The 60948-nt window shown below is 41.0% G+C and overlaps 2 protein-coding genes across 2 annotated transcripts; one reads left to right on the top strand and one right to left on the bottom strand.

Moving 5' to 3' along the window:
- Positions 1–19171: 19171 nt before the first annotated feature.
- ubald1 (UBA like domain containing 1) lies at positions 19172–36094 on the bottom strand. Its single transcript, XM_022742949.1, has 3 exons — positions 35863–36094; positions 35093–35152; positions 19172–19559 (listed from the first exon to the last, which is right to left on the bottom strand). The coding sequence occupies exons 1-3, from the start codon at positions 35968–35970 to the stop codon at positions 19236–19238; spliced, it is 492 nt and encodes a 163-aa protein (XP_022598670.1). The 5' UTR covers positions 35971–36094; the 3' UTR covers positions 19172–19235.
- Positions 36095–40547: 4453 nt separating this feature from the next.
- LOC111220202 (forkhead box protein J1-B-like) lies at positions 40548–44589 on the top strand. The gene is made up of 2 exons (XM_022743207.1): positions 40548–41178; positions 41947–44589. Exons 1-2 carry the CDS (start codon positions 40591–40593, stop codon positions 42853–42855), a joined length of 1497 nt encoding a protein of 498 aa, XP_022598928.1. The 5' UTR covers positions 40548–40590; the 3' UTR covers positions 42856–44589.
- Positions 44590–60948: the final 16359 nt, after the last annotated feature.

Genomic DNA, 60948 nt, shown 5'->3' on the forward strand with positions numbered 1-60948 from the left:
ATAGTAAGGCATAAAAAGTCAGAAAAACGTGATATTATGGTAAAGCATAAAAAGTGATAAAAATGTCATAGTATAGTAAAGCATAAAAAATCATAAAAACGTCAGAGTATAGTAAGGCAAAAAAAATGTCAAGAAAATGTCATAGCATAGTAAGGCATAAAAAGTCATAAAAACGTCATAGTATAGTAAGGCATAAAAAGTCATAAAAACGTCATAGTATAGTAAGGCATAAAAAGTCATAAAAACGTCATAGTATAGTAAGGCATAAAAAGTGATAAAAATGTCATAGTATAGTAAGGCTTTAAAATGTCATTATAGTAAGGCATGAAAACATCATAGTATAGTAAGGCATAAAAAGTCAGAAAAAACATCATCGTATAGTAAGGCATAAAAAGTCAGAAAAACGTGATATTATGGTAAAGCATAAAAAGTGATAAAAATGTCATAGTATAGTAAGGCATGAATACGTCATAGTATAGTAAGGCATGAATACGTCATAGTATAGTAAGGCATGAATACGTCATAGTATAGTAAGGCATGAATACGTCATAGTATAGTAAGGCATGAATACGTCATAGTATAGTAAGGCATGAATACGTCATAGTATAGTAAGGCATGAATACGTCATAGTATAGTAAGGCATGAATACGTCATAGTATAGTAAGGCATGAATACGTCATAGTATAGTAAGGCATGAATACGTCATAGTATAGTAAGGCATGAATACGTCATAGTATAGTAAGGCATGAATACGTCATAGTATAGTAAGGCATGAATACGTCATAGTATAGTAAGGCATGAATACGTCATAGTATAGTAAGGCATGAATACGTCATAGTATAGTAAGGCATGAATACGTCATAGTATAGTAAGGCATGAATACGTCATAGTATAGTAAGGCATGAATACGTCATAGTATAGTAAGGCATGAATACGTCATAGTATAGTAAGGCATGAATACGTCATAGTATAGTAAGGCATGAATACGTCATAGTATAGTAAGGCATGAATACGTCATAGTATAGTAAGGCATGAATACGTCATAGTATAGTAAGGCATGAATACGTCATAGTATAGTAAGGCATGAATACGTCATAGTATAGTAAGGCATGAATACGTCATAGTATAGTAAGGCATGAATACGTCATAGTATAGTAAGGCATGAATACGTCATAGTATAGTAAGGCATGAATACGTCATAGTATAGTAAGGCATGAATACGTCATAGTATAGTAAGGCATGAATACGTCATAGTATAGTAAGGCATGAATACGTCATAGTATAGTAAGGCATGAATACGTCATAGTATAGTAAGGCATGAATACGTCATAGTATAGTAAGGCATGAATACGTCATAGTATAGTAAGGCATGAATACGTCATAGTATAGTAAGGCATGAATACGTCATAGTATAGTAAGGCATGAATACGTCATAGTATAGTAAGGCATGAATACGTCATAGTATAGTAAGGCATGAATACGTCATAGTATAGTAAGGCATGAATACGTCATAGTATAGTAAGGCATGAATACGTCATAGTATAGTAAGGCATGAATACGTCATAGTATAGTAAGGCATGAATACGTCATAGTATAGTAAGGCATGAATACGTCATAGTATAGTAAGGCATGAATACGTCATAGTATAGTAAGGCATGAATACGTCATAGTATAGTAAGGCATGAATACGTCATAGTATAGTAAGGCATGAATACGTCATAGTATAGTAAGGCATGAATACGTCATAGTATAGTAAGGCATGAATACGTCATAGTATAGTAAGGCATGAATACGTCATAGTATAGTAAGGCATGAATACGTCATAGTATAGTAAGGCATAAAAAGTCAAAATAAAAGTCACAGTATAGTAAGGCATAAAAAGTCATGAAAACGTCATAGTATAGTAAGTCATAAAAACGTCACAGTATAGTAAGGCATAAAAAGTCATAAAAACATCATAGTATAGTAAAGCATAAGAAGTCATAAAAACGTTGTATTATAATAAAGCATAAAAAGTGATAAAAATGTCATAGTATAGTAAGGCAAAAAAAATGTCAAGAAAATGTCATAATATAATAAGGCATAAAAAGTGATAAAAATGTCATAGTATAGTAAGGCATAAATACGTCATAGTATAGTAAGGTATAAAAAGTCAGAAAAAACGTCACAGTATAGTAAGGCATAAAAAGTCATAAAAATGTCATAGTATAGTAAGGCATAAAAAGTCATAAAAACGTCATAGTATAGTAAGGCATAAAAAGTCATAAAAACGTCATAGTACAGTAAGGCATAAAAAGTGATAAAAATGTCATAGTATAGTAAGGCATAAATACGTCATAGTATAGTAAGGTATAAAAAGTCATAAAAACGTGATATTATAGTAAGACATAAAAAGTGATAAAAATGTCATAGTATAGTAAGGCATAAAAAGTCATAAAAACGTCATAGTATAGTAAGGATAAAAAAATGTCAAGAAAATGTCATAATATAGTAAGTTTTAAAAAGTGATAAAAATGTGATAGTATAGTAAAGCAAAAAAACGTCATAGCATAGTAAAGCATGAAAACGTCATAATATACTAAGGCACAAAAAGTCAGAAAAAACGTCATAGTATAGTAAGGCACAAAAAGTCAGAAAAAACGTCATAGTATAGTAAGGCATAAAAATGTCATAGTATAGTAAGTCAAAAAAAGTCATCTTATAGTAAGGCATAAAAAGTCATAAAAACGTCATAGTATAGTAAGTCATAAAAACGTGATATTATAGTAAGGCATAAAAAGTCATAAAAACGTCATAATAAAATAAAGCATAAAAAGTGATAAAAATGTCATAGTATAGTAAGGCATAAATATGTCATAGTATAGTAAGGCATAAAAAGTCATAAAAACGTGATAGTATAGTAAAGCAAAAAAACGTCATAGCATAGTAAAGCATGAAAACGTCATAATATACTAAGGCACAAAAAATGTCATAGTATAGTAAGGCATAAAAAGTGATCAAAATGTCATAGTATAGTAAGGCATAAAGAGTGATAAAAATGTCATAGTATAGTAAGGCATAAAAAGTCATAAATACGTCATAGTATAGTAAGGCATAAAAAGTCATAAAAACGTCATAGTATAGTAAGGCATAAAAAGAGATAAAAATGTCATAGTATAGTAAGGCATAAATACGTCATAGTATAGTAAGGCATAAAAACGTCATAGTATAGTAAGGCATAAAAAGTCACAAAAACGTCATAGTATAGTAAGGCAAAAAAAATGTCAAGAAAATGTCATAGTATAGTAAGGCATAAAAAGTGATAAAAATGTCATAGTATAGTAAGGCATAAATACGTCATAGTATAGTAAGGCATAAAAAGTCATAAAAACGTGATAGTATAGTAAAGCAAAAAAACGTCATAACATAGTAAAGCATGAAAACGTCACAGTATAGTAAGGCATAAAAAGTCAGAAAAACGTCATAGTATAGTAAGGCAAAAAAAATGTCAAGAAAATGTCATAGTATAGTAAGGCATAAAAAGTGATAAAAATGTCATAGTATAGTAAGGCATAAATACGTCATAGTATAGTAAGGCATAAAAAGTCATAAAAACGTGATAGTATAGTAAGGCATAAAAAGTGATAAAAATGTCATAGTATAGTAAAGCATAAAAAGTCATAAAAACGTCATAGTATAGTAAGGCAAAAAAAGTCATAAAAATGTCATAGTATAGTAAGGCATAAAAACTTCATAGTATAGTGAGGCATAAAAAGTGATAAAAATGTCATAGTATAGTAAGGCATAAAAAGTCATAAAAATGTCATAGTATAGTAAGGCATAAAAACTTCATAGTATAGTAAGGCATAAAAAGTGATAAAAATGTCATAGTATAGTAAGGCATAAAAAGTGATAAAAATGTCATAGTATAGTAAGGCATAAAAACGTCATAGTATAGTAAGGCATAAAAAGTGATAAAAATGTCATAGTATAGTAAGGCATAAAAAGTGATAAAAATGTCATAGTATAGTAAGGCATAAAAAGTGATAAAAATGTCATAGTATAGTAAGGCATAAAAACGTCATAGTATAGTAAGGCATAAAAAGTGATAAAAATGTCATAGTATAGTAAGGCATAAAAAGTGATAAAAATGTCATAGTATAGTAAGGCATAAAAAGTGATAAAAATGTCATAGTATAGTAAGGCATAAAAACGTCATAGTATAGTAAGGCATAAAAAGTGATAAAAATGTCATAGTATAGTAAGGCATAAAAAGTGATAAAAATGTCATAGTATAGTAAGGCATAAAAAGTGATAAAAATGTCATAGTATAGTAAGGCATAAAAACGTCATAGTATAGTAAGGCATAAAAAGTGATAAAAATGTCATAGTATAGTAAGGCATAAAAAGTGATAAAAATGTCATAGTATAGTAAGGCATAAAAAGTGATAAAAATGTCATAGTATAGTAAGGCATAAAAACGTCATAGTATAGTAAGGCATAAAAAGTGATAAAAATGTCATAGTATAGTAAGGCATAAAAAGTGATAAAAATGTCATAGTATAGTAAGGCATAAAAAGTGATAAAAATGTCATAGTATAGTAAGGCATAAAAACGTCATAGTATAGTAAGGCATAAAAAGTGATAAAAATGTCATAGTATAGTAAGGCATAAAAAGTGAAGAAAATGTCATAGTATAGTAAGGCATAAAAAGTGATAAAAATGTCATAGTATAGTAAGGCATAAATACGTCATAGTATAGTAAGGCATAAAAAGTGATAAAAATGTCATAGTATAGTAAGGCATAAATACGTCATAAAAACNTAAGGCATAAATACGTCATAGTATAGTAAGGCATAAAAACGTCATAGTATAGTAAGTCATAAAAACGTGATATTATAGCAAGGCACAAAAAGTCATAAAAACATCATAGTATAGTGAGGTATAAGAAGTTATAAAAACGTCATATTATAGTAAAGCATAAAAAGTCATAAAAACATCATAGTATAGTAAGGCATAAAAAGTCAGAAAAAACGTCATAGTATAGTGAGGCATAAAAAGTCATAAAAACGTGATATCATAGTAAAGCATAAAAAGTGATAAAAATGTCATAGTATAGTAAGGCATAAAAAGTCATAAAAACGTCAGAGTGTAGTAAGGCAAAAAAAATCTCAAGAAAATGTCATAGTGTAGTAAGGCATAAAAAGTCATAAAAACGTCAGAGTATAGTAAGGCAAAAAAAATCTCAAGAAAATGTCATAGTATAGTAAGGCATAAAAAGTCAGAAAAACGTCATAGTATAGTAAGTCATAAAAACATGATATTATAGCAAGGCACAAAAAGTCATAAAAACATCATAGTATAGTGAGGTATAAGAAGTTATAAAAACGTCATATTATAGTAAAGCATAAAAAGTCATAAAAACATCATAGTATAGTAAGGCATAAAAAGTCATAAAAACGTCATAGTATAGTAAGGCATAAAAATGTCATAGTATAGTAAGGCATAAAAAGTCATAAAAAATTTCATAATAAAGTAAGGTATAAAACGTCATAAAAACATCATGGTATAATAAGAAATAAAAACATCATAGTATAGTAAGTCATAAAAACGTCATAGTATAGTAAGGCATAAAAAGTCATAAAAACATCATTGTATAGTGAGGCTTAAAAAGTCATAAAAACGTCATAGTATGATAAGGCATAAAAACGTAATAGTATAGTAAGGCATAAAAATGTCATAAAAACATCATAGTATAGTAAGGCATAAAAACGTCAAAGTATAATAAGACATAAAAAGTTCATAGTATAGTAAGGCATAAAAAGTCATAAAAACGTCATTGTATAGTAAAGTATTTAAAGTAATAAAAATGTCATAGTATAGTAAGGCATAAAAATTTCATATTATAGTAAGGCATAAAAAGTAATAAAAACGTCATAGTATAGTAAAGCATAAAAATTTCATAGTATAGTAAGGCATAAAAAGGTCATAGTATTGTAAGGCATAAAAATGTCTTAGTATAGTTAGGCATAAAAAGTCAGAAAGACGTCATAGTATAGTATAGGAATTCAGAAAAACGTCATAGCATAGTAAGGCATAAAAACTTCTTAGTATAGTAAGGCATAAAAAGTCATAAAAATGTCATAGTATAGTAAAGTAGAAAAAGTCATAAAAACATCATGGTATAATCAGGAATAAAAACGTCATAGTATAGTAAGGCAAAAAAATCAGAAAAACGTCATAGTATAGTAAGGCATAAAAATGTCATAGTATAGTAAGGCATAAAAAATCAGAAAAATGTCATTGTATAGTGAGGCACAAAAACAACATAGTATAGTAAGGCATAAAAAATTACAGTATAGTACGGCATAAACTACAAACAAATAGGCCTCAGGAGTCGGAAGTCATTCTATAGTCAGGCATTTAAAGATCATTGTATAGTTACTCATCAAAAGTTATAGTATAGTCAGGCATTTAAAATAATTGTGTTATGCTTTTGTCAGAACATGTGTTGGACACCAGAGCAGACAGAACACAAAACACACCAGTAATTACAGCGCAAAGGAGTTTATTGGGGAAAAGGCAATGATGATTTTGAATGTGGCGGGGGAGTGGGTCCGGGGAATCCAGTTTCTTGTGTGAACACTTGGCAGGAGTATGGAGGACACTGGAGGCCAGAGGCAGGTGAGTAACACACTCTGGAAACATGAGGGACGCCTGGAGACAACAAGCAGGTGGGTGGTTTGGCGTGGCAACGGCAGAGTATGGCAGGATTAGCAGCCTAAAAATAAAGTCTTCTGGAGCAAAGGAGAACAATGAATTAATACAGACAAAACACCGGGAAGATCACTGTATCACAAGATAACTCTGCAGTCACATAAACGAATCAGGACGGCCGAGAGAATAACTACCACTATGAAAAGTGGAACAATCTAGCAACTAATGGATGGATGACCGAGGTAGATATGCAGCAGATGATGAGTGATAGATTGCAGGTGTGGCGGAGAGCGGCTGTCCAGACCATGCCTCCATTGAGTCAACAGATTTCAGGGGAACCACAGAGACACACACACGTGTCATAAATGTAATAGAATAGTAAGGCATAGAAAGTCATAAAAACATCATGGTATAGTATGTCATAAAAACGTCCTACTATGGTAAGGCATAGAAAGGTCATAGTATATTAAGACAATGAAACGTCATAGTATATAGTCAGGCATAAAAAGGTCATAGTACAGTAAGGCATAAAAAGTCATAAAAAAATAACATAGTAAAGTAAGGCATAAAAAGTCATAAAAAATAACATAGTAAAGTAAGGCATAAAAAGTCATAAAAACGTCATAGTATGTTCAAGCCTAAAAATGTCTTAGTATAGTAAGGCAAAAAAAAAATCATAAAAACATCATACTATAGTTAAGACATAAAATCTCATCATAGTATACTGTGGCCTAAAAACGTCATAGTATAGTAGAGCATAAAAAGTCAGAAAAACGTCATAGTATACTAAGGCATCAAAATGTCATAGTATAGTAAGGCAAAAAAACGTCATAGTATAGTAAAGCAAAAAAAGGTCACCGGACAGTAAGGCATAAAAAGTCACAAAAACGTCATAAAATAGTAAGGCAGAAAAAGGCCACAGTACAATAAAGCATAAAAACATCATAGTATAGTAAGGCATAACAACAACATAGTATAGTAAGACATAAAAAGTCATAAAAACATCATAGTATACTCTGGCCTAAAGACGTCATACTATAGTAGAGCATAAAAAGTCAAAAAAACGACATAGTATAGTAAGGCATAAAAAGACATAAAAACATCATAGTATAGTAAGGCATCAAAATGTCATAGTATAGCAACGCAAAAAAACCTTCATAGTATAGCAAGGCATAAAAACATCATAGTATAGCAAGGCATAAAAACATCATAGTATAGTAAGGCATAAAAAGACATAAAAACATCATAGTATACTCTGGCCTAAAGACGTCAGACTATAGTAGAGCATAAAAAGTCAAAAAAACGACATAGTAGAGTAAGGCATAAAAAGACATAAAAACATCATAGTATACTCTGGCCTAAAGACGTCAGACTATAGTAGAGCATAAAAAGTCAAAAAAACGACATAGTAGAGTAAGGCATAAAAAGACATAAAAACATCATAGTATAGTAACGCATCAAAATGTCATAGTATAGTAAGGCATAAAAAGTCAAAAACATTATAGTATATTCAGGCATAAAAATGTCACAGTATAGTAAGGCATAAAAAAAATCATAAAAACATCATAGTATAGTTGAAGCATAAAAACTCATTAAAATTACATAGTATAGTAAGACATAAAAAGTCATAAAAACATCATAGTGTACTCTGGCCTAAAAACGTCATACTATAGTAGAGCATAAAAAGTCAAAAAAATGATGTAGTATAGTAAGGCAAAAAAAACATCATAGTATAGTAAGGAATGAATAGTCATAAAAAGAACCCACGCATGCACAGGGAGAACATGCAAACTCCATACAGAAGGGCCCCAGGTCCAGGGTTCGAATCCTGAACCCTCTTAGCTTGCTCGTTAACGCTAGCTAACATGGTTAAATAACATTAGTTGCCACTTATCTTTTGACATTACATACTACTGTGACATTTTCACATGACGTGAACCTTCAGATAGCACCCGCCCTTTCAGTCAATCAAATGCTAGCATGCCTAAATCGGTTGTCTTGGAGACGTAGCCTCTTGGAGTGCACCTTGGAATGATCTAATATGACATCACTCCAAACATAGTGCAAATGAGTTCACTCAAATATTGGTAGGGACATGTCTCTACCATCCATATGCAAACCCACGCCCTTGCACTGGAACAACCCCCCCCCCCCCTTGTAACTCCCAGCCACAACAGTGCGCTCAAACGACTTTAATCTTCAACTGTACCAATACTGTAATACCTCACTGCTCTGATATAGGTCAGTCTGTGTTTACCAGCTGTACTTCTGCTATATAGTGGAAGAGACAGATAACTTTAACACACTCTGCTGTCCAGTGTGTCCATTAGCCAACGTGTTGTACTGAGTCGCTCTCCCTCCCAGAGGATATCTCACTGATGATGACATATAGTTGCTCAGAGGGTTGCGTCATGCCCAGATTACTGTGTGTTAGTTTGTGTGTGTGGGTGTGTTCATGTCTTTCTTATACTTATGAGGACCAAATTCAAACTCATATCAGTCAGGGATCCGTCTACTCTCTGTTTTTACTGTTTCCTTGTTGTGTTATTTAAATTCTTATGGATTCATTTATGTTTTCAATATATAATGTTGCACTTTTTTCTACATTTTCTTAGTTGTTTTACTGCCTGTGTCACATTAACTATCTTCATAAGGACAAATCATTTGTGTTGTTTGTTACTTTAAGGTTGTGTTTAGACTTAAGATGAGCATCATGTACAGATTAGGGTGCCAGGAATGAATGTCATGATAAGATACTCACGCGTGTGTTGTATGACTGGGAATGAGTGAGCGTGTGGATGTTCCTGAACAAAACCATTGTTGCAACCACTTCCTGTGAAGCAGCTTGCAGCTGGACTTTCACATTGAGTAATAGGAGGAGAATTTGAATGTGTACACACACACACACACACACACACACACACACACACACAGATATACTCCCAGCAGTTGGTTTTTGTCACAGTTTTGAACATGCTGGCTGAAATTATGTCATAACAAACAATTTCCCTTTTTTTTGGCCGGACAGATCAGAGCAGATCAGAGGCAAAGAGAGGGAGGAGGAGTAGTGTGTTTGTGTAAGGGGACAAGAGAGGACAGAAACATAAAAAGAGGGGAGAGGAGAGAGAAAGCGGGACAGGAGAGAGGCTGTCAGGCATTCTGCCAGCATGCAGGTCTATTATGAAAAACGATGTCTGCAGCTGCAGCAACAGGCGAGCGAGGATGGATCCAGTTCTGCATCAGAGACACTACATCACATTCCCCACAGACGCCTTTCTGCACACGAGTTATGTTCACACACACACAGACCACTGTAAATCATCTGTTGCAACAAGAGGGTTACGTAAGAGAGCTTCTCTTTCAAATCTCCGAGCAGCATCGTTCAGCAGTAAAAATTCAGGGATTAAAACCGCACGGCACCTTATTGTTATGCCTTGAACAACAAAGATAAATCACAGTGACAAAGCACAAGAGTTTCCTTGTGTGTTACCACAGCGTGCCTCCCCTCAGGGTGCAGACTCATTTTTCTCAGGTGGATTAACTTGTCAGCACATCTGCAGTCGCTTCTGTTCACATGCATGATTGTCCGCAGACACTGTTAAACAAGATACAGACAGCATTTTAACGTGTGGATCAATGACGTTAGTTATTGCTGAGAGGACTGAAAAGGCTCTTCTGCTGATTTACAAAGTGCTACAGTATGTGGCATAAAACAGCAAGATGATTCTGTCTTCCCTGTGTAAATGTTAATCATAAAGGATAAAGAAGGATAAAGCAGATAGAGATAACTGTGGGTATGGCTCTCCGCCCACTTTAGTCCAGACTATTTGGTGGATTGACAGTTTTCTTCAGACATTCATGGTTTCCAGAGGATGAATCCTACTGGCAATGGTGATCCTTCCCAGTTGGCACCAGATGTCAACATTACACCAGAAGATGGACTCGCCTCTAACTAACTGACACTGTGAAGTTTAGCGAATGTTGGGTAAACATCAAGAAGGCGTTAACTTAAAAGCAACAAAATATCACCGTCAGCTGTCATCATTATTCTACGTCAAATTGATGTTGGCATTTTCCTCTTGTGCCACTACGAAGTTGACATTTATGGTTTTGAGTGAACAACTATTGGATGGATACTATTGTCGTTAAATTTGGTACACACACATTCATGTTCTCCCTGGGATGAACCCTGAAGCTCTCTCAGTCCCATTTTGCTACTGAAGATGCAGCCAAGTTGTTAAAAATGGGTCTCAAAAACATAGTTTCTGTCCTTTTTTTCTTTTTCTAAACAACTCTGGAATATACCAAACTCAGACCGCTTGAGCCTTATAATAGCTTTGGCATGTGAGTATTGTTTTGCAGCCGACTTGAAAAATGGGAATCAATCCTTTCAACATTAGGATCGGTAAATACAAACTTATACTGTGCATCCAAAATTTGTACGACTTTATTTGAAATTCTAGTGGGTATCTCAACATTTCCAAAGATACAATTATGTCAGGCTGAATTTGGGGGAAATTGTGCATAAAATGATGCACGAGTGATTTAAAAACTTTCCATTGGATGGAATGGTACAGCCACAAACACAGACTTTCATGTTTGAATATTTCACACAGTGTAAACATACAAACATAGGAGCTTAAACAGGCTCTGTGTAGTGGTTAAGATGCATGAAATTGGTATTATTAATTTATTTTAGTACTAATTCCACTGCTGCGAATCCACACATTGTGCGTCATATGTTTGGATATGTAAGTGCTGCATGTTTCGCTGTATTCTTATTTGCATCTCTATTTTTTCTTTGATGTACGCTGTCGTTGCTTGCTTGCTGCAATGGCCTGATTCCCCACAGGGATCATTAATGTTTCATCTGATTTAATCGAACTCATGCTGTCACCACAGCGCTGCCTCACAGTCAAGACGACAGCGCCGAACTGCAGAGCGGGATTGTAACAGAAAATTATATTTGATGTAGCGCAGACAGAGCTATACGCTCATACTGGGTTATAAAAATTAAACTGAGTGCAAGGGAGAGGCGTGGAAATATTATGTTGTGTCAATTTACCAGGCAGTAGAGAAGCTGAGGCTTTACTGTGCATAAATACAGAATGGCATAGACGCTGCTACCATGGTGCAAAGGGTTAACAGCCACAGTCACTGTTCCTGCTTTGACGGCTGTGATGTCCTGCAGTGTAACAACCTGTTAATTCACCTGTAAATGTGTTTTATGGCTCATTTCTTTTTGAAAATCTCTCTCCCCACATTCCAGTCTCTCCGTCCCTCTGTGAAGGAGTAAAAGACTCAAAGAGAAAGAGAGAGTGAGGGAGAGGGAGGAAGAGATCATGTGTGTGGAGGAGTGTCTGTCACACACACACACAAAGACGAAGGAGGAGGGTGACACTGAGAAGAAAATATAGAGGGAAGTGAAAAAGAAGGAACAGAAAAGAAACACTTTGCTGCATCATGTTGTAAGGCCCATCTGACCTGTTTAGGAAGTCCACACACATACACCTAATAAACTTAGTGAAGTCATATTGACATACCCATGGTGTCCATGCACACACACACACACACACACACACACACACACAGTGACCATGCATCATGTTGTTTCTGTGACTGTCCTCTCAACAACAACCACATGACATGGGAACAGAAACAGCATGCGTCTGTCTCTGTCACTTCCCCTGGTGGTCAGTGGTCTCTTTATAGTCACACACACACATTCATTCGTATGCACACAAACACACACAACTTCCCCTGCTTCCAGTCTAAGTGTAATGTATTGTTTTAGTACTGGTGTGTGTGAGTGTGTGAGTGTGTGTGTGTGTGTGTGTGTGTGTGTGTGTGTGTGTGGCTGCTAAGTCCGGTGCTATGCGTCCAGCCAGGCAGCACTGATACAACAGTGAGAGCTGAGATAAAGCCGGCTTTGTGTCCAACTCAGGATCTCGGCCGCAGCGTGGCTGAAATGGCACACAGCCATTGTCACAGGTTCACTGCGGTCAAACACAGTGTGTGTGTCACACACACAACCACACACACCCACACACACACCCACACACACACACACACACACACGGAGAGGGAGCTTGTAAGCTGGAAACACCAACACTGAAACCACAATATTAAAGGTGCAGCAGCTCTGTTTGACATCAATGAATCATTGCCATATTATTTTAATTTAAATTACTGTAAACAAATCAATCCAGATTGATTGGCTTCTTTTCCACTGTGTGTCACTGGGGTGGATTTCACAGGAAATGCTCCAGTTTATATGATTAAAAAAAAGGAACAGCGCTGTTTTATGACATCCATTGATTCTTAAAGTTGACATATTGGCATCTTGAAGTTGATACAGCAAATGTGCAGCAAATCGCTACCCATTTGCACAGCCAATAGATTCAATAGACTTTTAAGTTGCTAGATTCTCCACTATGTTAGCAGCTAAGTGCTAACTAACTGTCTGCTGTTTGGTGTAGTGGGTTTATCAGAACCTTTTGTCTGAAAACATTCGCCTGCTGCATCTGGAAATGAGGTTGACAGGAGAGTTGAAACTGAACCAGAACAGTAAAGTTGCGACTCATAAAAACCAAAACTATGAACTGAAACATGGTAAAACACTCTGCAGTGCTGAGGGGTGATGATTTACTTTGGCTTTGTCACTATCAGAAAACATTTTATAATACAAGTAGCCTCTTTCTAAAAAGTTTAAATGTAATACTGAGGGTTTCTGTAAGTTAAATTAGCATCTGTGGCTATAAAGGATAATAAAATGTGAGCAACTCATCATTGTAAAAAAAAGATAAAGCAATGATTATTAGCATTGTAGCAACAGCAACATAGCCGTCAAAGCCTTATGAAAAGTTAGCGCAGTAGCTGTTCAATGCTAACAAAATGACTGGTCTTCTGTCTTTCTTAAAGTGATAAAGTGTTCAAATTTCACTTGAAAGTAAAATAATAAATCCAATTATTCAAACTATTTAACCACATTTTTTTGGAAAGAGCAAATAAAGCAAGTGAAAAAGGCAAATTCTGAAGTCAGGCAGTTTCATTCGTCTATTTGAGGCAAAAGGGCTCATGGGACTTAAAATGTGTCTTAAATTTGCATAAACACCAACGAAACCAGTGGTGTATAATCGTCTTTACTCCAGAGTTATTTGTTCATGGCTCAAACTGCAGTCAAACTAAACATGAAACACGACTTCTCGGAGGCTAAGTCTGAAATTCAAACAAAATACAAAGAAAATAAAAATACTGTCACAGATTTGGTCACTGGAGTCTGAAAGAGGTTTGGAAAAATACACAAGTGAGTGGAGGGGAATTACCATGAACAAACAAACATGGCCGGTACCATGGTATATCACTTTAGATGTCCCTTTTTACATTTTAAAAGCCCCAGTCGAGGACATTTCTGAGTTATTTCAGAGGAAACAAACAAGAATCTGAGAAAACAAGAGACAAGCTGAGTGATTGATGTGGCGTCATTAAAACACACGGCTTCTCATTTTCCGAGTCATTTCTACCAGCTCTGAACTTTGCCTGGTGCTGACAAGACATGAAGCATCGTTCTCTCAATGAATCTTTGGGGCTTTTTCATTTGTGCTGGTCTCCCAGGGCACAGTCCAACGCCCCCTCCGTTGGCAAGTAAGTTGTTTTTTTTCCTTTGTTTCATTTTTTCTTGTTAGAGGTCAAACTCATATTTGAAAGATCTGCTGATGAATTTGAGATAAGAGTTTTTTCCTGGATATGAAACTTTTCATTCAGTTGACTTTCAATTGCACACGTGTCACTTAACTTGTTCTCAGTATGACTCATATTCTCTCTCTCTCTCTCTCTCTCTCCACCTAACTGCCAGATGCAGGGTGTATGTATGTATAGTGTGTGTCACTTTTCTCCCACTTCCTGTTACTAGCTGCAGCTTGTCCAGTGCAGAGTCTCCACCTGTAGAAGACAACTAGGGGGAGGTGAGGTGCCAGGTTACAAACGCACCCAATGTCACTGTGTCCGTTCTGCTCCTCTACCCGCCTCCACACAGTGTCCTCTGTCTCTCCCCCACCCCCTGCCTGCATACCTCTCAACCACCCTGTCCATTTCTACAGAGCAGGTCTTGAACACTGTACCTGATAATATAATTCCTATATGTACTGTGTTGCCTCGTGCTACTTGCAAGCTTAGTTTTTTAATCGGTGTAATTGACTGGTCCATTTAGACTGACAGTGTTTCAAACAAAATAGTAAGGGAGCCCTGTTATTCCAGTGCAAACACGTTCACCATTCACTTTTCAAAGCTAGTTTCTTTTCCCAAAACATTTCTCATCACTTTCTCTTTCATCTGTCTTTCTAAAAAGCTGAAATATGACAACATCAAGCCAGTACTGTAGATAGTTAATACAGTTAATGCAGAAGCCAATGATACAGTGCTTACCTTCGGTCACAGCTGATGTGCATCCAGAAAGGGTAAAAAAAAAAAAGAAAAAAAAGTGAAATTGAAATGGGGTTTAATGTTTCAAAAATAAAGATGCTCTATGGATTTATCTTGTAAACAAAAGTTCAGTTTGCATTCAGCGTTTCTCACCAAAACTAAAATTATTATTAAAAAAAATACATTTAATTCCTCATAAAACATCTGCAAAAACATAGCTCCACAGCGCCTCCAGTGGTCAAAAACTCTACAGGGTACCTTTAAGTTAAATTTAAAACTTTTTTTTTTTGCAATATAATTTTGTGCTGTAAAGCTGATTTGTGGTGAAATACAAGTCGGCAGCTTGAAATAAAAAAAAAAGGCCCGACAGAGGCTGGAAATCGTCTCAAGAGTAGCCTCATTTGTTTACATATACATATTAAGGTCAAACAAATTTACCAGGGGTGAACTTCTCAGTGCTCGACAGTAGCTAACCAGTAGCCTATAGTTATGTTTACACATGAGGCGAGACAGCTGTACTGACAGTGCGCCATCTGTGGTGCTGTGTTGAGTCCACACCGTCCGGTGACCCAGAAAACAACATCCTGGTTTTGTGTGAAGGATAGATAAACTGAGCAGAGCTGTAGCCCTCCACTACAAAAGTGGCAATTTGCATAAACAGTATGTTTTGGATGACTGCTGCACTCTCCCGTAAACAGATAGACAAACAGATAAAGCGAGCTGCTGCTTTTCCTGTTTTTAAACATGTTGTTTTGGGTAACTCTGTCCAAGGAAGTGTTGATGTCAGAACAGGAAGTGATTTACATTTTTTTTTTTTACATCCACAGTTTGGAGTCAATTGAAGACGAGCTGGATGGTTTGCATGAGCAGTTATACAGTAACCACGGTGGATGTTTTCTGGGTGAACTTTGAGCTGAGGATATTGCCAAACTAAAAAGAGAGTCTGTAAATTATTTTACAAAGGCTAACCGGCGGCCTGTCACAGCATAGGCTGAAAAAATATAAAGCAGCGCCATTATTATTATTGTATCACATCTTCATTATTAAGCAATGGGGGCCTAAAATCTTCATTTACTGGCCTTTATATGCCGGGTCTGGCTGCGCTGCTCTTGGACAAACCCTATGTGTTTATTGCTGTTCCTGTTCCCACATGCTCGGATGCACCGCAGTACTCGGATGCCAAGTTGTCGGCATTCACCCCCGAGCTCTCTGAAACACTCACAGCGGCTCAGAGACTGGCAAAGTGGCTCACGCAGCAATCAGCAGACGGGATCTCTCTTATTTCCTGCCGAGGAGGAAGCTGTCGGGAGGTGAGCTGAGGACACGGAGAACTCTGTGACCCTCCATTACCACCACCATCAACACCACCACACCACACCACACCACACCACACCACTGGCATGTGTGTGTGTGTGTGTGTGGTGGGTGTTTATCTATGGCGATTGCGTGTGTGTGTCTGTGTGTGTGTGTGTGGGCAGCTGGTGTTTGTTTGTGTTTACATCTAAAGAGCTGTGGACTCAGAGAGGCGAAGATAGCGATGGCCGCAGAGCTGAACTCCCTCTTTTCAAATGCCTTTCTCCCTCTTCTCCTCCATTTTGGCTTTCATCTACGGCCCGTCCATCTTTAGACAGATTGCTTAGTTCTCAGACACAGACAGCGAGAGACAGACAGACAGACAGGCGGACGGAGAAACAGAAAAAGACGGAGAGGTTTGTAGAACAAGATTTTGTAGTCTGGCTGGGTGACTGTATTAAATCCGGCTGGCTGAGAGGTAGCCAAGTGTGAGATTACGATGCAGCCATCTTCCTCGTGTCATTATTTAACACACTGTTCTGGTGTCTCTCGTTGTCTCACACACACAAACACAAACACACACACACACACACACACACACACACACACACACACACACACAGAACAGAACTATATGACAATTTATGTGGGCCCCTCTACATTCAATCTGTTCAAACTGTAGTACAAATATTAGAACACACCAGTAAACAATGCCAATTAGGTTGACATACAATATTTATTTAGGTTCACAAAAATGATAAGTTAATTATCAGGTAGTCCACAAATATTGTGGGAATGGTCTCATACAGTCATACAAGGGGGGAAACATACATGAGAAACCATTTAGGAACAGGCCCACCCGGAAACGCTCTGATTTAACCAAATAAAGTATGAAGCATGGAAAAAGGATGAACTCAAACATTAGTTTAGTCTAAAATAATAAAAAGGAACTTGGTTATTTATTCATTATTATATCCATAATTTTTTTCCTAATCCTCTTTTTTAAAAAAAGACCCTCAGCTATTCAAAATATCTCTTCTTACTCTCTCTTCTTTTATCGAATGTAAAAATAATCCGAACAGGACAAACTAAAAAAGGGGCAGACCCTGCATTTAAAATATTGCCGTATATCAGGGTCATCCCTGAACTGTCCCTCAGCAGTGGAAGTGGACCAGGGACTGGTCAAAACTAGAGACCTAAATGTTGTAAAAACCCCTCTTTAGTACAGTATCTGAGGGTATATATATATACTGTGTATCTGAAAGTAGTCTGTAGTGTCCCCAAATAGTCTGTGGTGGGCTTCCCAAGCTGCCCCACACCCACTTTCTTCTCTTTTGTTTCTCATATCTAGCGAGACACTTTGCACTATTGCATTTCTTTTTCACTTTGGGAATAAACACCCACCACCCCACCCTCAGCTTTAACTCCACCCCCTCCCATAAACATGTCTCGACCTCATGTATGTTTGCTACAAAAGATGTTACACGTTATGAACACATCATGCAAAGTGGCAATTCTGTTTACAAAGATGGAGTAGTCGTGTTTTGTTTTTGTTTTTTTTTGTTGTTTTTGTTTTTGTTTTTTGTTTTTTTTAAATCTGTAGCTGTTTTAGCTGCGTTTGATTCACTCTTTCCAAAAGAAAAGAAAAGAAAAAAAAGAAATCAAGCTTAAGTCCCACCCAAGTTCAAAGCCACTTCCCTTAACCTCTCAACAAAAACAGAACAATTAGCATTATAAACGATATTACATTAAACCATGATTTCTCATTTTTCTTGTAATAACCCAAATCTCCAGAGAAAAAAAAGTATACAGTGGACAGTTGTAGTCTGAGTCCAGGTTTAAAACTGTGTCAGGAAAAAGCCATCGCAGCGAGGATCAGGTAGCATCAACCAGAGTGGCTGCTGCCTTTAAGAAAAAACCTTTAAAAACATGTCCTGTGTCGGCGGCGGCAATGGTTGGTTTAAGAAGAATCCCTGATTGGCTGAAAGAAGTCAGGTGACCACCAGGTGAGGTAAGAAAAGTCCCACCTTTGACGATGGGGATGACAGTATGGAGGTGTTTCTTCTAGACCCTAGTGTATTTGTGTGTATGTGTGAGTATGTGTGAGAATATATATATGTGTGTGTGTGTGTGTGTGTGTATACATTTTTGATTACAAACTTGACCACCCGCTCACATGCGTACACACTCACACTCAAGTGCGTGATGATTTTTGAGTCAATCTAAAACACTGCATTGCAAGTTCCTCTCTCCTCATGCAGCACAGACAGTCGCAGAAACACAGAACACCAGTGACACAAAAACACTGGCTGAAAAGATGAAAAAAAAAAAAAAAAAAAAAAAAAACTAAACAAAAAACAGAAAATTAAGTTTGCTGCCTTGAATGTCCTTGAACATCACACAGAATCCTTGGGCGTGACAATTTTTTTTAAATTTCTGTTTTTTTTAGTTCAATAATATTTCTCTTATCTATGCATTTACTTAGGAAAAAAACTAACAAAGATTTCAGTTGCTCTCTTATTACTATGTGTGTGCGTATCTTTTTTTTTTTTTTTTTTTTTTTTTTTTTTTTTTTTTCTCTTTTCTATTTTTGTCGTTGACGTTTGCATTGGTTTCTCCTCTTCTTAAATTGTCCACGTTGAGTTTTTCTTGGTTTGCGTAGTTTCCATCTCGTTCCATATCCATCCGTCTTTTAGGGAAAAAAAAGACCAAAACCCATTTTTACCCACTTATCATCTCCCACCCTTCCCACCCTCCCCACTTTCATACCCTATTTCCTTCCCTCCCCGGGGTGGAAGGGGGGCTTTTCAGTCCCGTGCGGCCCTTCATCTCTCAGCCTCCATCGCTACACTAGCCTTCTGCTCAGCGCCTGCGTGCGGGTTTACGCCCGTGGGCCAGGCGGGGCAGGGCTGCGTGGGGGGCTGCCCCTGAGTCCAGAGTCCCTGTGGAGGTTGCGGCACATTAGGTACGTTTGGTGAGACCCCCCAGCCGCCGACCTGGGGGGGCGGGGGTGAGGTGGCCATGGAGGCGGCCATGGGGCTGCCACCGCTGCCGCTGTTGAAGCTCTCGGACGCCTTCAGCCGTGAGAACATGGTCAACGCGTCCGGGAAGTTGGGGGGCGTCGCTGGTGTGTTGGCTGGGGTGCACATCTGGGAATGAGTAAGGAAAGAGAGCGATTAATGCATATCCAAAACAGGAACCCCGAGAAGACATCGATATTACATCTCTATATTCTTAGAGTGAAAAATCTGTCAACTGATAAACACTTTTTTGTTGTTGTTGTTTGTCAATGTAACTTCAACATATCTGTTGACTGGCTCTAGATGAATTTGACAAACATTTTTTTTCACTATTTCTGACACTTGAGGAGCTGAAAACATTTGTCATTCAATACAAAATTAATCAGCAACAATTTTGATAATTGCTTTTTTGTGACTTTTAGGCTAAAGTAGCAAAAAAACTCTCAATGAAACCAGGCAAATCTCAATGAAACCAGGCAAATCTTTGTGTCTTATGACAGCGAACTAAATATGTTTGGGTCTATTGATCAGATAATTATCTGCAGACTATTAAATAATAACAATCACTGAAGTTATTCTTTATGCAGAAATGTCAAACATTCATTGGTGCCAGTTTCCTGATGAGAGGATTTCCTGCTTCTCTCTGGTTATATCATTACCATCAATATATCATAACCAGCAACGTAAAGATGTCACCATGGGCTCTTGGCTTTTTTTTTTTTTTTTTTTTTACTATTTTATAACATTAAAGATGAACGCATTAATCATTAAAATGAGACAATAATAACTTAACAGACAACATGCAGTGAACCTGCTGCTTCCAGCTGTGGGTTGTGTCACAAGACATAGCAGACACCACAATCTGTTTTACTGAGACTGCAATCAGTGGGGAAATTAGTATCTCTTCCTCGTGTACAACAGTCTGATTATTGACTGTCACTGTGAACTGGTGAGTCTATACAGACATTTTGCTCTTTGATAACAGCTACGACGCCAAAATCTAATTTTATTCCGGTCAGACTCCAATGTAGCAACTAGAAAAGAACATTCCTCCAGAAATATCTCTCACAAGAAGCAGTGTTTAAAACACAGTTATTGCTTTAAAAGGAGGCAGACTGTTTTGTGTAGCTGAAGGGGAATTTAGGGGAATCCCACTCTCTGCTTCCCCAGAGAGTCCTGATGATGACATTAAAGTCCTTTGTTTACATCCACTTCCTGTTTCAAGTACAATCAGATTTAGCAGAGTAGATGAACTTGGTCAGAACTAGATTGCGGACGCACACACACACACTCACACACAAGCAAAAACACATACAGACACACACCTCCTTGGCCTTGTTATATTCCTGCTCTGACCTGCTCCGACCCTCCTTTGTGCCAGCGCTGTTATTGTTCTGCTGCCAGGAGTTCCTTTAGTGGCACACCCCGAGCACACACAATACACCCGTGTGCCAAAAACAGCACTGGACCTACCACCCTGGAGCTGACAGGCCATATGAACAACATGTTTGGCTGTTCAAATACAGCATGCCTTCATCATCATCATCATCCTCACTAACACAGCTTCTCACCCATTGCCTCATGCCCTTCTTCCTCTTCTGTGCCCCCCCCCCCGTCCACTTGTGATCAGGAAAACAACAACCTACTGTATTCCACAGGGAAGCAAAGGTGGAGCTATGTTTAGCCAGGAGGCTTGCCATCTAAAAATAAGAGCCCAGGCTGAGAGAGGCTAACAGGGCAGGCACCTACATGGCAAAATAATCCTAAATCACCAGGCATAAGTAGTGGAAGAAAACAGCTTGGCAACTCCCAGGATAAGGATTTTATAAGATCAAATTTACTTATGACTCAAGAAAAACTGACAGGACAGAGTACGAGTCTGGATTCAAATTAAAGTCTATGTACTGTGCAGTTTGCATCCACAACCCTGGATATTGTTGTGGTTCCTTTATTAACCACTTTTCCCCTAAGTGTCGTCAAAGTTAGAATTTTTTCTTACAACATCCAGAAAACCTTTTGTCTTGGGCTGGGGGGGGGGGGGGGGGGGGCGATTTTCTGGAATTGGGAGTCATAGGCTCCATGAATCAACCACTGGGAACAGCAGCTGCAGTCACACATGAACACTGGACAAAAAATGTTAACACACTAAAGAGGAAAAAAAAAAAAAGCTGGAGAACAACAGTCCACTTGCTGACAACCAGATCTCAGGCTGACCTGTGCTATCTAATCTACCCTTGGCTCCATCACCCTCGCTTCTCAGATTGAGGCACGCAGCCTTAGCGCACATGCAAGCCTCTAGAAAAACAACAGAGTGACAGGAACACCACTCCACCCTTGGGGGTGTAATTGGACTACCTTGCCCCCTAAAAGTGCTGCGGCTTGCAGGCTTGGTCCTGCGAAAACGCGGTCTGAGGCCGCGCTGAGCCGGGCCAGACCGAGCCAGGGGTTCTCAGAGTGGCACGCTGTTATGAAAGGTGAGCGTGTCCACGGTGCACTCTGACAGGAAACGCTGGCTCATGTCTCTGAGGCTGTTTCCTGCGGTAAAGAGACACCCTGGAATGCTGAAGCGACCTCTGTGATCCTTCCTGTTCTTGGCGGTGGAGGCGACTGGTTGGATTTCTTAAAACCTCGTGATCAGTTCGAGTCCGTGTGAGTGGTGCTCAGATAGAAAACAATACATGAGGCCTGCTGCCTCCGAGTTTACTGCCAAGGAATGGAAAACAAGCCAAAAACGCTGACACATGACCTTTCGTATTGTCCACTGAGACCTCTGCATCTGACTTACTCATCCATAAACACACACACACACAAGCAGGTATAAGTATACACCTGCAGTCAGCTTGTAGACTATACATTTCTTCTTGTACTGATTTATCTTTCGGCTTGTCTTCACTTTTAAACAGTAGACCAAAAATAAGCAAGATGACAGAGGGAGGCTAACGACAAAACCAGCTTCAAACACCTCGTGTGTGCGTCTCACAGATGCCCACCTCACACTCCTTCACTCATGAAATAACGCAACACACCTCCATGTGTTTGCATGTGTGTGACTGTTTGCGCAGGAGACCTTGGACAGAGTCAGGCACGCAGACGGTATCGACCCACAGGGAAGAGGATCGGGTCCAGAGACGCAGCAGCTGCCTCTCAGTGCCAGGCTGTCAGAGTTTGGATCTGACTGCTAATCTGACACTTTGTCGCTGATAGAAGCTTCAGCAGAGTCCAGAACTGTCAGCATCACTGTTGTAACACCGGGGTCCAAAAGTCTGAGACCACCTTCCTTACTCTCAGACTTCTGGACACCACTGCACATACAAAGAAACAACATATCTTCTACAAATCAGACACAAATATAGGATATAAATTATGCCTGCCATTATAGATTATGTTTTTATATATATTTTCTTTAAGTACAGTATTGGAGCACATGACCTGTCTGTTGTCAGAACAGTGAAAACAACACCTGAGGTAAAAAGCTCCACAGGATTTCCTCCACACAGATTAAAACACAGCTCTGGTGCAGCACACGGAGGAAGCAGGTTACTGTGTGTTTTCCCTTTGTGTGTATTAAGCAGCTGAGTAGCAGATTAATTCTCGCTGCACCGAGACAGAAAAATACTGCAAAGAGCTGCTGACGCTGATGCTGCTGCGTGCAGATTGAGGTTCAAATCCAACTGGCTCTTGCACAACTGACGGGCACGTGGGCTATCTGCAGTCACAACATGAAGGTTAATAATTATTTGAGAAAAACACATACAAGCACACAACGTAAAGTGTCTACAGAGGGTTTGCAGGTGCATCACACCTACATAAAGGCAATATGGCGTGAGAGCCATGTGAGATATGTGTAGCTGACTTATTGAACTGATATGGAATAAAGCAGGCACATGTGTGTACATGTTTCTATTTGTTCCACTTCATTGATATAGAAAGTTGAATTCTTTTATATTGCCCTTTTTTACTTGCAACTGCTCAAGACTAAGATATAAGAAAAAAAAAACTAATTTTGTAAATATGAATCATACATTTAAATGAGCCAGTTAGTCAGGATACTTTTTGGCCTTGTACCATTTCTCTGCTTTCATTGGTTATGAATCGTCCAATTTACTTGGTATTCTTCAATATAAATAAGTCATTTAAAAGTATACAGATAGTGTTGTAACAGATATTTGAGATTGTGGCCAAGTTTGTTCATGTTGTGATAAATAGCAACGTTTTGTGATCCCAAATGTTTGGCATGAAATGGAAATAAAAATCTGTAAAAACTGTCAGGCTCCATCATGGATAATCAGTCATGAAGTATCTGCAGGCAAATTTTAGCTAAAGAGCAAAGAGCAGGAAAGAAAGAAAAGTATATGCAGCTACTGTTTGTTTTGTGAGCATGTGCGAGTTCAGTAATGTTCAGGGACGAAGTGAGAGGTCTGCTGAGGTAAACTTGCTTTCAAATAGAGGTTACTGTGACACAGTAAAGTGTCTTCTCTTCTCCAAAACACTATGATGTCACTTGAGAAGCGTTAACTCAGTAAACCCAAATTAATGGCTGGCTGTGGGTTTTGTTAGTTAATTAAAAATCCTGCAGGATCATTTAGCAAAAATACTTTTAAATATATATATATTATATTTTTTCCCAGTCCAAACAGCACCAGAACAATCATTCAGGTCATATCTGTTACGTCAGACAATTAGAAAAAGATGTTAACAGCACTTGTTTTATCAACGTGAGTCCTTCATGGCAACATATACAACAGACCGTGTGTTACAGCAGCCATTTGTTCAAGATCTACAGATGGAGAGACGGAGGAAATAAAAGACAGCGAGAGCCAGTTTGTGTTCAAAACAGAGCCGACGGAGAGCGGTTGCCATGGGGACGGTTGTTATGAGGAAGCAGCACAGATCTCCTGTTGACGGGACGAGGCTGAGGCAAGGCCTGGCTCTGTGGCCGCGGCGGCCCGGCCCTGTCCACCCTCTCTTCAAGTCTGTTTGCCGAGCGCAGCACGAGGAACGAGAGGCTGACTGGCAGCGACCACTCTAAACATGCCAGTCCTGAGCCAGCGGTGGGGCTCCACAAACCTTAAACACTCCTCCGTTTGTGTACATACGTGTCTGTGTGTATGTGCGCATGTTTGTCCACAAACACAGATGAGCTGGAGTTATTTCCAGTCCAACCAACCACATTCCTCAGAAACATCAAGTGTGTGTACGTGCCGGCCTGAGAAAGAGAATCTCTCTATCCTCGTGCATACTTGTGCAGAGGGTCCAGGTACTTCTGGTGACCCAGACTGACCTCCTGCATTCAAGGGTTTACCTCAGTGCTTCTACCCAACCCACCCACCCACACACACACGACACACACACACACACACACACGACACACACTCCTATTAATCTCATTTCATACTTCCTGGATGTTTCCGTCCAGCTGTCACAGGAAATTTAAGCCAAGTTTAGCATTAAATGAAATGTTTGTTTCCATTAATTTAGCTTTCTTATTGACCAAAAAAGTTATATTCATGACAAGCAAATTACTGTTGTCTAGTTCCAGCTAATGTTGGCTATGTTTTATGCTGTCAAACAGAGAGATAAATACACAAGCAACGGCACTTTAGGACCAGGTCTGCATCACTGCTTATTCAAACTTAATCTCTTTGCTAAAAAATCTACTTTAAATAAGGCTCAAAGGTTTTGTAGTGTTTTCATATTTATAGTTGCCTGCATTAAAATTTACAAAATAATACTTTTAACCCCAGTTTCTCCCTTTGCTGCAAACATGATTCTGAACCTACGACACGTCTGTTTTCTCTCCCTTCTCTATCTTCCTCTCACTTCCCTCTCCCCGTCTTCTTCTCCCTCCTCTGTCTGCGGCTTGAACAGTTCACACATTCTGTGTCAGCGCTTGGAGCAAACTGTGCTGAGGGATCTGTGAGACACGAGAACGGCGGTGAAACATGCGGCCTGACGTCTCCGTCTTCGGGCCCACGGTCGTACTAAAACTGTGTCTTCTGTTTGGATTATAACATTTATCTTGCTGTGCAATCTAAGATGTATACTGATAGAAAACTGACTTTCAGCAGGATGAATTCTGCTTTATAGCTTATAATAATACTCTGACACAAAATGACACTTGTCTGACACTAAAAACAAATGAAGTTGTGTGTGTGTCAGGCCTGAAAATTGGTTTTGGACTTCCTTTAAGCCAGTTACTTCACTCCTGAAGATTAGGAAATTTGATTTGTGGAAATTTAGGTATTATTCAAAACAACACACGCCAGCAGTGACTGGGCAGAGAAAGCTGTCAGGAAATGTGTCTTCACTCCAGTAAGTCTATCGGTTTGCAAAATAAAACAAGCTCTACAACTGTAAAAACAAGACTAGGTGCCTGCATTGGTGGCTTGACTGTTGTAGTAAAGCCACCAGGCACGCACACTTCAAAATGTTTATTTTGTAATTCTTTAAACCTCAAGGCAATGTATGATGTTTAACCACCTACAGCTCAGCTTAAAAAGTTTGGTTATGCATAACTGTAATAAGGTCTTCCACATGTTTCCAGACCTTTTACTGTTAGCTACTATTTTGGATTCTCATAAAAATGTGGCAGTCAACTGGGTCAAATCAGTCCTCATTTAAAAGAAGACACCATACTACAACGACGTGTGAGTTGACAATTGATAGAGCACAACATCACGTTAAAAAAATATAACTGACACACCTTTTTTTCCCACAGAGAAATTAACTTTCCATATATTTTTTTTTTAAAATGATCTCAGACAGATGTGTGGTATTCCTGGAATCACATCTCCACATTGTTGTTGGACATTTATGACAGCATTCCTCTCTTGGTTTGGCTGCACAAGGACAGGCCATGTCACGGCTCAACAGGCCTCAACTCTCTGAGCCTCTTGTTCAACGTCGATGGGTCTCATTGCTCGTCTTCCAGCAACGTTGAATGACCTCATAACGCTGGGCAAAAAGTTTTCCACTGAAGCTGCTGAACACAGTACAGGACACAGCTCAGAGGTGTAAAGCTGTGCAACAGCGAAAAAAGGAAAATGTAATCACACTCAAAATAAGTAAAAGAGAAAAGAGATGAGACATAAACTGACTGGTGGCTATATCTCTACTAACTGGTGTTAAGTGCTGGATTGTGTGGGAAGATGCTTTGTTTCCACTGGCATCAGGTCTGAACTAGTCTGAGGTGCATTCACGTTCACATTCACAGCATGTTGGAAATAGTTTGAATGCATTCTGAAAAATAAATTATTTTGATTTGGTTTGTTTGGGCACGTAAGAACGATGCCATTCAAACCAGGCAACACTGACATCACAGCTCTCTGTCAGTTTGTTAAAGCTGGTAATGCAATCTGAACAGCTGACATGAACCCCCAACACGCAACGTTTTGTGGGCCGAATGCTGATCTCTGATTGCTATGAAGTACTCATAGCTTGAACTCCAAGATGAACAAGATAAACTGATGTCACACTTGGCCTCAACATGATATGAAATGTCTCCACAATCTATCAATTCACTGGCAAAGAGCAGAGGCAGGTCTGTTGTGTTAAGCTAAGGTTACAGGAACTGGAATGGGATGTTTTGACTCCCATATGCATATCTGTATCCTCAACAGATGACAGTTTACCAAAACTGTGTCCAATAAACAGGCCAGTTGTGAGTCCATGTGACGTCCGAATACTAACATTCAAGGCCTGACTTATTTGTAGTTTGGCAGCGTGAAGCTAAATGAAAAGCACAAACACACATGCCACAAAATAAACCTTCCCATTTATGGATCATACAAGAGGCAAACTGCAAATGTGACTGCAGCCTAATACTATTGCTTTACTGTCATTAATATAATTGTAGGGCTGATTCTGACTGATGCCCTGTGAGGACTGTGAAAATCAGGGTTAAATGGAGGAGCGAGGCAGATTAAAGTTAACAGAGGACAGGTGGAAGAGGAGAGCTGTGAGTAAAACAGGTGCTGAAACAACACGACAGAGGATAACAGAATAAAGACAGAGAGAGGGCAGGCTGCATAGACCATCACTGCATTAACTGTACATGATTCTTCCTGCCTGTTAAATATTTAAGTACAGTGCTCTTATGGTGCGTATGTCGCCTGGCACTGTTTTTTTCTGTTTTGGAGCTGCAGCTCTGCAGTTGGATCCCAATGCAACCATGACCTACTAACAAGTGTGGCGTGCCAACTTTGCTAACCCTAACAGAGATAATGAGTCATAAATAATAATACTTGGTTATAAATAATAGTTGTGTATTTGTACACTTGGGAAGGTAAAATATATATATACTATATATACATGGATGTTTTTTATTGCTTCTTGAAATTGAACATACGACCTATTTAAAAAAATCATTAAATATTTTGACTTTAAAAAAACTTATAAATTCAGAGTTTTAACAGATCAGACCAGTCGGAATAAAGTGTAATAACAAATCAACTGCAAATACTTCTACATATTTCAGAGATACTCCATGCTGAACTTCAGGTAATTTATTGTAAGGAGGAAAAAAATTAAAAACAGGACTTCTAATCCATCTGTTTGCCAACATCCTCTCCATGCTGTGCAATAAAAATCTGCCATTCCTTCATACACGTACTGGAGGTTTGGCAGCAGTTAGTGTCACCACATCATACGGAAACCTGACGAGCAACTCTGTGCGTCTGTGTTTTATTATCCCATCACATAGCTCACCGACATGGAGGAGACAGTCACGTTTTTTTTGGGGGGAGTGGCTGGATGTCAGGACTTGATGTTTCTTTCCTAAACAAAATGAAAGCGGCTGACAGGTGCTACTGAACGTTTCCAGTGACCGTCCCCCTCCTCACCCCTGACCCCTCGCTCCTTCGACCTCACCCACCACCTCGCAGCTGAGTCTGTGTATGTCTATGTGTGAGTTAATATTGTGTACACTCAGGGTCATGGCAGGATTTGAGCTCACGGGGGACTCGGTTGATCATTAGCCAGGCTGTGCTCTGTTTTCGCATGTATTCAGACACTGTATATTTAAAAAGGAAGGAGAATGAGAAAGAAAAGACAGAAGGTATGACAAAAAAAAAAGGAACCGAAACGGAAAAAAGAAAGCAGCTAAAGATGGAAGACAGGAGAACTGGGTCTGAGTGGAACATGTGGTCCATTCGACCAACTGCACACACTGCACTGCTCACAACAATGGCTAACAGGCTAACAATAGGTGTTCAGTGGCCCACTCGTATCTAGAAAAAAGGGGTTTGGCCTGTCGACTGGTAACAGGCTGGCAACAGAAACTACTAGGCCAAAGGTCATCGTGAGGAAGAACAACACACGATTACGATACAAACATTCAGCTTGAGCTTGCCAACATATCTTTGTTAAGGCTATGCATACACTGCGGATCAAATGAATTTGTCTCTCACCTCACAGGCAACACGCATGTTAGGTTTCCTAATCTGTGTCAGTTTCCAGTTTCAATCTGAACCACTGAACACTATCTGAAATATTTGAAATCTCAAATGAAAATTTCTCAGTGCTGCTGTCACAAAAGGCAAATTGAGTAATTCATCTGAGACAGCAGCATACCCAATCTTGACTGGAGCGCTTGCACAGATGACAACAAATGCTAGGATGGAAAAAAAAAAGAAAAAGACAAATAGTTGGTTGTTCAAGGCGATTCCTAAATTCAAAATGCAACAGGTCAAACGCTGCTTTCTCAAACCCAAATAATCAAATAGGTTTCATCCTGCCTCCTGTGACAGATCAGGAATCTCTGAAGTGAATTGCACTGATATATATATATATACATACAGGGGTCTAAAAGTTACCCTACACTTTTGGAGCCCCGCCCATGTGTGTGTGTGTGTTTATATGTACACATATTATCCAAAATAAGAGAAGTAATTGAAGAGCAGAGGTGAGGGTGAACATGATCACTCAGGGACTGGTGAGGTGTCAAGGATCATGAATGTGAGCCAGGAAAGCAGGAAAGGGATGGACGAGGCTATGGAAGGTGACAGCACAGGAATTGTAGGTCGAGGTACCAGCGGGCCGGCGCTCACAAGCCAGCTGACGTGAGCCTGACTACAGCGTCACAGCTAACCTGAGCAAACAGGCTTGCAAGACATAATGTTACAACCCTGTCTCTTCATGCAACAGAAAAGGTTCCCATGTGCTGCTTGTGTTTCCTGAGCCATAGGCCTCACCCCTTGTGTGTCTTTGAGTGTACTCAGTGACTCCAAGAATCAGTGTGAAACCCAATCTAACTCCACCGCTCATAAACACATCTGGTCCTCGCAGCCATCCCACATGGATTCCCATTCCCTGAGTCCCTTGAGCCAAAGTTCCTGTGTGTGTATGTGTGTATGTGTGTATGTGTGTGTGTGTGTGTGTATGCGTCTGTGTCTGCACACATGGCTTTGTGTGTGTGGTTAGGGTTCTGGGAAGCTGTGCTCCTGGAAACATGCAGGGCAACACGCTGGAACACGCAGTGCACAGGCCAAGCCTCTTCAGATGTGGCAAACTGCTTGGCATGGCTATACGTAACGCGGGTACAGACAGACAGACAGACAGACAGACACACACAGGCACACACACACACAGGCACACACACATAGATCCGGGCACAGATACATGCACACCCATTAACAACATTAACAGATCTAGACATGATTAACTCTGATATCTGAGACACACTGCTGCATGCACACCCAGGGTATTATAACTACACACACACACACATACTCATGAAGTCACATTCAAATACCCAAACACTGGGGAAAAAAAATAAACTGGATTTCACCTCACTCTGTACTTAATAACTCCTGTAAGTAAAGTCTGCAGCAGGACAGAGAACACCTTGTCTGTATTGTGGCAGAGACACAGAGCAGCTCTGTTTTAACCCAGTTATTGTATCTTCTATTCAAATACCTGGCATTGCCCTGCTATTAGCCTGTTTCACCCTTAGTGCTGGCCAAACACCCTTCCACACTTGTTTTCATCAGTTCCTCCCTGCTATCTAAGAATCCAAGTATCCTTTATGTACTTTAGTTAGCTTTAGTCCGTCTGTGACGATAAACAGATAGAAGTAAAGATAGAGAGAGAAGTAGGAGTCGTCTGTGTTCTCATGCCATGATTTATGAAGGTAATTATACCTTTGCTCTTCTGCGTGGGCACACCACACACTTCAAATCTCAGTCAGATGAGATCTCACATGAATAAGAAAAGTTTGGATTTCTAAGAATCCGTTTTTAAGCCACACCCGGACACCAAAACCAAAATGTTTGTAGTTACCAGAAACACACATACACCAAACCCTCCTCCTTATTCTTGGTGGGTGTTCATATTGCCAGGAAACAGCCTTTAAACAGCCTCACGCCCACTTTTTATCACTTGCCCCGCAGTGCCCAACGCTGTTCTGCAACGTCACACTGCCGAGCAGTCGGTGCTGAAGGTTGCCCTTCATAAAAATCCTACTTTCATTCACCTTGTGCGTGATTCTGGTGACGAATGGCAATTACAGCATAATAAAAGGGGAAAAAAAGCTATCATTGAAACCGTGGAGCTGTTTCTTCATGATTCTGTGGGTTGCAGAATGTGGGCCAGGCTCGACTGTGTTCGGCAGTAGGAGGAAACATTAAAACGTCTTTGAATGGATACAGATGAGATGAGTTACAGCTTATATTTAGCTAATTGGATCACTTAAATAAGAAGAAATGGGAAAAAGGCCAGAGCCACACAATCAGGACAATATTCCTTACAGTTTAACAGGACTTTGCAAAAGAGGGAGGGTGTTTCTTTGTTTTTACTTCAATAGACAAGAATATCAAAGTGAAAACAATAGGCAGAGATAAAGTAAGATATGATTCAAGAGGGAAAGGAGAATGTGAAACACTTCTTGTGGAGATTTTTTTTTTTTTTTTTTATTACCCTGACCTACTAAAGACAACATACTTTTCAACACCACAGTCCTGACTTTACTGCAGGCCTGCCACATGACAACCTCTGCAATTTCTTTATTAGCCATAACGCTGACAGAAAATTACATGCGTAACCCAGGCTTTGTGGCTTAGTTAGTTCGTTTCCCCAGCTTAGTCACATGATGGGGGGGGTCACATGTTCCCAGACGGCAGTGGAAGTCATCCAGCTGGGCTACTTCCTCCTCTTGTGGTAACATGAGGATTCATTCACTTTATTGTGGCTGTATGTGCCCCACATGGAGAGATATAAATCATGGAAACACTGATATTGGTATGAGCGTACAGTGATGTGTCAGTGTTTTTTCCTTCCAAATTCACGGAGACGGTTGAAGACAGGCAGCTGATACACTGTCCGGACCGGATCACTCAAAAACCATGACTGAAGAAAACCTCTCTCATGCACACAAGAAACTATTAGTTCTGAGGGAATCTTTCTTCTGTGCACAAGAAACAATTTGAGGTAGTTTTGCCTACAAATGACCAGTGATTTTCTGTCTATTATTATTATTCTGCATCAAAGTGACAAAGTAAACGTGGAAGAGTATTTTGGACAGCTGGTGTTTCAGCTATGTAATGGGATATTGTAAACAAGGAATCAGAAATAGCTCAGACTTTACATAGTCAATCCCTTAAAATGAGCTTGGGATATCCCTAGTATGTGTATGAAAACAAATAAAGGCAGGGGTACAGGACTGTGTGCATAATATTTGATAAAAGCACCAAACAGCCAGAAGCAACAGAAATACTTTGTGCATTCCAAGTGTGAGCGAACATGCTGACACTCCGTTTTGAAGGTGGCAGCTGCTTTGAGAATGAGGCTAAAACAAGTGGACGAGGAAAGGACACTGTGATAAAATTCTCAAACAAGAACAAGAACGGCAAATTGAATTCCACAGCCTCATGTTTTGTGTCTGTAAATAGAGAGAGAGAGAGAGAGAGAGAGAGAGAGAGAGAGAGAGAGAGAGAGAGAGAGAGAGAGGAGGGAGGCAAGAGGAGTGAGAGTGTACAAAGTAAAGACAGAGACAGGGGGCTGTGTTTTTAGTTATACCGGCCCCCTTCTGCTGTGAAAGGGTCCATTTTGGGTCGGTGCGAACGTTGCATCCTGTAGGAATGTGGTGCGGTTGCAGTGTTTGTGTGGGCTGGGTGTGTGTGGAGGAGAAAACTGGGAGTAGACGGGGAGGGGTTGTACATAACACAGAGCAGAGGTTGGACTGAACTTAGGGCCTGGGTGTCCATCATGGAACATAGATGTAAGCTTCGATGATTTCATTCAAAAACAAAGAGATAAACAGACAATATTTTCATGGCAATACTCACATGTGGCTGAAACATGTATAGTGTACACAAACACGAGAAAGCAAAAAATAAACAGTCTTGAATGCGTGCCTGTGCAGAGATTGTAGCTCTTTTACATCATGTGCCAAAGCAATGGCACTCCCCTCGGTCTGGGATTGTTAATGACAAGAGCTTTAGTTAAATCCCCCAGCATTCACAGCATTATGCAAGACTGTAATGGTGAGCGGACCAACTAACCTCACTATCTGATATTTGATACAGGGTATAAACATCTGACATACAAAGCACAAATAACATATTAACAAAGTCGAATGGTAACTTCTAACCAATCCTCATGAGCCAGGCTTTTGTTTAGGGCTAACGTGTATTTATTAAACAACAGCGCTTTTGTTTGCAGGATAATTTTCCTCCCATGATTCCAAATTTAGATGGGAAAGTGATTTGGTACCCCACATTCAAGCCTCATACATTGTGTTTGGGCCTCCAAAACAGTACCATAAACCAGCTCACTGAACAGCATCCAACCACTAACTGACCTACATGACGTCCTAATGTGCCACGCTGCGAAGCGCTGCATGTCTACGGGCTATCTGTGGGGGCTGTTAGGGTCGGGGTGAGGCCTCTAGCCTAAACAGCAATCTCAAGGATGAGTTCAGTTTGTGTTTTAACACAAAACACTGACGCAACATCACATATAACAGAATTGTAACTAAATGCAGTTAATGCTTACTCTACACTGAAGAGAGAGCGAGCACAGGAGAGAGAGAAAGGATGAGGGAGGGAGAGAGAGAGAGAGAGAGAGAGAGAAAGGGAGTTAAGAGTGAGAGCGAGAGCAAGAGCAAAGTGGATTAGATTTGTATACCAACGAACACTGTGGCCTGATAAGCTGCAGCAAGGTTGGACACGCTGCCCTACTGTAGTACTGTTGTGACTCACACACATACACCCACTGTGTGCATGCACAAAATACAAATGCATGCATGTAAAGTATGAAAGCAAAAACTGAAATGCACGCACATGCCAGCATTATGCAAAAAAACAAACAAACAAAAAAAACAGAATGTCAACTTGTGATTATGCAAGAGCATGCCTATAACAATAACACCACAGGCACACGTAGCTGCTCCGCGTTCTGACTTTCATTATTCAGTGTCTGCAGCAATCGAGCTCAGCCATATTTGGCAGACAGTTTACTCTCTAAATTAAAGTGACACATTTCATGAGCTAAATAGAGGACTGAGATGCTCTTATTTACTGATCTGATGTTAAAGGAGGTCTGGCTTTCTTTCTTATAATAAAGCTGTGATAGAAGTGATTCATCTCACCGTGAGCCATTTCTATGATGACTGGCAATGTTGCGCTAACTCTGAGGATATAAAAAGGCACACACACTCACAAAGAACGCAATAAAAATCAAATCCTCTTTTTTCCCCCCGGTCTCTCTCCCTTTTCTCTAAAACAGCAAAGCCAAAAAATGTTTAGCAGTTTGATGACTGTGTTTGCCAGACAGACACTGAGCCACATACACACAAACAGAGAGTGAGCTTTAAGAGAGCTAAAATAAATGATCAACAATTTCACCCAAAATCCCCTCGCATCCATGTCAGGCTCTTCCAGAGGGCAGCTGTTGCTGGATGCTGCCATGCATGCAGCTGCAAACAAAGGCTTGTGTGCTGCCAAAGCGGGCTGCTGCTAAAAGCCCAAATACTGCTAGTGTTTCATAATGTCGAACCCCTGTCTGTGTGTATATATGTGTGTGTCTGTGTGTGCGGAGAGTCTCCTACAGCCCTAACACCTTCCAGCTTGCCCCTCTCTGATTTGTCTGCTCCTAAAAGTCTCCAATGTGTGTCGTGTCGGGGGCAGTAACAACCCAATCAGGGCGAAACAACTGAATTACCCAAGGCAGTTGCAACAGCACAAGGGTCTATTTGTGAGAGGTAGCTGTCTTCTTCCTGGAAATAGACTTTTTTTTTTTTTTTTTTTTCCTCTTTTACCCAGAAACTGAGGCGCACCACCTTCCATTATGCACCTCAGTTGATATAATGAAGAATGAGGAATTTCATATATCTACATTTATCATTCCCACTCCCTCTATCTGCCATGCAATCACACATACACACACGCTCAGTCTCTCTCTCTCTCAGTTCAGTGTGGCTGCTGCGGCTGCATGCCTGCCTGTGTGTTTATTTCTGGAAGCTCACAACATGGCCGACATGTGCTTTGTTATTGTTAGTACAACATCATCCCTTCTGGCCTATAAGGGCTGTTCATCGGCCCACATCCCACCCAATACAACACAGTAGCCTTAAAGAAATAGCATCTAAAAAAATTATGTTTGATATCATTCAATTAATAGTGTAAAAAAGTACATTATCATCACCCCCTCCTCCTCCTCGCACTCACCATTTGATGATGATGGCCATATGGAATATTTGTTTCTTGAAAAAAGGCACTGAGGGCAGTCTACAATAAAACACAGAGAGGATTAATTATATTTTGCTGCCACTGTTGTACATGTCAGAACAGGAGCATTGTACACAGCCAAAGGCAAAGAGATTCGACCTAGCGTCGCGTCAGTGTTGATATAAATAAAACCCAAACAGTACGCTAGCCTGCGGCGAAGGAACACGAAATGTACAAGCTAAATCTATACTCGGTTCACCGCAGACTAAACAATAATGTATCAGACTACTGTTTTGTAGGCTAGTCGATAACAACACGGCGGTCATCTTTATTGCGTAATAGCACTCCCTTGGCCTCGCCTGTTAACCACTGTCATGTGTCGGATTATAGTATTTAATCTAGAGTAAAGTCTAATTGGATACGGTGGCTGTACGCTTCGCCCTACTGCATTGACTGTGTGTCCCCTACTGATTTAGTCTGGCTAAAACACAGATATATCTACTTTAAATACAGCAACAACAACAAAAAAACTTCTGGCTTTTGAGTGGGACCGACTCCGGCCACATAAAAACGGGCAGATATCTTAACACTGACGCTTTGTTTTGTGTTGAATTACTGGATCTTCAAAAGTGGCGAGAGGCACGCGGGCGAGGTCCGGTCAAAACTAACGGTCGGACAGAAATAAACATTAGCCGTGTAGCTAACGACACCCCGCTAGACACCGAGGCTAAAGCCTTATCGTTTTCTGTTTTCTGTTTTCTTTTTTTTACCTCGAACTGCCAATGTGCCGCCTGCAAAAGCTGCTTCGCCTGGTCTGCCGCACAACCCGCCGTCAGGACGAACTGGTTAATCATGACTTGATGTTTGAGTTCATCCATTTTCGACGAAGCCCGTGTCCTACTCGCGGCGGCTGGCTCTGAAGCAGACTTTCGACCGTTTTTCCTCTATTTCTTCACTCTAGTTGAATTCCGTTCCTCTGCCTCAGTCGTCCACCATTACAGCCGGTTGAGCAAACACAAATATTTACTGTAGGAGCGGTAGTGGAAGGAACATGACGTGATTGACAGAAGGACGCAGCCAATCAAGGGAGAGCATCGCCGGTGGGATTTGTATGCTGCAAAGCTCAGGGTCTCGGATCGGTGTGTCTTTCGCCGTCCGACGAGGCTTAATGTCGACACTTACAGATACATTAATCGAAAATAGTTCACCGCAGCGAGTGTTTTTTTTAAACGACGGTCCGTGTGAGGCGTTGAAATCACCGCGACTGAGGTGAATGCCCACTGGAGGAATCCCAGAAAGGGTTTGTTTTGGACTACAACTCCCGTGAGCGCGCGCTTTGTTTGTAAAGCTCCAGAAGGCAGACTTTTTGTGAATGACGGCTGCTCTCGTCCAATTCCCAGGCGCGCTGTGTCACTATCTTGCCAAATATGGTAAACAAATCCACCATCGCCAATTACATCGCTCGGAGTTAAGTTAGGGACAGCCGACAGCCATGGGTGCACATGCAGAAGCGCTATGTCTACTCTGCGCACCCCTTCTCATAAATCTGCCTCTGTGTGTTTGTGTGTGCGTCCTATCAGTGCTGCTATTTATCTGCACACATCAGTGCGGACTGCGGTGGTACTACAACCCTTACTCATCCCCATTTCTCCTTTGTTGTAGTAACAAAGTGAGCGCAGGCTTTCATAGATGGATTGCTGGGAAATTGCATTGAGGCTCGCTCAAACACACTACAGCAGGTTAGATACGGGGGTGACAGGGCTTAAAATGAAACCAGGTTAGACTAGAGAATATAGTCTGTTATGCATTTCAACTCCCAGTTTAATCCAGATCGCCATTAGGGCGCATATCAAAGATTTAACTACCCTGTAACTATAAACTACTGAAGTAAATGAGCACATAATAATGAATCATTAAACAAAATGGGACGATTTATTCTTTATAATGCCAGTCGATTGCCAATGTTATTTAAAGATGGGAATACAGCCATTTGTCTCATCTTAAACAAAGGTGGTACCTGAAAGGCAATGAATGAACAATACAACAGAGTTGCACTGAGATTATAATCCTAAAAATCTTACTCCCTGGGTTTATTATATTTGAAAATACCCTATTACCATCTAAGTCAAAAACAACAAACCCTTTGCTTTTCCATTTACGCAAGTGGATGGATCAGGGTCAGTAAAGGAAGATCTAGGTTTCTAAAGCATCAGTTTCAGGGCAGGATGTGAGAATGAGCCCTCAGAATTGTGGGTAACTGTAAACTGTAAACATTCTTTTATCAATGGCATGTTTGTAGCAGCACTAGTGGTGAGAGGATGGAGGAAAGATTGGAAAGAGAGACACCTGCTGGTGAAATAAAGCACCTCAAAAAGAAAAGAAAAGAAAAAGCATTTACTGTAACAGTGGGAGAATTTGAGGTCATTGATATCCATAGTAATAAAATCATATTTTTACATTACTCAATAACTTGGAGGTTTCACAATATTTACATTCTAGTGTGACCTTCAATACAATCTAATTCTATGTTACTTACAGCCTCATTGGTGTCATTAATGACACTTATGATTTAATACACTTTCAATCAAATCAATTCAACCTACTAATTTTTAGGGCTGCGTGACAAGGAAAATATCAAACTACAGAGGCCAAAATAATAACATTAAATTTACAACATATCAGGGGAGCATTCAGGACCTCTAAACTCTGTGCAAGTTAGTTTAGTGACCACTCTCTAGTATGTCTAAATATGTTGGTGTGGTCATTTGTTGGTCCTCCACTTTTCCCTAAAAATGTATTTGCCAACTTCACAGTTAAGCAAAGGACATAAATGATGGGACTTTCTGAATTAAAACCCTTGTAAAGGTTAACAGTGCTATTAACAAGAAATACACGGTGGAGTATCGGTCCCCAGCACCCTCTTTCAACCCATTAGATGTACTGTAGCCGTACTGTATGTGTGCTTAGTTCCTGCTGGAGGACAGTGTGAAGCCTGGCAACAATAAGAACAGCTGTTCAAACATTTACCCATCTCACCAGCAAACCCTTTGTCAAGAACCTGAACAAACCTGGAGACATTTTAAAAATCAAACCTCCTTGACGGGACGCAGCAGCTGGCCTGACGTATCCCGGTTCTTGAAGTGTTGCAGTATTCTCTTCCTTCCCGGTGCCCTACACTGAATGCCAGCCCCTGTCAGCCTCCGCACTCCAAATCTTTAACCTCAGCAGATGTATTGATAAAATCTGTTTGGGGAGGGAAACAGAGATGGCTGGTACTGCACACTGTATGGAATATCCCCAGGCTTTACGAGCAAGTACCATCATTAATGCATGTGTGCCACAGTATGCAATGTTTGACTTACGCCAGACGTGGGATTTGTTCAGGAAATAGCAGCTATGTCCCATATGTAAAGACATCAGTGACCACTATACCCAACAATTATCAATTCTTTAATGCACTTTCCAATCAATTACATGGTGCAATAAGCGTGTGCAGATACTTTAAGTTTTTAAACGACAAAGGACAAAGGACATTGTTTTCAGTATGAAGCATGAAGTTGTAACATGTGATTTCAGCCAGATTATAGTGGAAACACATCAGGAATGAGAGGGAAAGGTTTGTGTATTAAACAGATTTCCCGAGATCTTAGGAGAAATATTCTCTAAATGTGTGTCCCCTGTGAGTGTTGTCTAATTAAAGAGGTATAATGAAATTCTCTCAAAAGTTTAATTACTACAAATCTTCACGTCCTCACTTCCTCTTTCATATTCATAAACACTGTGTCTCTTCATATACAAGTATACGCTCCATGGCTGCACAGAATATTAAAGTAAGAGTCGATTGCAGTGTTTGCATTTGCATTTTAGTGACACCGGTCAAGCTGTCTGATCTATGACATTTGCAGTGAAAACATAAACTCCCCACAGCACTGTCAGTGATACGCATGGTGGGCTACATTCCTTGTATGAAAAGCCAGTACAACGAGCACCGGCTCTCAGTTGACATTCAGCCTTGAAGAATCCTGTGGCCTGCACTGGTGCACCGCTACAGGAAACAATCAGTGCTTTCTCCCGGTTGTAGGGAATCTCTCTCACCTTCGGGGCCCTGCATGCTGCCTGTTAACACCTGTGCGTAAGTGCTTTAATTGGTTGCCTGGCCCTCTTGGTGCAGCTGCAGTGCAGTATTAATCCACTGGATGGCAGTGTTTCCTCATGGTTCACATCGGCTCTGCTATGGACTTCTGCAAACACACAATCTCTGTAATGTTGGGAGACACTGTGTCACCTCAGTAAAACATTGTTCAATCAAGGTTTTAATAAAAATGGATGCATCTTGACCGTTACTGATAATGACAGCCCCTTTCTACTCACTCCTATTTTCAAAAATCGTCTTGTCACTTACTCTGGCAGCATGACAAGGCCTTTGATAAAGTCAAGAGAAATAGTGTGGGGCGTGCACATTGCACAACATGATAAAAAACGATACTGATATTCAGAAATTCAATTAGCATGTTTGCCCTTTTAACGTTAGAAAACATTCACTGTAACGCCCATACTGTGGAGCCATGGTAAACACAGGCTTTAGGCTATCAGTCGAGGTTGGCTGCTTTACTTGCAGGTGCAAAAGTGCGCTACGAGCGGGACATGTGGCGCGTCCTTTTCAGCGCCAGCAGGGGGGCTGTGACGCGCGCCACAGAGGTCACATTTCACACCAAGACGGAGATTAAAGCCGGAGAGATGAGAAACTGGCTGGTCTTATTGTAGCCTATTGTATGTGTGGGGCACTCATTCTTGTTCAACTTCTAGGTTATAGATAGATTGAGAGAGAGAGAGAGAGAGAGAGAGAGAGAGAGAGAGAGAGAGAGAGAGACTTGAAGTGGAGAAGCACAGATAGCCAGCCAATCAGAAATCCCCCCAGGCGTTTAAATGGTGGGCAGTCTCTCTGGCTTTAAGAGCGACTTATTTTACAACCTCCACACATTCTCACGTCCTGACCTCCCACAGACAACTCACACAGAGCAGAGCGCTTGGATGAGTAACAGCCCGGTTTGCCCGAGTCGACATGGATCTATCCTGAGTGGCTTTTCTCTCCCTTTTCCTCCATATGAGCCGCTGCTGGATGCTCCTCGCCCTCCCCCCGCCGCACTTGTTGCGCAGACACTGGATGCGCCGCTGAGTCCTTGGAGAGGAGAGGCAGGGACGGACTGCAACAGGTGCACACAGAGCATCTCCGCCAAAGAGGCTGCACCGGAGGTAGGGAAATTACGCATCATTTGGCAGTTTAAGGGTTGAATATTTGTTTGGATATTTTCACCAAACAATAGATACTCTATCCGTGGGGATTTAATTGATGGAAGATTTAGATTCATTAATGAACTGTTTTTGATTTTGTTTTTATACTTTTTTTTTTCTTCTTTGGCTTCAAGATAAAACAAAACTTTAAATGCTGATTTGAATCCTCGGTCGTGATCAGCCCTCACCGCGCACACAGAGCCAGGATGCCGGTCCTGACAAGCCCCGACATCGCTAATAAGTTTAAGGAGAAATGGTTGGCGGTCTACCCGGAGGATCAGGTCACCGGGTCCGACTCTGTCCCCCTTGACGACAGTCTCACCAGCCTCCACTGGCTCCAGAATTTCTCCATCCTCAGCGCGGATCCGGAGCGACCCAACGGCGCTGGCCCGGGCTGCCCGTCCTCCCAGCAGCACCTCTTTCTCAAGCGGCTCGGCTTCCCCAAAGGAGGCACCGACTCTCCGTCCAGCCCTCCGGCCGGGGACACCGCCGCTACTGGGATGCCGCTTTACCTCGGGAGCCCCGTTACCTCCGGCAGCGACTCCACCGCGGCACCGCGGTTTGCCAGTTGCGCTCATCCCGCATCCGGCTACCCACAGATCCCCATCCAGGCCAGCCCGCCGGTTGAGGTCGACTACAAAACCAACCCTAAAGTCAAACCACCCTATTCTTACGCCTCTCTCATCTGCATGGCCATGCAGGCCAGCAAGCAGCCCAAAGTGACTCTGTCCACCATCTATAACTGGATAACGGAGAATTTCTGCTACTACAGACACGCGGAGCCCAGCTGGCAGGTAACCGAGACCGGATAACCTCCTTCTATTATTGATGAGTCAGATAAATGGCGAGGTGAGGGAGGGAAGGGTGAGCAATTGACTCCAGTGTCACCATCAGACACCACGTCTTTAGACTACAACAAACAGGGCTTTTTCTATATCAGTGTAATGGAAACTAAAATCATCAGATGTAGAGTAGGAAATATGAAAACCTCCAAATCCTTTCTCTGCGCCTCTCTCTCTCTCTCTCTCTCTCTCTCTCTCTCTCTCTCTCTCTCTCTCCAGGATTAGTGTCTAGTTTCTGCCTTTGATGATTTCCATGGCAAGTGTTTTTTAATGCAAGAGTCTGAAATTTCCATCTTCCAAGAGAGTGCTCATACAGGGTTTTTGTCTGAGGGGGATTGATGATGGTGTGGAGAAAGCACTCTAATGTGTGTGTGTGTGTGTGTGTGTGTGTGTGTGTGTGTGTGTGTGTGCGCGCGCGTGTGCGTGTGTGTGTGTTTGTGCCTGAATGTGTGTTAATGAGGGCTCCTGAGAGAGATGGCAGCTAAGCACAGCTGATCATGTTTGAAATGCACAGAGCTGCCTGTTACTAGAAAGCCTCATTAGGTACATTTGCTTTCCTATACAAACAACAACAATACACGCCCCCCCCCTCTCTCATTCTCTCCCTTTCAAAGACAAACTGGCATTTTCAGTTTTTGCATGACTAACTCAAATTTGCTCAAAGCCAATGGGATCGTGTTAAATATCCTCTTTCTTTTTTTTTTTTTGTCTTTGTCACAGAACTCGATTCGTCACAACTTGTCCCTCAACAAGTGTTTCAAGAAGGTCCCCAGACAGAAAGACGAGCCGGGGAAAGGAGGCTTCTGGCAGATTGATCCTCAGTATGCTGACATGTTTGTCAATGGCATCTTTAAGCGCAGGAGGATGTCTGCCAACCACTACAACAGCAGCAGCGGCGGCAGCAGCAGCAGCAGCAGCAGCACACATAGACAGAGCAAACTGGTTCAGGGTTATCACAGCACCCAAAATGGCTGCCCTTACCAAGAGGTGGGCGGCAAACGGAAGCACCTGCCCTCTAAAATCAGCAACAAGGCGATGAGGGTGACTGAGTCCCCTCTATTAGCGACAGAAGCCCACAAAGCAGACATCCTGAGGGGGGACTTTGACCTGGCGTCCGTGTTCGACGATGTCCTCAGTGGGAACTGTAGCACCTTCGAGGACTTGGACATCAACACTGCGCTAAGCTCCCTCGGCTGCGAGATGGAGGTTTCCATGCAGGGGAGGCAGCACTCGGCTGGACTCGGGAGGTGGTGCGGGGGAGGGGACCTCATGGGTCAGAGCCAGCACCTGAGCCACCATCAGTCCTACGGCTACATGGACTTGAGCACTGCGTCACTGGAGTGCACCGTCAACATGGGAGAGCTGCAGGTGCCGCCGCCGCTGCAGCAGCAGCAGCATCCTCAGCAGCTGGACCAGGATCAGCTGCTCCAGAGCCACCACCACCTGCAGCAGTTTGACGAGCCCTCCACGCTGTTCCCGGAGCGGCCTGAGGAGGCGATGCTGCAGCCCTGGGAGGAGATCAAAGAAGAGGCGCAGGCGATTCCTCTTACGCTGGATCAGGGCTTCGGCCTGTGCGAGGGCTTCTTCACAGAGATGCAGCCATGGGAGCGAGTGGAGGCCTACCTGTGACCTTTGACCCCAAACCTCGCAGACTTCTAATAATTTACACCTAATGATCTAAACATCTCTGATTGCTGGTCCAACTCCACATTACCCCTAAAAGGATAACACTGGCAACAGAGCTACAGCGCAGTAACTTCTGCATTTCCTCCAATCGTCCTGCAATACGCTGCAGCTGTAACTTATTTTTTGGAACATTTACTTATTTTTTTTGTTTAAAAATATAAACGCAATCATGTCAACCCTATCTTGAACCTTGAACTGCAAACCCAGCTGACAAAGATGCCCTTAATAAAAAAGACATCGATCTGACTATAAATCTTGTTGGGTAACGTGATTAGGGACTATCTCTTGGCACAGAGCCCCATTTCTTCCCGAGGATGTCAGGTGATTGACAGGAAGCAGTGTGTAACGTGATGCAGAGCTGGTACATCAGGCACAATGAAATGACAAAACAACAGAGTAACTTCAATAAACCAAATTAAAGTTTCATGCAGACCGAGAAGGGTTATCTCCCTCCGTCAAATGGCTTCTTCACGAGGAAGAAACTGTGTGAACAAAAGAGGACATCCTTTATGTTGGATTCTTTTTTATAAGAGCTCAAATATGAGGAGGTCGGTAATAAGAGAATGTGTTCAAATGAGTGCTGAGGTGGCCCTGAACTGTTAAGCTACAGCGATTTGTCCCCAGTGACAGAAGAAAACCCAACACCCCTCCTTCGAAGCACTCCCTACAAACAAGCACTGTCGCAGTGGGTCTCAGAAGACATACAGGATACTATTTTGCTACATTAGCATTTAACATTTTTTTACTAACATGCAGTGAAATCAGCCATTCATCTCAACTGTGTACTATGTCGTGTGCTGATGAAAGACGAAGCTATCAGAGCAGGATGGACACAAGAAAAACTTTAAAATTCATAGTCTGAGATTAGAAATCGGTCACTTATGACTTTGTTATATAGTTGATTTAATATATATTCACTAAAGTATATAGCGTGAAGCTGGGCAGGAACATTTGCCATTTGTCTACAGTTATGTATTGCAAAGCAAAAAGAGGAGCCGACCTGAAATTGAGTCATGAAATCGAACATTATGCACTTTGATAGGCAGCAGTTTTAGGAAAGCAAAACAGCTTTTTTTTTTCAGGATGTTTAGTTTTTATTTTTTATGGTATTAAAATGGTGTTTTCTGAAGTTTACTGACCATAATGAAAATGATGCATATATGCTGTAATTGTCCATATCAGTTTCTTTTTGAACAATGAACTCGACACTGCAATAAGTTTTATTTGCTTAAATATACTGTTTTTTCTTTCCAAATGTATACAGAAGTACGTGGGCATTTGTTGATTATATTTCGCCAAATCTGTTGATAAGGAATATGCAGTTCATCTGTGTTTCTGTGTTGATTAATACGAAGAGAGTTGCGCTTTTCTGTCACTGGGTGATGGATTTCTTTTTGTCCCTTATTGATTACTTTGGTGTATGTCTTTCTTTTTTTTCTTTTTTTTTTATTTGTATGGTTTGTTTTCGCAAATCTGAATTTCAATTTATGTATGAGAATAATAAGTGCTGGTTTGGGGTGACAAATGATGAGGTGATACAAACATTCAACTCTTAAAAAGGCCAGATTTTCTCATTGTATCATATTGATCAAGTTTGATACGGACTCTTTAATCTTACCATATTATTTTCATTTGTACGTTTTTTAAGCTGTTTAAAAATGCAATCATGCCTTGATGCAATAAATGGTGTCAATTAAAGAAAGAACAGTAACTCAAACACGTATCCTTCACTTGTCATTGTGATATATCAGAGATTAAAACATGTGCACATGATGGAATTGGGTCATACCCTGTGTGTGTGCAGTCAAGAGATAAAAGATCTATCAGGGTTTATCATTAATCAGCACAGACAGGTCTGAACCTGCCTCACGTTTTCAAACATACACGGAGTAGACATACACATGATAGAAACAATAGAAAGTAATACAGTAGACGATAGCAAAGTCTACCTTTAGCATTACATGTCAGTTGTGTATCCAACTCTATGGTCATTATTCAGACAACAATTCTCATAATTGTACCCAGCCCTTGAGTGACTGCGGAGGATGAAGGTTGGAAATGAGGTAAGATAATGGTATTCATTTCTTACTTTTCAACAATTTGCAACAAAGATCTAAACAAAGACGAAAAAAGGGAACAAGACTAAGAGGCAGTACTTAGTCGCAGCAGTGCTTTCAGCCAAATGTTAACACCAGCATGCCAACATACGCACAACGACAGTGCTAACATGCCGATGTTTAGCAAGTACAATATTTAGCCTACCATGTTCACCATCTTAGTTTACCACAATGGCATGCTAACGGTTGCTAATTACAACTAAATATTCCTTTACTAAACATCAAAATATTTGCAACATGCAACATAGAAAAACAACAAAACTAAGACTAATATGGTTTGTAAGAACTAGTTCATAAGACATGCTGTCAGACCATGATGGAAATCAAAAGTGTTTATACCTTATAAACTATATAGACTCAATATTGTTTAAACATGGATACAACGGCGCACATTTTCAGACGGCCTCAGCAGCGAGACATTCATGGTGTTGCACTCAGTTGCTCACTTCAAAAGTGTCACTAATCGTTGTGTAACGAATTGATAAAGAGAGCTAAAGAGAGAAGTAGAATGCCTAGCTCCTCTCTCACCTCCACACAGCTGGCCAATCACAGCATGAAGTGGGTGAATGTCAGATCGTCGATTTGGGAAAGTTTGGACACAGGAGTTTCCAAAGCTATCCAACAATCTGAAAAGCAGTTCAAACAAATTATAAAGCTGGGTTAGGAGTCTACAACAGCTTTGAGAGGCTGTGCTTTGAGCTAAATGCTAACACCAACATGCTAACAGGCCTATAATATGCAATATTTAGCAGTTATAATGTTCACCATTTTAGTTTGGTGTGTTAGCATTAGCACTATTGCTAATTGGGAATATTAATCTGTCAAATTAGACAACAAATTGCAATGTTGACCTGATGATGCTGAGAAGTAGAGGATCACCAAAGTCACCAGGATTCATCCTCTGGGGACCATGAATGTCTGTACCAGTAGATGATAAGTGGAAACTTTGACCTGCTGGTGGCACTAGATGAAATTTCAGGGGATTCAGAGTCAGTCGGATTCATCCTCTGGGGAGCATGAGCATCTGTACAAAACTTTGTGGCAATCCATCCATCAGTTGTCAAAATATTTCAGTCTAGACCAAAGTCATGACCTGGCTGACAGACTGACAGTGCCGTCCCCGGGGGCCACACTGATAGGAGAGCTATCAATAACCTACAAAAATAGGTATAAAAGCAAACAAGGTTCAGGGATAAAAGAAATGGAAAAGATAAATAAATAAAGGGTCAGAAAAGAAGGATATAGTAAACAAACTCCCTAAATGATACTGATACAACTCCAAATTACTGTTATATAAATACACGTCACTGTCAGAAAACATTGATTGGTCCAGAGGTAATTACAACTAGACTTGTGCAGAACACATATACATGTTTTAAAATCAAAATGTATGTGTTATATAGGATTAACGTTGTATATTTACAGAATAGTTTAAGGCCATGTGTCCACCTGGATGCACTCTGCACCTATCAGAGCATTACAGACAGGTCTTGTAGCTGTTTGAAAATGCCCTCAGAACTTAGCACCACATCTCATCTCAACCTTTTCCAGGATTTTCATTGCATGCCCTGTATGAAAATGTGCTTTTCCACCTCAAATCTCTTTTTAATTGAAATTGTTGGGGGAAAAAGGGAGAAATGCGGCTTATCCCCGTCCCTCTGGCTCGCGGCCCCCGACCCCAGCGTCAACAGGTCATGTGTGGAGATCTCCAGGAATGGGTGGAATAACTCAGATTCCTTAAAACAGCGGGCACTGCGGCCAGATTCAAGGCCGAGGCGTGCGACCACTGACCACCGACCACCCCGCTCAGTCCAGCTGATAGAGAGGCCGATCCTGTGACGGCTGCAGGCCACTTTATACCAGTTATAGGCCTCGACGGGTCACCTCTGTCAGCGGCCTCTCCTCCAGAGTTGGAGAGGAAACATCAATGTCACTATCACTGTCAAGTTGAAGGTTAAAGAGGCATCTGTTACACTCAAATGTGTGTGTGTGTGTGTGTGTGTGTGTAATGTGTGAACTTTCACATTTGTCTCTGTTTGTCTGCGACCGTGTGCACATTTGCTTGTGTGTGGTTACATTATAAGCCCATAATGTTTGTGTTGGTCCACAGGTTTCTTTGTCTGTGCTCGCGCTGATGTGTGCGCTGCCCGCTGAGCGTGTGTGTACACGGCTGCGATCGGAGCCCCGTGGTGGCCCAGATAACACTATCTCTGTGGAGCCAGAGCCCCGCGGTTCTATTCAGCGTGGTTGGATGAGAGGCTGGGACTGCCCAGCACGCGGACCTGCTCAAAGAAGGAGGAACAAGCTGGGCTGTCACTGTAGGCTAACCTGGCTTATGATGCTTTATAACCTCCTCCTTGGCGCCCCTCTGGGAGGCTCTGCATCAGTCTCTGTGTTTCTGTATGTGTGTGTTAGCTTGGGAGGGGGTTACACAGAGGAAAGGGCAAAGGCAGAAAAGAAGATGGTGCACTTTGTCTTTTATTGCCATCATGGCACCCTCTGGACTGCTCCTGATTAGAGTCAGGCATAAACAGGGTCAACCAGCTTTGCTAAAGAAGCACCCCTCCCAGCGTGATATAGACACAGGGTTCAACTCCCCATTTATTGGGGATAGCCACAGAGCTATTCTTTATGGGGCAGAGCAGATAGAAGACACATGATGGGGGGCCCTCACTAATTAGATCCTTTATTGTGGCACAAAGAAAAAAGTGGCAGCGGGTGAACGCCCTAAGCCTGTTTTATAGCCCCCGAGGAACCCCTGAGTGTGCGTGATTACATGTACAGGTTAAGTGTTAGATCATGCTGATGAATCAAATTTCCTCATCAGTGCATGGGAGCAAGGAATCACACACACATATATCAAGAAAAGACCTCCAGTCGGAGTCACCTTCACCGCTCTGAACTGGCGGGAAATTGTCATCCATCTCTGGTTTCCAAGCCCTCATCACATATTGATAAGGGAAAAAAGACTGGGACGATATTCAGCGGAAAAAACCATCCATTAATGCCTGTCCAGCCTGTTCTGACAGGAGAGGAGGGACTTAGGCAGGAAATACACCTAAATAGTCTTTCTAGAAGACTGTTGTTTATGCATGAAATGCTAATTAGGTTTCCATTTAGATTGCCTGTTCCATTTTGAAAGGAACTGCGGATGGTGAATTAGAATAAAAGGACGGCAGTGTAGTATGGTGAAGGGGGGGGGGGGTTCTTTTATTGACAGAGATTAGGGTTTTACCTACTTGCCTAAGTGGTCAAAGTGTGCACATGGTAGTGTTTACATACAATAAGAGTAGGATCATTACTATAAGAACTGAATGTTTCTCTGCATTATCCCGCATCCAAAAGCCTTATTGGTGGAGTTTTTGTCCAGAAGAGCTTTTATTCATCCAAATGTGTTGAAGACTAATGAAGACTGGATATCCAATTTGCCACAGCGCCATGAACCCACACAGAAACCCTCTAGATTTTGTTTCAGTTTTTGATGTGCTAATTTTTTATTTATTCAGAGCATGTCGTGCAGACAAATGCAGGGGTGCAAATGAGTGCACAAACAACTGCACACACAACAGATAGCAATTACAATTACATATAGAGCTTCTTTAAGGCCAAAGAGACCGTATTCACCCTTACACATTCACATTCATGGTGATTCTTATTCTTCCTCCTGCCCTGTTTCTCTCTGCCTGTTTCTGTAATGATTCTCTCCAGAGATGTTGCCGGAACATGTAGAAAATATACTCAAGATTGAACATTTGCTGCAGGCTGCAGCAACATCATAAACCATTTCCATTACATCTGTTATGCTCCCGAGTGCTCTGAGTGCCTTTTCCACGAGGACCTTGACCTTTACAATTTTCTTGTACTTCTTGGCCTGCCTCTCAGTTACAGTGTTGCTGCTACTCTGGATGAGTGAGGTTACGTTTGTGGAGAACCTTCTCCGTAAAGGCATGTCGACCACTGCAGAGCACACTGCACGTCTCTAATGGCATTACTCAGTAAGTCAAAGGGGATCACCTGACTGTCAACTGCGGCCACTCCTGTGTGCGGCTGCTTTGTGTTGGTGTTGTGAACTGAGTTTCCTCTGGGAAGATGATGGGTGTCATATGTCTTATTGTTTCCCATTAGCTCTTAACATCTGATATATACTTATTATATGGTATTGTGTTTTCAGCACCTTGCATATACTATTGTATTGCACCTGTCTGTTGTATCAAATCACATCAAATTCAATTTCATTATTTCATTTAATCAGATTTATTATTAACATATCATATTTAATGCTGTTTTGTATTGTATCATATAACTCTATATTATATTGCCTCTAATTGGTCTGCATGTGTCTTATCAAATCTAACTGGTTCACTACATAAGATGTAAGTGCACATCAGTATCACCTCTGTGAACTATAACCCTGCAGGTCTCTGCTTTAATTATGATCAGCTACAATGGAAGTGTGTGTTTTTATTTTTTATTTTACATTGGCTACCATTTTGATTATTTATAGTAATTAATGTGATTCAGTTTAATTTAATTTACCCCGTCCACTTCATTGCTGATATCTGGTTAAGTGGCAGCATTGCTCGAACACATTAACACACAGGTTCTATATAAAGTGGTTAATTCAAGACAGATTCTTCGAGGCAGCTTCTGAAGATGTGATCACAACAGAAAGAAGAAAGAGAAAGATAAATTTATTATTACTCCCCTGATCATGATGGTTCTATTGAAATTGAATTGTGGCCACACCTTGAGGGGATGCAATCTCCATAACATTTCCTGGAAAAGTCAAGCTTTCCAAATAAAGAACACGCACACAATATTCACAATATAATTGTATAAATTGTATTGGACAAATAATGAAGCAACCTGTGTGTATCGGTGTATAGAGTGTGTGTGTTATTTTGGCTTGTGTGTGTGCATCTTGGCATCTAGCGTTCAGTCACTGAAAGACATTCTTGCCCCGTGCCTTCGGTCTCTGTGGTCGCATGGAGCGGCTGATTGTCCCACAGGCGGACAGGAGGAGGGCACACAGCTGCCACACATACACACAGAAAACGCTAGCAGCACAGAGACAATTATACACACAGACTAAAGGCGGTCACAGATGACTCAGGCTCACAGATACAACTGCATGAACCCCTCACACGGTCAAACACTCACACACTCATGCCCACACACAGAGGGCTAGCCAGAGGGCAGCGTGTCAGGAGGGTGAGCATGGACGAGAGTGTAGAAAGCGAGCCAGGACAGCGCTGGAGCTCTGCCACTCACACAGCGTCAGTCTCGGTGCCAAGGAGCAGAGCAGAAAACAAGTCTGGACCAACCCTCTCAATCTGGCCTGCTGCGCTGCCTGACTCTCGGCCAGAAAAACTCCTGGTTTCGGAGAACACACATCGTAGCGCCACAGTTCATCTCGCCAGGTTCAAGTTACAATGTGCAACTTTTTTCTCCGGAGGCAGCTGAATGTTTTGTGAGTTCTGTCTTGTCTGGGATGGACAAGCTGCCTTGTCCGGACTGTTTTGGTCTGACGAACTCCTACGTCCCTATCGGAGAAACTCAAGTACCCCTTCATTGACACAACTTGTCGTGTTCATTTCAATCAATTTTCAAGTGGTTGTAAACTTAAAAGTGATTATTGTTTAAAATTTTTTTATGCAATTGAAGCGTCAATTATTACTCTTAGCTCACTATTTATAATTTATCTGTTACTTTTATCCAACTTTTTTACCCATTTATCTACGACTTTTAGCTATTTCAATGGTTTAGCCATTAGCTAGCTATAGCAACTTGCACACTCCGCGGCAACATGTGACTTAAAGGTTAAAGGAGCTATTTGTAAGTTTTGCTATCGCTAAACAGCCAACGTTCGCATCAACAAATGTTAACTTACCAGTCTAGAAGAAACACCGAATCAGACTTCATTCCTTTACTCACCAACAGCCGTCTCCGGAGGTGGAAAGCAACGCCAACGTTAACTCTTGTCTCTATCACGTCTTTTCTTCCACAGAAGTTAGCACGCTAACCAGCTAGCCTCAGCCTGTTTGTAACTTTTTGATACTGACTCACTATAGCCTCCAATCTGCCCCGAAGATGTAGTGCTGCTCAGATAGGGCGTATTATTAGCTCTTGTACTATAAAGACAACAATAGCCAAAGCTCTTGTCAAGACTCAATCACCACCACTCGCTCCCGGCAAGAAATCTCACCCAGCAGCAGAGAAAACCTACAAATAGCCCCTTTCAAACGGACTCAGGTCGGTTGGAGGTGTTTACTGTGCAGTCAGTCTGTTGTAGCTGTGAGCTCACTGAGTATTGTGCCGCTTAATTTGCTAAAGATCAGTGTCACACTAGTTTGTAATCCTAAATAGATGTCTATTGTCCTCCGAAACACAAATATGTCGGTATATATCTTGGCTAAACCACAAAGTTAGAATAAATCAAAATTCCATCTGCAGTCAGCTATCAGTTAGACCTTGCAGTGAAAAAGTCTCTCACTATTTCATCATCAGCATTTGCTTTTCTTTTTTATCCTCCCCTCAAGGCCACATGTGGTACGGAAAGATTGAGAAAGTCGAGTAGATGTACAGAAGGAAAGAAACAAAAAATATCACACAAAAGCTTCATTTATGCATGTTATGTGTGTTTAAGCGTGTGTGTGATACATGAATATGTGCATCCAGCCGTGCATATATGTGTGTCTTTGACAGCAGTACAGGGTGGTGCAGGTGTGTGTCCTTCCACCCCCACCTACTATCCAGGACCTCTTGAAGCCACTAGACTGCCTCCACCATCCCCTCCTCCAGACACACACACACACACACACACACACACAATGTTCTTCCATTCTTCTCCCTATGTCTGCACACTGCTGAGGGCTCTTATTTGATTAGCTGCGATTGGCTTAGTGAAGCAGTGGAGCATTTGGCTCACCGGGGGAGCTGCACACAGCATGCACACACACACACACACACACACACACACACACACACACACTTTCTGCGGGGGTTCTTGGACAAAACACACACAAAGACACATACAGAATCCATGCACTAAAGTACATGTCAGATCCAGCTCTTGCTCATGATCCCCCCCCCAGCAACGTCTGCTTCCTTCCTCAGAGCATTGAAGCAATGAACAGATTTCAGGAACAAGGAAAATACAATCATATATAGCTGCATCACATATCACAGCTCTTCTGTCTGAATTTAGCGTTACAATGACAACGAAAGCCAAATATTCAGATTCACACGCGTGAACTGACATGTGAGGGTCAGAGCCTTCACTGTAAACAGCTTCTTTAACGGTGACTCACTGACGTGTGTTAACCGACCATGACCTCATCCTCGGGAAATCACCTCTGATTACATAAGGATGACTGCGAAGCGACACCCAATCTACCGGGCCTGAGTTGCGCTAACCAGCAAACCCTTCAATAATGGATGCGGGGTCAGTGTGTTGGTGAGGATGCACGTCTGTGAAAGGTGTGCGCAAAAAGACACAATACAAACACTGACTGTCATTGTGTCAATGTCAGCCTCCCTGTGCCTTTGTCGTCTCTCTATTCATTAGTCAGGGAAGATGCAGACGGTGACAGAACAGTTTCGAGGCTGATGGCGGAGAGCGCTAACACGACACACCATTTTCATAGTCATTCAACCATTTAGTGAGCCCCTGTGCCCCGGGTAGAAGCATCTGCATTTGTTATATCTCTAAAGGTTTCTTCCTTTATTGTAGCCCACCTCATCATGAAGGAGTTCTTTGATCAGTTCACATTGCACGACTACATTAGATTCATTAAAAGGCAATAAAAATAATTACGTAAATGTGTCTTAAAGGGGAACTTCACTGATCTTAAACATCAAAGTCTGTCTGCACGTCCTTCATACCTGAAAAAAGGTCCATACATTTCCCTGAATGATGTCACAGGAGTCAGTTCAGAATTCATGGAATAAAAAAAGCACTGCTGTACTGAGTCCGATCCTTTTCTTTAAACTGATAAAATTGCAAAATTAGTGGAGTACTCCTTTAAAAACCTGTGATGTATACTTTGGCTTAAAACTTTCAAGCTGCGTATACTCTATCTGCTGATGAAGATAATATGATGTGATCAAAAGCTACAGAGCAGCTACAGATTGTCAACCTGTGGTGTATAGATTACACACTGGCTTCAATTTGCCTGTACGCACAGTGGTAAACTTCAGATTGCGGTGTTATTAGAGATGACTGCAGTGTGACCAAGCAGGTGCTTCACTCCCGACAAACTGCATCAATACAGGATTTAATCAGCGTTATTGACCGGCCACATGGGATCACGAACGGTAGAAAACATAAACGGCGTGACACATTTTCCATTAAAAGACCATCAGTCTGCTGCTCTATCAGCTGTCAGCGATTCACAAACTGAAACTCTAAACGCATGTCAAACACATTCATTGAGTTCATTCATTTAATCCTGCAGTTCCAGTGGAAAACCGCCCACAGCTTTTATATCATCCAAGGCTCTGACCACATCGCTGAAGGTAAAAGCTAATTCTGCTCTCTGAGCTGCCAGGCAGATTTCCTCCTTGAGATAATGACCATTTTCCACTCATTACTTTCATGACGTTTTAGGCACAAAAACAATTTTTCATGTTCATTTCCTCATAAGCGCTCAGTCATTTTGGTGAAGTTGCCTGTGTGGGGGAATCTCACCGATGACATCAGTCTGTAGGAAAAAACCTAAACTTGGAGGGAAAAATCATCACATTCCTAGATTCAGTGAATCTCTCTTCGTTATGTTGGAGCGCCACAGGTGAGCTTTGGGTCCCCCGAGCCTGAGTGAGCTGAACAAACCCTTAATGAGCGTTGTCATTGTTAGAAATGATCAGTCAGAGGCATGAAAAATTAATGACCACACCTGAGATATTTTAGATGAGATATGCAATCAAATGTGCAATGTTTTAAATTGTGCTATACAGTGAAACCTCCAATTATTCTTGTTTTGAGATTCATACTCACAGGTATGTATGACATAACTATGTTTTCAACACAGGTCTCGAGGCTCAAAAGGAGGCACGTAGTGATTATAAGAGACGCATGAGCATCGGTTTGTTATTTCGGATGTGTGCCAGGATGGCAGACAGGATGAGTTTTCCGAGAGCATTTATTACTCGCACCCAACCGAGCATGTGTATCTTGTTATCTGCTAAATCTGGTCTGTTTCTGTCATTTAGCCCCGAGTGTAGTGTTTGAAAATTCAACGATTTTACACAACTTCAAATTTACATTGTAAAAGTGTAGATTACAGATAATAAATTAACCAAATAGTAAATATTCTTTCTAGGAGGAGCAGGGACATAATAACTGTAGCAACTAACACTTTTTCGGTTCGATATAGCACCTGCCTTTCTTGGAAATATCTTAGAAATTTACAACTAAATAGCAGCTTTTTTTTTTGTTGTTTTTTTTAGAAAACTATTAGGAAAGTTTCCATGAATTACATGGAAATGTGTGGATATTTTTTTGGCTTTTTTTCAGTTAATTCCCATGTCTCTCTCTCTCTCTCTCTCTTTCTCTCTCATCTCTCCTGCAATGACAAGCACAAATTTCCCTTCAGCTGGTTCTCTCTCCCTCTACTCTTGCTCTCCTGTCTCCCTCCCACACCCGCCCTCCATCCACCTTCCACCACAAGGGGTTAATTAAAACTGATTGGGTCGTCTGGGACCACACCTGCCTCTGACAGGTAAGATATCAGGCTCATATGAGCCGTTTGTATTTGTGCGTGTGTGTGACTCTGTGTGGATATGTGCTTAGCACATCAGTCTGTTAGCACATCATGTGCTCTGCTGCTCTGCGTTCAAAGCAGTCCCATTAGAGCACGATGATAGGTATCACTGTGTCTGTTGATTTATACATATGCATTTGTATGTGGCTTTCAGTATTGCATTTGATTTGTGTGAGTAGATATGCCTTCATGTGTGTGTGTGTCTCTCTCTCTCTCTCTCCTTTTCGAAGCCACTTAAGGATCTCATGCTTGATGGCTGATTAGACTGCTCGCTGGAACCAATCGCTGCTTTGCTTTAACTTCACGCCTGTCCGCCTGTCTGTCATGTAGAGAGCCACTGGAGGAGGAGACGTATACATTCTAAACCTCATATAATGATCATCTTTACGAACCCTGAGATAACATATACAGCAAAGAGTATCATCAGTTCAAGTGTCATCACAGTTCACATGAATGCTGATGGAGGAAAAGCCTGCACACATCCACGTAGACAGTCAAATGCTTGAATGAAACAGTGATTAAAAAAAAAAAAAAACTCATGTTGGCCCACATTAAGGCTGTTATATTGTGTGTGTGTGTGTGTGCGTGCATGCCTATATGTGTGTGTGTTTATTTGCTGGCAAGTGAGGTGTTTGAGTGTAAAGGCAAGAACTTGTGTTGTATAACAGCAGCTGGCAGGGGAGAAGTGCAGCACGTTGAAGCGCACGCACGCACACACACACACACACACACACACACACACATACGGAGCTCCCGCTGCTGGGTTGGCAAGTAGAACAGTCAAATTAGCCACTGGAGAACAAAGCGATCCAAGACCTCCGCTGGGAAAAGGTGAAGGGGAAAAAAAAAGAAGCAAAAGAAGAGGGAGAAAGAGACAGAGACTGAGAGGGAGGAGGAGATGGAGCGAGGGGTGAAGAAAGAACAGCGCGGACATGACAGAGAGGAGGCAGATCAGAGGCAGCACCGTGGGGCGAAGACACGACTGAGAGTTGTAAATGAGTTGGAGAAAATAAGAGTGAGGAAAATGAGAGAGACAAGAGGTAATTGAGAGAGGAGAAGATACTGGAGAGAAGGATGCTGGGAGCAAAACGAGCCAGTATGAGTGATGAAAGAGGGGATACAGGTGATGGTGTAACATGGGGAGATGACACTATGAACAAAGACAGCACAGTGGGCAGCACTTTGTCTTAGGACATGATGATGTGAACATCAAGTCACTTTAAGTCAAGTAAGTTACAGTATATCAAACACAAAGTATGACTGCAAATTGAACTACAGCAACAGTCTATAATGAGCTATAATAGAATGTTTACAGTTATTATCAGTAATTAAAGAATAACTTGTGACAAAAAGAAAAAACAAGGTGAGAGTAAACATGTTGTCCCTAATGATGCGGTGTGCCCTTCATGGCCAATTAGTGGCCTAACGAAATGTAACCTTAGCGTGACCTGCAATTGTAGTGCACCCTTGGGTCAATTGTTCTCCTCTTGAACATGCTGCAGTGAATTACATTGCTCATCGAAGTTTAATCCAAATTGACACTGTGTTAGCATGACAAATGCATGAAGTGATCCGCGGTATCAGAAATAATACGCACCCATCAGGGAATGGGAGACTAAAGGTGTCTTTTACGATGCATCTGCAGAATCCATAACATTTCAGCGCTGTGATTATCTAATGTGTCCTCCTAGTCATAAACCAATTCGGTCGTGTACCTGATGATGCTGCTAGCCAAGAAGTTTCGCTGTAGACCACCACTCCGTTAGCATGGCTGAAAGCATTACGGAGCTATTTGTAAGTTGTGCTATTGCTACGTAGCCAGCATTAGCATTAACAGCTTTTTACGGACCAGTCTAGAAAAAAATGTTGCGAGTTCAACATCAAACTTCATTATTTCACTCACCAAGAGTCATCTCCAGCGGTGGAAAGCAACACCAATGTTAACTCTTGTCTCCATCACGTTTTTTTTTTTTTTCAACGGAAGTTAGCACGCTAACCAGCTAGCCCCAGCCTGTCTTGTCACTGTAGCCTTCAAACTGCCCTGAAGAAGTAGCGCTGCTCCGAGGGCGTAGCTCTTGTCATGGACAATCAACCACCACCTGCTCCTGGCAAGAAACCATATTCAGCCGCAGAGGAAACTTACAAATATCCCCTTTAAAGCAAACAGTTCTTTTTCCAAAAATGCACTTGTTTTCATCTTAATATGTTATTGACATGAGGTTGCGTAAGCTGCCTGATACTGACATAGGCACCGGCTCAGGTGATGAGTCCTGAGCTTAAAAATCTCCCAGTGGAATAGCTTTTAAATTTGATTTGTTATTTTATTTTATTTGTTTGACAGGTTCCCTGATTACCCACAGAGTGAGGCCACTCCAAATAGACCCGTCTCATGTAGAAAACATGCAGATTTAGGCATGTTTACTAGTGTCCATTCACCTTTTCATAAACTCCTGTTGGGGAACTATTTGTGCAGAAATTCAGCACAGATTTGAAAAAAAAAAAAACAACAACACTGTGTTGTTGATCATGATACAAATGTTAAAGAAAATGTATTCATAGTAGTGGAATAAAATGTATTCATAGCAGTATAAACATGGACAGAATCTCAAATGTTACACAACCAACTCGTCATTATCTGATGAGCTCCTGCTCTCCTTCAAGCCTTGACAGTTTTCACAGTGATTGAACACACAGACAATGGAACCACACCAGAGTAATTGTTCAGCTTTCAATGTATAGTACAATGTATATGTACAATGCTGTGTCTGTGAAGGTCTCCTATATTTTGCTCTTGTGCAGCAGCTGTACTTTGTGATTTAAATATAATTCAACTTCATTTTTATCATAAGTTTTGTGTGGTAAGGTATTATTGCAATGCCAATCTTTTTTTCTTTTTTTTTTGTGAATTTATACCCTTGAGCATCAATTTTGACCTTCACTCTTTTATCCGTTTTAAAAGATATGTGAGAGGTGGTAGCACAGTGTGAGACAAGTTGTGCCAGAGAGGCCTCCTTAACATGACACAGAAGACATACAGTCCACTGTGATGCCATGAAAAAGACACAGTTGTTGTTTCTCAGTCTGTATCAAAGCCCTCCATGCATGGTAAGACAATTTGTATGAGTCTAAGAGTCTTGTTATTGTCCTGCCTGTTGCTCCTTGGTTACATTCACAGGCCTTCATGCACAATGCTGAAGTGCTTGCTTTGTGGCTATTTTGAAAGTGACAGAAGTCTGTGGTGCCAAGATATCAAGGCATAATTCAGTCAGCAGAGAATTCAATATAGTCAGCTACTAATTGAAAAAAATACAGCATGTAATTCAATCAAATTTTTTTATTTTTTTTTAAAAATTGGACAAGGATTTAGATTTCTTTTTTTGTAAATTTGCCTAAAATTCAACCACTGAAATCAGCCTTTTGTTGAAGTGGTATGTCTCCAAAGAGGGGCTGTGGTGTTGACCTTGCTCTGAATTCTGATAAGGTAGCACCAGAACCAGCTCCCAGGAAGTGTGTGAAGCAGGACTTACAGTCTGTCTAAACGCTGGATAGGGACGGGTCTATGTCCACCATTTTCTAAAACTTTCTAAAACCGCTTCCACCGTGGCTGTTCGGAACGAAATAAACACATTTGATTTCAAAGAACTAGTTCTATAAGACTATAAACCAACCTTAAATATTGCACTGTGAATGACATAACATGTAATCCCCCACAACAGCATATAGTTAGCTAATTATAATCTTTAGAGGTAATGCTGAATTAGCTTTACTACTAGGTACTAAGCTCATTAGCAAGATACACTGATGTTTTCAGGTTACACACAGTTAAATCAATTCCTTACACCTTTGTGTTTGTGATTGGACAATCACTTAGCTAAGGGTCAATTTGTCCGAACAGTCTCAGACACACTTGAAAGATTTTATGCTCCATCATGCTAATGCTAGCTGGGCGAAGCTGCTGTGAAAGGCTAGTTGCATCACTCTTTAATCCAATGAACTGCCATGGTTTCTCAACATATTTCTAATATAATATGCATTTATAGAATATTATGTGCTACCCATCTATGGATTCCGAATTTTGCCACGATAAAACTTACAATAAAACAAAATAAAATTACAATAAAAAAACAAGATTGTCCCACATAGGACAGGAAATCTGAAAAGGGACACCATCAGTTCAGTGTGAACATAGCCAGTTTCTCTCTGTCTCTGTCTTTGATCCCAGAGGCACATTGTTGTGTCTTTTCACCATCTGAATCCACACACTGACCCTGTATAGACCCTGACAGTAAAGAGACAGAGGAGGAGAAGGAGGAGGAGGCAGGACAGACAGACATATTCTCCGTAATGAGCCGGGTTGAGCCCGAGCCAGACCTGGACCAGACTCACTGCAGCTCGGTCCAGCTAATTATGCAAGGCTGCAGACAGCTCTGGCAGACAGAGGGGACGGCAAAAGGAGAGAGGAGAATATGAAATAAAGGAAATGAAGGGAAGGGAAGATCGAGACAGAGCGACTGATACATTTAGAGAAAGCAGATGAAAGACGGGATATGCGAGTGGTGAGGAAGGTGGCAGTGAGGGGGGAGATGCACAAAGAGAGGATGAGAGGGAGGGAGGGAGGGACGCAGCAGAAGGGCTGAGGTTTGTCCTTTGGCCGATGGTCAATTAGTGGTGGGGAGAGTAACAGGCCACGGCGATCTGTGTCTACGGCTGCAGAGAGCTCTCAGCTTGTTTACTCTTCTACTGAAGGAGACAGCTGGGGCACCTCCAACACTGAGGACGGAGAACGTCATTAGGGGAAATGTTAATGAAGCAAATGTGAGATGAAATGTTTCTTGTGTTTTACTGGAGGAAACAAGGGATTCTGCTCTAAAATTAGATATCCAGTACCTGAAAAACCTGATATATCTTAGTAAATATCACAGTGACTATACCATGGAGTTTTAAAGGTTGTTGTTGTTTCATTGCAGTATTTTAGTACGTCAAGGACACCACATATTGTGATTGAGAGAGTGAAAACTAGTTTGTAAGAGGTTAGAGTTAATTAAAAGTAATGGATTAGCTGTCAAAATATCTCAAAGAAATGGTGAATAAGCTAAAACAAGTAGAAAACTGGTTGGAGTGGCTAACACCGATGATAAACAGCTGAAATAGTTAGCCAAAAGTAATGAAAAAATGGTAAGTAAGCTAAAAACATTGAGTTAAAAGTGGTGGATAAGCTGTTAAAGCAGCTGGAACAAATGGATAAATAGTTAAAACAAGTTAAACGTAGTGAATAAACAATGAAAGAAGTCGGATGGTTGACAGCTTTATGCTAATGGTTACATTATTGAAATAGTTAGCCAAATGACATTGAAAAATGGTAAGTGAGATAAAAAAAAAAAAAATTATAAGTAAGCTAAAAGTACTGAGGAAATTATTAAAACAGCTGAAATAAAAACTGGGTTAAAAGTATTGGAAATTGTGAAAAGGCTATAGGTTATTGAAGTAATTAATAACATCCATTTGGACCTGATGGGTGGCGCTGATGAAGAGGTACTGAAGTGGTACTTGAGTTCATCTGGGACAGGGATGTGGGGTACATCAGACAGAAAAAGGTTAGGAACCACTTCTGTCGCTCCTTACTATTGGTTCCTTTCTTGTACTGTATCAAGAAACAACAGCTCTAGCTCGCAGCGCCATGCTTACTGCCCACGAAGGGTAACAGTAATGTAAGTAAATGTTAAAGCTTTGGGGCGAGTGTGAGACACTTGTTCACGTTCCAGCATTTTCTCTTTCAGACTTTGAGTCACACAATGAAACAGAAGAAGAAGAGAAGCCCCATTTTACTATTTTACTCCTGCGGGGCCAGTTTACGCGTTCCTGGCCAATCTCTATTGAGAGCTGGCTGATGTGGGCAGACGTTCGGTTTGCACCATCCTCTCCTCAGCATTCCTGTGTTTGTCCGCACCTCCTTTAAGGACATGTAGTCTGGCTATTGTGTGTTTGTGTGTCTGGCTGGCTAGCTGGCTGGCTGGCATGGGCCGGGCGAAGGAGATGTGTGGGCAGAATGCTAACTCTGTTTCATTGTGAAGTAGTATCAAAGCATGTGAAGGTCTGTGACTGTGTCTGCAAGACTGCAAGCCACATTTGAGGACACCAAGGTCAAGATGTTAGTATTT

The sequence above is a fragment of the Seriola dumerili genome, unplaced genomic scaffold (genome assembly GCF_002260705.1).
Source record: "Seriola dumerili isolate Sdu_G_001 unplaced genomic scaffold, Sdu_1.0 BDQW01000068.1, whole genome shotgun sequence".
In the NCBI taxonomy this organism is placed as follows: Eukaryota; Metazoa; Chordata; class Actinopteri; order Carangiformes; family Carangidae; genus Seriola; species Seriola dumerili.

Excerpts from the sequence above, each read along its gene's own strand:
- LOC111220202 (XM_022743207.1), top strand. The coding sequence starts at position 40,591 with ATGCCGGTCCTGACAAGCCCCGACATCGCTAATAAGTTTAAGGAGAAA. Across the intron at positions 41,179-41,946 it reads ACGCGGAGCCCAGCTGGCAG|AACTCGATTCGTCACAACTT; the intron begins GTAACCGAGACC and ends TCTTTGTCACAG.
- ubald1 (XM_022742949.1), bottom strand. The coding sequence starts at position 35,970 with ATGGATGAACTCAAACATCAAGTCATGATTAACCAGTTCGTCCTGACG. Across the intron at positions 35,153-35,862 it reads CGGCACATTGGCAGTTCGAG|ACTGCCCTCAGTGCCTTTTT; the intron begins GTAAAAAAAAGA and ends GTTTTATTGTAG. Across the intron at positions 19,560-35,092 it reads ATGGCCATCATCATCAAATG|ATGTGCACCCCAGCCAACAC; the intron begins GTGAGTGCGAGG and ends ACTCATTCCCAG.